The following is a 72,089-nucleotide window of genomic DNA, read 5'->3' as shown; positions in this document are numbered from 1 at the left end:
TTAATTTATTTTATTGCCTATTTATTCATGCATTTATATTTAAAATTATTATGGCCAAGTGATGCATTGTATGCATATTTAAAATTATTAGGGCCAAATGATGCATTGTATAGTAACAATCATTTTGATGCATAATAATATGCATTGCACAACCTAAAAACAATTTTCTTAAAACTTTATAGGGATATATTTTGGGGTCTAATGAAATGAGAGCCCCTAATCCATTAAAATATTACATAGAAACAACCCTTTGAGGCCAATAAGTAAACAACCCCCACCCAAAAATAAATAAATAAATAAAATATCAACATCAAAAGCATAAATAAATTAAACCCTTGTGAATAAGGTTCGTAGAAACATAAAACAAAAGGGAAGTAGAAACAAATCTTGGTTTGTAGCATTGAAGGAAAATATTAAATCCTTCTATTTTGTTGAAATTCACCATAAATTTGAATATGAATAAATAAAACATTTATGGGAATTTTTGAGTTAATGAAGGGAAAATTTGTTGAGATGAAGAGAATGAAGTTACACACTTAAAATCTCTCCTATGTAAATTTGTATACAACCAATGGTGACTCATCACAAATTCCACTTTTAAAAAAAAATTTTCATTCCAATCTCTTACCTAGTAAATCTTTCTTGTGGTAGGCTACTTGATACTAGACATAAGTCTTTCATACCAAATTTTAGAACCAACTATCACTCTTAACCAAGGTTTGATTCAAATAGTTGGTTTGATCAAGCTTTGAAATAGAATCTATGCTTATTTAGTTAAACCTTGACAAGAGAGAAATATATCAAAATAAACAATGGGAAACACATAAATATATGAAAAATACATAGATAAATTTACCCTATAAACACTTAGCAAGGAAAATAAACCAATCCTTTAGCTTCACCACTCTTCATTAAATATACAACCATATTACAATTAACATCAACCTTGTTCTAATGCACTCATTACATCCCTTGATATCAACCTATCAATTCCTTTGTCATCTTCTTATAGGCTTACATCATGCTCTATGTATAGGAATATTCTCACCCGAGAAACCCTATCACCTAAATTAATTACAAAAGGTTGAATCCCATTAGATAAGTTGTCAAGAATGTCATGGTTCTTAACTATTTCAGAAACAAGCTAACTGTAGTCGCTCACTTATTGACTTAGTTGACTACTAGTCTCAATCAACCATGCACATTCATAATTATGATTGATTTCGATTCTTCCATTGACTATCAACTTCTCTCGGTTTCTCCTTCAAAATTAAATTATGAGTCCTATTCCGACTTCACAATATAACATTGAATTGAATTAACCATATAACATTGACTTGAATTAACAATATAATTAATATGTCACCTAAATTATTAACCCTAACTAAACTATCTAAGTTTCATCATAATCAAACCACCTTAACCATATAGTTACCCATTAACCGACTCACCATGACTAGCTAGTTGATTTAGTTTCCTCTACAAAAAATATAGCACTTGAACAATCTCCCACTTGTTGTACTGTTTTCAAGAACACGTGATATGATGCTTCAATGAACCAAGGAAATAATTCCCATTTCCTCTCTACATAAAGAGAACTTCGAAACACTCAAAATTTGTTAAAGCATTTTCAACATTTTCTAAAGTGTATACCTTCTCGAGTAACACTACTACATATAGGACTTTCAGAGGAATTAAACACTTTACTTTTATGAAAATTTCCAGTCTTCTTGCCAACTATTGACTAAATACTAGGCAGTTTTTTCTAAGTATTTAAAGGTTACTGCATCAAGTGCTTAGGCATTGCCTAGTTATTAATAGTGTAAATATATGTCATTCAACCATTCTTAGACTATATGTTGATTATAGTTTCCTATAACTTATGATATGTGTTACTTTTATCTTCCACTAATTCTGAGAGGATTTTGTGTTCTCTTGGGATTTTTTCAATGTCAATTTTTTTTCTCCATTTTTATGTCATTTATCGGTTATTATTGTATTTTTCTATTATTTATAATACCTTACAACAAACATGGTACTAAAGGGTCGCAACTGCTAGTTGACAATCTTATATCACCCTTGTGCATGTCTCATTATTGGGTTGAATCAAGCATAGATTATTATTTGCTTAAGTAAATTCCATCATGACACATTTCATACCTCTTAAGGATAATCATATTTGTGATTTTATTTTACATTAAATGGTTTGATGCATAATTTATTCATTGACCCAAATTAATTGACAAATTTTATGTTTCCAATTAGGTGTAGGTTGAGTGGTTGAGAGGGAATGTTGTTTCCTCCCTTGGTTGGGTTCAAATCCCACTATGTGATATGTTTGCTCTTAGTGAGCCAATTGTTATCAAGGTGTTGACCTAACCTTGAGTTTTAAAGAGCCTAGTTTACTATGGCCACCATCCATGGAATGAAGGAAAGTGTAGGAGTGTGTCCCCAGAAAAAACATTATGTGAAAAAGAATATAATATATATATATATATATATATATATATATATATATATATATATATATATATATATATATATATATGTATATATCTTTAAAAAAATTTATACACCATTTTTTTGTTTACAATATTTTCTTCCAAGGAAAAAAATGCATTCTTTATTCCAGTAGATAATAAAGAGCACTCTCTTAAGGCACTCAAGTCACATTACAAATAGATGAGACTATCTACGTGTTTGTTAATCAAGTAAATTGTTTTCCAACATTTCATAGTTACATGAAAGTGTTATCCAAAAAACACTTAATTGACATCAAAACAATCTCCTCAAGAGTCAAAATTACTACTAAAGTTACAATATTCCAATACTTTTTTCTTCCAAGGAAAAGAATTTCTTTCTTTATTTCAATAGAGAATAAACAACACTCTCTTAAGGGGCTCGTCACATTATAGATAGATGAGACTGTCTACTTGTTTTTCAATTAAATAAATTGTGTTCCATTTCTCTGCAGTTACTTGAAAGTGTTATCTAGAAAACACTTATTAATATCAAAAGTTAAAACAATCTCCTCAAGAGTCCAAATTACTACTAAATTCCATACTAAGTCTTATTAGAGTATTCCAATGCTTAAGATAAAAAGCCTAATGACTTAACACCATCTCTGAATTTAACCACTGATTTCCATTTCCTGAATCTATAGATCCAGTCAAGTTACTATGCATGTGTGATTTGAATGTTCCTCTACTAAAATTTGACCCACAAGCAAAGTCAAACTACTTTACAAAAAGCATCAACAGTGGTGTTTAGCTCCCCATATACATGTGTAAAAGTAATATTGTTGAAGAGAATCAAGTTCTCCTTGACTTGTCCCACAAGAATAAGTAGTTTTACATTTGAACATAAAGTATTTCCTTCATCCAATTGATTACTATGAGTGAATCCCCATATACCTGTAACTGTTGTAACTACTTCATTTCTATTTTCATCAATTATTTAGGAGCCACATATTCTTCATAGTTGTTAGTGCATCTACCTAGGTTAGCTTTGACTTGATAGTAGTGATTTGAGACATTGTGGATAATTTTTCTATTATTTCTAATCCAAACCAATAATGTGCTTGGAGAAAAATTCTCTTCCATAGGCTCTCTTTTGGAACCATATTTGAATGAGTTTTTGTAGCAAGTAAGATGCTAAGTTTGTATTTATTTATTGACTCAAAAAACGTCTGGCTGGTTTGGGTTTGGTTTGTAATTTTAGAAAAACTGACTTCAGTTTGATTTTGGGAGTTCTAAGTCCTAACTACTTTGATCCAAGGGGCAAGGCCACAAGCTAACCCTCATTCTTCTTCATGTGCATGCAATGATTTCCCCTTGTTAATAACTTTGTAACAACAAATGAATGCAAGAACTACTTACCTTAACTTATTGCAAAAACAATATATAGTCTTCAACATCAGAGATAGTATCACAAATCCAAGAACGTCTTGTGTTGCTTAAGCCTTCATACACATTCCATGTCACAAGTCCAAACTTCCTTGACACCTTATCAATTGACTGTTATCATGAGGAAGAATATATATTTTTTTTTAATATTTCAAATGCTAGGTTTGGGTTGAATTGGAATTTGTATTTTAATATTTTGCATTTGCATAAAGGTAGTAACTGCATTGCATTGAATTCCCCTGAGGATTGACATGTTTATGTTCCTTCCAACCATGGTCCACTTTTCACCACCTTTCTTGATCACTAATTCATCAAATTCTTGTTCAAGGACTGCAAAAATATTAGTTTTGCATATAACATTAATCTTGCAAGCTTTTTCTAGGGGAGCAAATGTGTGTAGCTAACAAATGTCCTTTCCTACCAAAGATCTTGTATTTGGTTCTAGCTTGTTGGAACCATATAATTTGGTTCCATAGTAGAGGAAATATTAGTGGAGCTTGTTGGCTTATTATTATTAGGGGATGACAATTAGTTATATTTTGAAAAATTTTAGGTTGTGTTGAACCAAGATCTATATTAATATCTAGCATTTTACATCAGGTGTGGTAATTCAATTGACTCCGCTCACGATTTGGCCTTATTTACTTTTCTTTCTTCTAAATGTGGTGCACTTTTCATTGTCATTCTTGGTGGTGCTAAGGTTGGAGTTGACTAGAGAATGTGTTGTTTATGTAGTTTTTCTAGATTTATCAGGAACACCTTGTGGCATAGTTTTTATATCAAATTCCTTGGAAAGATTAATCATGTTTTGAACGTGTGCCTTGCCTGGCAGATGTAGCTGAATATCATATGTCAAGTTGTGTAAGAATAGTTTCAATAGATACTTGTGAATTACATCTCATAGATTGGGCCACTTTTTATCCCCAACTAGTAGTTGACCAACGATTTGGATGATTTTCCAATACATTCCTCACAATGTTCTTGCAACATTGGAAACACACTCTAAAGACAACATTTATGTTGCAAGGGAAAATTCATCTTGTTAGGGTAGGGAATTTTTATTTGAAACATCTTACGGTATGTTTTTCATATCAAGTTTTTTCAATGGGTTATCCTAAATCAGTAGGGCACACAAGTAATGGGAAAGTTGTTGGAAAGGTGAATCATTTTTTGAACACACACCTTACCTAGAAGATGTAGTTGAATTTCAGATGTTAAGTCATGTGTAATATCAATTTTAATAATACACATGCATTAGGTCTTGTATATTGGGCCTTTCTTCTATCCCCAAGCAATAGTTGACTAAGGGTTACATGCCTTTCTTCTATCCCTAACCAGTAGTTGACTAAGGGTTATATACATTTTTTCTATCCCTAACCAATAGTCAACCAAGGGGTTCACGATTTTGTTAGTACATGCTCAGTGATGTTTGAGAAACCTTGGAAATTCACTCCAAAGAGGTTATTGATTTGTGAGGAAAAAGACATATTTTTAGGATTGTACACAAGTTGCGGCCTTTGCATTCATCTGCGTGTAATGTAGGAGAACTTCATGAGTTGCTTCCTTATAAGCAAACAACATGCAAATTTATCATTTAACAACCCTGCAAAAATTTTAAACATAATAACAACTAGTTTTCCTATTCTCATCATACTATTTATGTCTCTTGATTAGATGGGAATTAACAAAGAAAAAACATGATCATTTCTAAAGTTTCAATATGATACTTTATTCCTCAATGGAGACAATCTTGTTACAAGGAAATTTATATAGGTGTAAACCTCCTATGCTAAGTAATGGTTTCCTTGGGAATTCAGTAAGAGAAGATTGGGATTTGGGCCCAAGGTCAAATGGTGTCACATGATCTTCACATTGGTGTATTGGAAATTATTTTGGAAGACATATTTTGAGGTTCCTTGAAAATCATCTGGAGACATTACATTACTTGCCATATGTTCTAGATCCCAAAGAGAAACCAAAAAATCCATGTGTAAGCTCGTGAATTATGGAATAGCTCCTGTCAGGGTTGTGATAACTTCTATCAAGTGGAGAAAAGCATTATACCATTGATGGTACATAGCTCCTGTCAGGGTTGTGATAACTTCTATCAAGTGGAGAAAAGCATTATACCATTGATGGTACAAGCCTTGCAGCATGGATGACAGTTGAAGAAATCAAAGTGTATGAAGAGGTAACTAAGTTTGGAAAATATGCAAATGTCAACAAATACCATTAGCCATTGGAGCAACACAATATTCAAAGTAGCTACAAGACAAATTTATACTTCTCGGTGGAGTGAATGGCGGGTTAGGAAAGGATTATGTGGCAAATGATATGTTGGAATCTGTCTCTCAGCAGCTTGATAACTTTTCAAATTAGCTACAGGACAAATTTATGCTTCTGGGTGGAGTGAATGGTGGACTATGAAAGGATTATGTGGCAAGTGATATGTTGGAATATGTCTCTTAGCAACAATATAACTTTGGAGATGCCTCTCTTTTTGGCCACTTATATTAGAATAAAACATTGCTCCCACTGTAGGCATTGCATCAGTTTCCATTTCAACTACAAATTCTAATTCAATTCAAAAAGGAATAAGGGTCGGCTTGCTCCCCCAATCACTTTTGCTTGTACATTTATGGCCATTGTTGTTCACCCTTAGATGTGTTCTTGAGAGAAATCAATTATGCGTGGGGTTGGAGTAGTGAGGCTGTAAGTAGGTCACATGTTTTGTTGCTCCTAATATGAACTTCCAAACAGGTTCAAATAATAGCTTGAGAAGGAAAATGACAAAACTAATATATTAGGGATGTCATCTTTTTTTATTCTTAGGTGAGAACATTAATTGGGAAGAGATTGTGGGGTGGTTGGTTGCGTGGTTGTTTTGTGTAGGTTCAAAGTAATAACTATTTGTTCAAAATCATATCCATGCAGTCTCAAATATATGTTAGTGGCTCATGTTTATTTTTGTCCTCTTGTGGCATATCTTTACTGTTCATAATGTTTCATTATTTGTTATGGTGTATATTTGCTTCTAGTGAGGTTTCTTTCTTTACTGTCGCAAATTTCTACTTTTTAGAACTTTTCTCTTTCTACTATGGCATGTTCCTTCTATTGGTGATGATTCTCTACCTACTATTGCATTTTTTCTGTTGTATGTGATGATTCTCTGCCTATTATGGTGTGCTCTGCAGTTCTTGTTCATGGTTTTCTGGAACAACTAGAGACTAACCCGCTACTAATATTTTCCTGAATTAGAGTTCATTATAGGTTTGTCTGTGAGTAATTAATATAACTGGATTACTATGATTTGGAGTACACATTGGTACCTGCTCGATTTCAATTTTGAAAGTATGCCCAAATCTTGAGATCCTTATGATAGATATTTTAAAATATGATTTTATTTTGTATTGTTGTCTGGATTATGAATTGTTACTGCTTTGTTTCTCATCTATTTCGCAGGCATACAAGGATTGTGGTTTATGGAAATGAATATTATTTTGGAGGAGGTATTCAACATACTTTAGTCGAAAAGATTCCTTATGGAAAACCATTAAAAGTTGTAGAATTCGATATAACCCATTTGTCAAAGGAATTTTTTTAAGAATATTTGCAAGATATTAGCCCAAAATACACAACTTAAACCTATAGTTTACTGCACCACAGTTGTAACAACTTCAACCACGAGTTGGCATGTTTTTTGGTTGGTTGCAATATCCCAGAATATATTCTTTGTCTTCCTGAGGAGGTGATAAACACTCCAATGGGTGCCTTATTATATAAGTTTTCGATTCATTGAATTCACATCATAGAATAGTTGGTGTTTGTAACTTTGTACATAAGTAGACAAATGGTATATTTTCCTATCCATTATAACATTTCCAAGCATTTGTCTTTCAAATGAGATGATTATGCCTAAATGGATTTTATGATACGAGGTTACTTTCTTCTCACTTGATTTTATTAGTGAAGCAGTGCCAATCATACAACAATTAGAGACCACTTTAAGATATGGAGGGGTTCCTCAAGCCCCTCATTTAGGATCTTCCTCAGCTACCCCTATGTTGATGGCCAAAAATGACCTCATCAACATCAAAGGAGACCACCCAATCAAAGTCCCAAACCAGACTATTTTCTAGTAGTAATGATGGCTTTGACTGGTTCTATTAGGATCAGTTACCCCTTCACCATCCTTATTGACTTGTGATATATATAATTTACAATCAACAAGAAGAGGAAATTGGACTTACCTTCCTGCAGTGCACGTGAAAAAATGTATTCCTTAAGCTGATTTAGTTGTTCAACCGAGTCACACCTAAGGCTGATCTTGCGTAAGGAGACTTCTAAAAATGGTTTTTAAATGAAAATACAAATAAATCTAGAATGCAAGCAATAAAAGGAAATCTAATCTACCATATCTCGATTAGAACCAGATATAAACCTGATCCAAATCAAGAGCAAAGTGATTTAAAATACTAGGGATTTAACATGCGTTGTATGATAAACATCAAGTTGCTGAGGAAGTTCTGACAACTGACATTTTAAGTGCCATACATATTTTGTTTTATGTATTTAAAATAATGATATATAAGCTGATAAATAAGCCATTAAAATGCAGAAATAGTTCATATATTTTATTGACGATTAAAGTTATTTTATGTGACAAATTTATGAGTAAATAGTTACTAGAAATTTTATTGAAGCACAAGAGAAAATTGGGAAATTTAATAACAGATCAAGGGAACCACAACATCAACTAGCTAATCAAATGAGAAATCATTCTCATATCCAACATAAGTGCATAATATGAAACAATTGACATAAATATTTCATTGAAAAGGACATACTTTGCATTAGCAAATAATAGTACTTGAATAAAAATTAAACCTGAAACCCTTTGCTCTGTTTTATGAAGAATATCCTCAACAATCCTTTCAAAATAATGAGCTCTATCAATGGAGAAAAGAGATGAAATAGTGCAAGCTCTACCTAAAAGACAATGACCAAATCTTGAAAAACAAATCCCCAAACACTCAAATCTGAGTAGTCCTCTCAATCTACAACTATAAATTATCCTCACAATAGTGCTAAGAGTATTAAAATTGCAGAAAAGAGGAACTCCTTCTTCATTTTAAAAAATATATATTTATAATTACAAAAAAAATCTCCAAAAAGAGGAGAGGAAGTTGTTGGAAGAATGATTGAGATCTCTGATTTTAGATGGGAAAATCCCTTCTTCTTCTTTGTGGGTGCAATCACAATGTTTTTAGATCTCTTTGCCTCATCTCTCCAACAAATTTCCTGCAAAAATAAAATTGAAACCAATTAAAATTGTATCGCAAAATTGGAAATACAAATTTAAGAAAACAAATCCTCAAAATAAAATTTAATTAAATAAATTAAATGAAAAGAAATTGATGCTTCCCATTTATCTTTTTCAAAGCTTCTCTGGAAGGCAATCTTCAAATCAATTTACAACAACAAAATTTTTAGTCAATCAAATTCCAAAAAACAAAAGTCAGAAAATGGTTTCTTGTTGCAAATTCTGAGCTCCAACTTTTGCTAAATTTTAGGCATATTAAATATTCAAATTGGCTTGAAATAATGTCTCTAGATTATTCTCCATGATTTTAGTTTTCCAATAAGCCTAAGATTTGACTAAATGGAACTCAAAATAAAGTCTTCCAAAATCCAAGTATCAAAACTAATTATTAGAAAATACACAATCATAACAAAATTTCTAGACATTTTAATTAAATTTCTATTTGAAACAAATTATTTAAAAATAAAAAATAAAATAATAAAAATTACAAAATAAATAAATATATAAAACAAAACAAAACAAATCATAAAACAAACCCTACATAACATAACTACTAAATTAAGGAGGGGCATTTAAATTTATTCAAAGTCCCAAATAATGAAACCTGTGAACCTGTGAGAGGAGTGTGTGGATGACGGGCCACGTGAAGAGTGGATCCCTCTCGAGATACGTTTAAAATGAAGTTTCATGTCTTGAATTAATGAAATATACACGTCATATTTACGTTACCGTGGATTAATAATTACAAATCCATTTAAGCCCCTCCCACTCACGTCATCCCGGTGATGGGATGAGGCAATGAAATGTTTACAAGTTGAGACTCGGATCAAGTAACCAGTGTGATGTAATAAAAAAATTATATATATATATATATATATAATTTTAAATCAAATATAATTTTATATATATATATAAAATTAATTTTAAATCAAATTAAATAATTCATTTTTTAGGTTCGATAGACAAAGTTTGGTTTTAGTGAATGTTAACCACCACCACCATCATCATCATATATTAAAGTTATTTTTTTAATATAAAATTTTTATATTAATTAAAATAATAAAATAATATTATTTACAAATTAATTAAATAATTTTGCTTATACAAATAAAAATTATTATTACAAAATAAAAGTAAAAATACATTTTTTACATTTTTAAGCCTAGGTAGTGAATACCACTCAAACTTTGAACAAATGCAATTTTCAAATTGTAAGTTCAAATTCTGAGAAATTTGTGTCATTGGGAAGATGGCGAGAAATCACACACAATGGAGTAATCAAAGTGGAAAATCGAGAAAAATAAAAATATTGTAAAAAAAATAAAATTAAAGCATTGAAGTGGTGATTTGTCCAAAATTTACATGGATGGTCCCCATATTGTTTATAAAAGATTATGAGGGGGTTGTGGCCACAATAATGGCGACACATAGGGAAGAAGTAGTTATCTTTGATTAAAAATGAGTTTAAATTTACCAAAAGGTTGTAGTGATGAGTTCCAGCAAGCCTTCAAACATTAAAACATTTCCCATGGGTCCCACATTAATCAAGCAATATAAGTTCTAAAAAGATAAGTACTTGAAACAAACTGAGTTTAAAATCATAAATCCATGTTTTTAGGGGAATATTTAATGTTAATTTTACCTCATGCGAGTGATAGAAGAGATACAGACAGGAAGTTTAAAGAAAGTATATATCCATCAATATAAACAATCTCCCTTACTCGACATCGCTTCGCTGCCAGTGAGCTTGTTCAGTAGCTCGACGACGCTATCTTAGTACCACACAAGCATAGCCCCACTCTTAGCAAGTCTGTTCAACACTCCAACTGGTAGATTACTTGTGCTTCCCACACATATGTGCTTTCAAACCTCTTTTACCACCCTTTTGATAAACTTTATTTAGAGAATTTCTTTTAGCAATTGGGTGAAGAGGACGGGGTGGTGAAATATATTTTAAAGGCAATGGATATAATACCTACAAAATTTTGACTCACTCATTTTTCCCCACAATTATCAATCTAGAGGCTTTTATGTGAAGTGGAGGGATCAGTGAGATTCATTGAATTAGACTCAAGCCAATTCTTTCCTTGGAAAGATGAACCCTATAATTTGGAAAAGATGAACATTCCTCCAAGGGAAAAGAATTAAGGTGAGAGGACTTAGAATTAAATACAGATGTCACTTTAAGGTAAATGAAAACCCATTAAATTGACAGTGAAAACTTTCCATGCATGTTGACCAATGTTGGGTAAGAAAAATTCTTCCATATAAATCTTTTGTAATATCACCAAAACCAATCTGAAACAAAAGTGAAATCGACACACCCCAAAAATCACAAATGAAAAAGAAAATAAAAACCAAAAAAGGAAAGTTAAAATAAATAACATATTTAAAAGAAACCCCAACAAGACTATTTATAAAAATGTCTCAACAAAAAAACAAGTATGAGGGAAAAATATATGTTTTTCTTAAGTTGATATTTTGATGAATTATATCTCACAGAGTTAAAGGTAATTAGCTTTTAAAACAAACAAAGACTAGAGAGCATTTATGAAAGAAAATGAAGTTAAATAAGATATCTCTCTTCTTACAACTTATTCTTGTTTTAAAATCCAAGCCTATACATCTTATGCTTTCTTTACCTCTCCATCAAAGGTTGGGGCTCTTGCTTTCTTAAATTATTATTGCATGTAAGTCTTTATCCCCTTCTTTGCACTGTCCAATGATTGGCTAAGACTACTTTATATTCTTTTTGGAGAGATGAGCAATTTTATTCCTCCGTTTGCATGTATTCTCCTCTATCTTGATTAACTTCCCTCTCATTTCTTATCATCCAATTTACAATTTTGGATATCTCATGGGTTTTTATTAGGCTTGTTCTTGCAGTGATCGATAGCACCAACCTTATGTTTTCTTTGTCCTTGTAATTCTAATAGGATTTTCCATAATATAGCATTTACTTGCTTGTTCCATTAAAATCTTATCATTTTTTTCCTTTACAACTTCTTATCTAAGCTCTTATACTTCTAAGAGTTTCAATGAGTTTAGGAGTATCTTTCTCTTTCATCTTTCCAACTTACTCCTCTTGGAGACCTCACAAAGTCATGTTCATACAACTTTGTTCAAATCTGCTACTCATAGCAAGTTGTAATTGTGAATGAGGTGTAAATGTGAATAGTAAATAGTGAGTTTGTGTGTTGAGACTATGGAGCTATAGTTGTAACTCCTTGTAGGCATGGTGACAATTGACTTGTATTATTGGTACTCAATGATGGCCCTTGTTTGATCCTATTATTGATTTCTAAGTGTTTTTTTGTAATATTCCTTAACATCATAAACACTTAGAATCTAATTCTAGCCAATGGTACCCCAAGAACTCGCTAGACAAAAGGTTGTAATCATATTTTTAATTAAAAAATAAATCATTACTAAGTTATCCATATGTGTGAATATTTTTAGAATTTGTACTTATTTTATGAGAACTTTTTGAATAAATTAACTTTTTATAAATTATTTACAACAGAAATTTGATGTGTTTGTGTAACCTTATGGCTTACAAAACACTGTTTTTTTACTATGTCCAAAATTTTCTTTCCTTCAATGTCATATTTTTAGCGACGTTTTTATATGATATAATGTACATATGTACATGTTTTATTTTTGTTGTTGCAAAAAAATTTAAATAATGCATTTCTATTATGTCCTTTAATTCATTAGATTTTAGTTTATTTATTTTATTTGCTATCAATAAATTTGTAAATAGTAAAACAACCACTAGAAACAAGACATAAAACAATGAGCATTATCCCATTATCTCACTCACCCAATGAGATTCTATGCTTTGAAGGTGAAGTCTAAAAAGTTCCATCATCAACATGCCCCAACCACATTTATTTCTTTAATGAATAGTATTTTCAACAAAGTACTTAGATCAATTTGTAAAGATCTTCGTTGATGATATTATAATTTATTCAAAAACACTGGCAACATCAACAATTATTAAGAATAGTGCTAAATACACTTAGAGAGCATCATTTGTATGTAAAATTTAGTAAATGTGAGTTTTATCAAAATTAGATTCAATTTTTGGGTCATGTAATATCTAAAGAATGAATTGCAGTAGACCTTGAAAAGGTCAAATAAGTCCTTGATTGGTTAGTTACTAGGGACTTGGAAAATACTCAATCATTTATGGAAAACACATGTTATTATCATAGGTTCATAAATGGTTTTTATAAGTTGGCTTATCCAATAACATCCCAACAAAAGAACGAAGTTAAATTTATATGTACTCAAGAGAGTTTTGATTGACTAAAATACTTGCTGATTGTTGGTCCCATAATTAAAACTTTTGATCCCAATAAAGACTAAGTAGTGTGTACAAATGGTTATTTAGAGAGGTTAGGAGTGTTAATGCAAGACAATTATGTTATTCCCTATGAGTCTAGAAAATTGAAGGAGCATGAAAAGAACTATGTCCCTTGTGACTTAGAGTTAGCTACATTAATTCATGCTTTCAAAAATGTGAAGGCATTATTTTTAGTTAAGAAATTCATGTTAATAACTAATAATATTAGTCTGAAATATTTTTTTAGTCAACTAAATTTAAATGCAAGACAAGAAAGGTGGATATCATTCCTTAATGAATTTTATTTTGAGATAAAACATATAAAATGGAAGGAAAACAAAATATCAAATGCACTTAGTGGAAGTATGAATTATATTTGTAGAATTAATACTAGTAGTATCAAAATGGATATCATTAAACATGTTAATGCAACAACCTAAGAATATCTAGAATATAGAGAGATATAAGAAAAATTGTTGAATGAAAATTCTCCAAAAGGAGAATCAGACTATCCTCCAAATGACTATGGTTTGCTCACATTTAAATGTAGACTTTATATTTCAAATGTGTAGAGGCTGAAGCAAGTGATTCTAGATGAGAATCATAAGAGGGCTTTTTCACTTACACAGGTTACCAAAATCTTATAACAACACTTACAAAGGAATTTTATTGGCCAAGGATGAAGGCATATGTAGCAAGGTACTTTACTAAATATTTTGAGTGTCAAAAAATTAAGGTAAAACAACAACACCATGAGATACTATTAAATTAGTTGCCTATCCTTGAATGCAAATGGGATGTTATTTCCTTAGATTTGATAATAGGGTTACCTAGAACCATAAGGAAACATGAATCTATCATGGTTGGGGTTCATAAAATAAGTAAAGAAACCCATTTTATTCGTGTCCAAGTATGTTAAAGATGGGAATTTAGTTAAAGTATTCATGAGGGAAATATTCAAACTCTATGGAGTACTAAAAATAATCATTTCTCACAAAGATGCAAATTTCACATCAAATTTTTAGAAGGAACTTTTTACAGGGTCACAAACTCAATTAAATTTTAGTATTTCCTCACATCCTCAAAGAGATGGATAGATTGCAAGAACTAATCAAATCCTTAGAGATATGATTTGTATGTATGCAAGGTACCTACCCACTAAATGGCATGATTGGTAAAGTTTACATATAATAAAAGTTATCAAGCATCTCTAAATATGATTTCTTTCAAACTAGTTTATGGATGGAAGTGATATATTCCCTTCAGCTAGAGTCATCGAGAGTAAAGATTGTTTTTAGAACGTGATCTCTTAAGAGAGAGGGAGTGAGTGGTTAAACTCGTAAAGCTAAATTTAAAAACAACCTATAACACCCCCCTCCCACATCTTACTATGATTTAATTTGAACTCCTAAGATAGCTTAAGGAACTCTAACGGATGAAATGACACCATACACACATTCAACATCAACAATAGTACTCCTAGGAACTATCCCAACCTCTCAAGTAACTAGACCTTGTATTCCAATGATTTTTTTTATCATTAAACCCCTTGAAGCTCCCTTGATATGGTAAAGCATGTGCCTACGAGACTCTGGACACTTGGAGAACATGGGTATGAATGCATCTAGGGAGTTTTTTGCCCATTGTTGTGCATGTGTCGCCGATATTTGAGCCAATTTTTCACGCTGAGAACTGAGTTCACTGCCCAAAACTCAATGACACATTTAGGAATGCAAGATAACAACAAAACAATGATATAAAGTCAATTACTTGAGGATGGAATTGACTCGACCCCTAGTTGTCATGATAGGAATTTCGTAAAACATGTCACAATTATGAAATCTAGATGTTTAAACAGCACAAATGGCATAGGGGTCTCATACTCATCTCAAAATCACTAACAAACATTTATGCCTCAACACATTAGTTAGACTTTCATCCATTAGGCAATAGATACATTGTTCATTCATTTATAAGTAAAAACATAATGGGATCCATACATAGCCATTGCCATAATACATGTCCATAACCAAGATAATAAAAACAAAAATACCAAGGAAACAACAACCATATAATCCACATATGAACCATTATAATACTCATGAATTAACAAGGAGAAATAACCTCATATTAATGATGCAAACGCTGACAAGGTTCGGGACTTCCACGAACCACCTCACTGTAGACATGGGTGCACAAAATGTCTCTTCAGCGAGTCACCCCCATTCCAATTCCAAGCATGCATGTGGGATATTATGAAATAAATCGATCAAAAACATCGAGGGCTTACAAAGGCCAAACCACCTCAACCCATCAAATAGTGATTCCACCTCACGATCAAACATCACAAAACCATCACGAGATTGGTCTCTACCCAAGCCTTCTAGGGCTCCAGAGTGTTTGTTCCAACTCATGCTTCCAAAACTAGTAGCTCAACCCACAACTTACTCTCGGCTTCGACAGTGTTTGTCCAACCAAGGATTCTAGGACTAGTAACTCAACCCACAAAGGGGCTCGAGATCATTTCGCCAAGCAAGGCTTTCATGGCTAGTAACTCAACCCAACATGTTACAGCTCTTTGAGAGCATTTGTCCAACTACGGCTTCGAGGAACTAGTAACTCAACCCAAGCTAAAGGAAACATGAGAACCAACTCGAAAAATAAGGAAATGAGCCCACAAAACCATGGATATCTAGGAGATGGAAAGGCTCAGAAAATCCACTGTCAATCCAAGGAAACATCCATGACCATGACAAATAATGACCTATCAACCACATGCATATGCCATGCATGCCAAAACTAGTGAGGAAAAGATACATAAAAATGGGTACATGCAAGAAAAATTCATTGTAGCTACTGATCGCGATGGAATCTTATGCTTTCCTACTCTTCGTTTGCCTTCTTGCACCAAAACTCCATGTATGCCACACACCTATAAGAGTTCTCCAAGAAAAATCTAAGTGTCCAAGAGTATGAGAAGAGAAGATAGAGTGAGAGCTCAAAAATTTAACTCACAAAAGTCTGTGAATTGATCCTCAGAAGCCTTTTTATTAATGAGGCCTCTATTTTATTCATTTTCCATTATTTTCGTTCATTTTCCTCCTCACATGCAGCATTTGACCTTTCACCTCCCTATTCTCCTAATTTCCACTATTTTTTATAAATAAATGTGCCAAAATTCCACTTTTCCTTCCCAAAGCATTTGTCATTACCTTTGCCAATTTCCTTAGCCATTAATTAATCACCACTCCTCCCCATCACAATGCTTTTTCCTTAAACTTGGAATAAGTCTTCCATAAACCATGATTATTTTTCCTTTATTAACTTTTATTACATGGAATTTTCATGAGGGTTGTTACAAAACCCTCCTCCTTGCGGGAACACTACCCTCGGTGTTCAAAAACACCTACAACCAACAAGGCTATTGTAAGAAAAACATACTACCCATGGATCTTTAGAACTTAGCTTGTTGCAGTATTTATAATGATCATTGTGCTAAGAACCAAACCAACATGACAACATAATAAGTATAACATCATAATGACATGACACCCATACAACTATTAGATCTATATAACATAGCTTATGGTGGTATTTACATCCATATACATAGGTACATATACCGACCATCACGAAAGCATGTACCAAAAACATATACCAAAGACGTATACCAAAACATTCGCTCAACTAGCAAATAAGGAATGATACATAACCTACATCTGATCTCACATCTCCCATGTAGCTTCATGAGGCCCAAAGTGCTTCTATTGGACTTTAAATGGATGCTAATAATATCATAATGAATGTGATCCCCACTAAATTTTTTAAATGTTGCGCTTTATTAATGGGAATTATTGTGTGTCTTAAGTGAGACATTCTTGCCCCTATAATATCGAATACATTAGGACATTTGAGACCAACAGGCCAAATTTAGAAACATTTCATTAAGCTTGAGTCTATCATAGAGCCAACATACAACAATGGGAAATAATTGTCTAAAATCTTTGAAATATAGTAGATGAGTTAAATTAGGGTTTAATGACTGAGGGGGTAGGGTTTAACTTACAAAATGCCTTCAAGTGACTTGAATTCTTTTAACCCTCACCCTAAATTTTCCCTAAGCTTATTTAGCGATGCTAAATATTATTGGAAATGGGTTGGTAAAGGTAGATGGTGGCATTAGGAAGAGGTGCTTGAGGAAAAAAACTTATTTTATTGGCTCTTGGGAAAAATGGAAAAGAAATGTTACTTTTAGGAATTTTTTTGGCTATGTTAATGTAAAATTCCTACCTCATGAGAGATGAATTTGTGAGTAAGTCTTGATAGTAATTTAAGTAGTTAAATACTGCTAAATTAATTCCTAAGTGTATAGAGGAGGACATGGTATACTTAGCCATAGTGGGGTACTAAGCTCTTAATACTAATCTTGACATTTCATTTTGGGATGGAGGTGGTGTTGCAAGCCAAAGACCTTACAATTATAGAAGGACTAGACCAATTTTGATATTAGAAAATTAATAACATTGTTGGATAGAGTATATTTCTTGAGTGCATCTTGAAGGCGTTTATAACATATGTTCTAATTGAGATAAATCCTTTCTTGGATGGCAATGCATATTTGATGGTGTCCATGATAGGAATGAAAATAAAACCTTTTGTGTGATTCCCCCCCACAATATATCATTCATACAACAAAAATTTTAATCTACCCTAGTGCTACATTGATCATTATATTAGGAGATGGTGGTGGCAACTAGAGCCATCCTAACAATAGTTGGAAAACGAATACACTACCAATTTTCCTCTATGGCACAAAGGGATGTTAAAATGTATGGTTCTAGGATTTTGTGTAGTTTTGATAAGACAAGTTGTGTGACAAGAAATAATCTAGAAAATACTACTGGTTTCTACTAATATCAACTATCTTTTTCTAGAGAATACCCATAACCATTTGACCTTCATTATTTCAAGCATACAAAATATTATTTTTACTTCTTAGATGATTACCAAATAAAATCAATTTTATCATACAAATGCCCTCAAAATAACCATTGAAAGAGTCCAAGCACTATCTTACATTATTTTTTATAGCTAGAGCAAATTCTTCAATAAGAGACCCACAAGGAACTCAATGTTCAATTACTATTGCATCCCAAACCTAGAAATTAGAGGAAATAAATGACCACTTTTTATGTAAATATGAAATTTGCTTTAAAAAAATGTTTAAAAAGTAAATGCATTTCCTCCATGCTAAAACAAATGTCCTTTCCAACATAATAAATTTTATTTAGTCTAGGTTTCCATGATTAATGTCAAGCCAATGAATGGTTGCACTTCAATATGTCGACAAGTGTAGAGACCATTTCATGAATATATTTTAGATTTTTAATGGAAGTTTTTTAAAGCTCTATCAATTTCCTTTTCTAGAATTTCCTATTAGTGCTTATGTGAACTCCATCAAGTTCAAAATAGAAATGTCAAGAGGTTATTCTGTGGTTGCAAAAGTGAGCTAGGCAGAGCAATTTGAGACAAAGTGAGACTTTGGGCTCAACACAATAATGTTTTGACAATGAATTGGTTGGGTTCCTAAGTCATAGAAAAGATAAGGCTATCTATGAGGGTATGATAACTAGGGAGTACGAACATGTGCTAGGGAATGTTACGTAGTACAAACACATGCTAGATAGTTGAAAGTAGGGAACAGTTTAGGGGTGAAATTTTGCAAATGGGCTATTTTTGGCACATTTCGTCAAAAAAAATTCACCAATTTCGTTAAAAAATTGCCTAATTCTTACATATATATGATTAAATGAATGATATTCACCAAAAATTACCAATTTTAATAGTAAATTAAATATTTTTATTGAATATTCATTTACATTCTATACATATGAGCTTTCAAACCAAAATAGTCGCCTACAATACTTAATATAGGAAAATATTTAAATCCTTAAAAAATACGCTCGTTTAAAGGCATGTTAGGCTTGCTTAGACATTCCAACTACTAAGGTGTGGCAAGATGTCTCAATTTCCAGGGAGTGTTAGGGAGTGCTATGGAAAGACAAGGGAGCACTAGGTCAAAATGCATGGAAATGAATGAATACGAGTGTGTGATAGGGAGTGTCAATGAGTTCGAATTGTGCTAAGGAGGAAGTGATGAGGTATGCTAGGACGTTCTAAGGTATGCTAGAGGCCAAGACGGCATGTCAATATGTGTTAGGTTCTAGGGTTTGCCAACCAATGTCACAGAGTGCTAGGGAAATACAAGGGAGCACTAGGTCCAGGCATACTAGAGTTCAACATCATGTGAGGGAGTGCTAGGGTGTGCTAGGGGGTGCTAAAGCCTACCAAAGAAGGAAGATGATTCTAACACATGCCACATAATGCCAAGGTATTGTTAAGCATGCCATGTGCTATCGCATGTCATCATGTAATCTATGTTTCTTAGTTGTTTTACGACCATAATTAGACATGAGCCTTGTCTTTGTAACTTGTTAAGTGGGATAAGTTGAGGTTAGAAATGAGTAGCCTAAGATGAGTTATAGGGAGTTCTTAGGTGAAAAAGGCATAGTCTAGTTGTAGTAACCATAACTTGGTTAAGTTTTTGTAGTTGAGGTAGGACTTGATTGGGTTACTAAGTCCCAAAAAAAGTAAGGGTGGTTGTGAGGGCATGATAGCTAAGGAGTGTCATGGTTTTCCAAGGAATGAAAAGGTGTGCTAACATATTCTAGACAATGTCAATGCATGCCAAGGAGAGTTAAGTAGTTCCAAGGTATCACAAGGGAGAACTAGATCAAAATGCATGCAAATGGGCAAATAAGAGTGTGCACAAGGGAATGCCAGTGAATTTTTTGTGTCCCAAGGATGAAGTGTGTTAGGAGAAGTTTAGAATAAGACTTGTAGGACATAAGCCTATAGTTGTGATAAAGGGATGAACAAAGTAGTTTCAAGAAAAGGTAGACTTTGGGCTGGGCACAACACTATTTTTCCAATGACTTGGTTGGGTTTCCAAGTTGTAAAAAAAGAAAGTCTATCTACGAGGGCATGATAAATAGGGAGTGCTAAGGTCTCCAAGGGAATGCCAAAAAGTTCTAACTCATTCTCGATAGTTTAAAAATGTGTTAGGCATGCCAAGACATGCCAAGATGTGCTAGGAGTTAGGGTGTGGTGCCAACACATAGTAGGGAGTGTTAGGGATTTCCAAGGAAACACAAGGGATCACTAGTTTTAAATGCATAGAAATGAATGAATAAGAGTGTCTGATAGGGAGTGTTAACAAGCTCTAGGTGTGTTAAGTGGGGAGTTGCAAGGAATGCTAGGCAGAGTCAAGGCATGCTAGAGTGGTAGGGAAATGTGCCTAGACATGCCAAGTGCTAGGGTGTGCCAATGTGTGCTAAGGAGTGTTAGGTAGTGCCAAGGAAACACAAGGGAGCACTAGGTAAAAATGCATGGAAATGAATGAATAAGAGTGTGACATGGAGTGTGCGTGAGTTCTAGGTGAGTTGAGGAGGGAGGAAAAAGGTCTGTTAGGCAGTGCTAAGGCATGCTAGATTGTTAAGGCAACATGAAACCAAGATGTGAGGATCCAGCGTGTGCCATCATGTGCTAGGATGTGTTAGTTGTGAGTGCTAAGGAAACACAAGGGAGCACTAATTGAAAATGCATGGAAATGAATGAATAAGAGTTTATGAAAGGAAGTGTTAGTGAGTTCTAGGTGTGCTAAGGAGTGAGTGAATGGGTATGGTAGGTAGTGTTAAGGAATACTAGAGGCGAGGGTGGCATGCCAAGATGTGCTAGGTACTAGGGTCGCCATCACGTGCTAGGGAGTGCTAGGGAAACATAACGGAGCACTAGGTCAAAATGCATGGAAATGAACAAATAAGAGTGTGTGATAGGGAGTTTTAGTGAGTTATAGGTGTGCTAAGGAGAGAGTCACAAGCTATGTTGGGTAGTGCCAAGGAATGGTAGAGTGCGACAGTGACATGCCAATATGTACGAGGTGCCATGGTGTGCCAATGTGTTCTAGGGAGTGTTAGAGAGTTTCACAAAAAATCAAGGGAGCACAAGCTCAAAATGAATGGAAATGAATGAATAAGAGTGCATGATAGGGAGTGTTAGTGAGTTCTAGGTGTGTTAAAGAGCGAGTGACAAGGTTATATGCTAGGCAGTGATAGGGAATCCTAGAGTGCTAAGTCATGTCAAGGCGTGCTAGTGTTTTCTAGGGAGTTTCAAAGAATGCCAAGGAATACAGGGCATGCTATGTACATGTGCCACATAGTGCCAAAGGATTCTAAGATGTGTTAGATGCTATGGCATGTTAAGATGTAAACTATGTTGCTTAGTTGTTTTATGTCCATGGTTGGATGTGAGCCTCGTCTTGGTAAATTTTTAAGTGGGATGATTTGAGATGCAAATGAGTGAATAAGTGTTTGTGACACGAAGTGTCATTGAATTCCATGTGTGATGAGAAGGGAGGGACAAGGTACGCTAGCAGTACTAGGGCATGGTAGAGGCTAAAGAAACTTGCCAAGATGTGCTAGGTGCTAGCGTGTTCCAATGCATTCCAGGGAGTGTTATGGAGTGTCACAGAAACACAAGGGAGCGTTATTTTCAAATGCATGGAAATGAATGAATAAGAGTGTGTGACAAGGAGTGTTAATGGGTTATAGGTTTACTAAGGAGGGAGTGGAAAGGTATTCTAGGTAGTGCGTGTTAGGGAGTTTTAGGGAGAATAATGGAAACACAAGGGAGAACTAGTTTAAATGCATGGAAATGAACAAATAAGAGTGTGTGATATAGAGTTTTGGTGTGATATAGAGTGATAAATAGGGATTAACATTACTCCATATCCTCTTCTAGAATTGTCATGGATTTCTATGGTGTAAAGTTCCTATGCTAACTTGGATCCTGAGTGATATTGATCTTATTCTTTTAGTTGAGACTTGGGAACATGATGAATCTAGGGTCCCTCACCTTCATGGATTAACTCTTTGGTCAACTTTGAATAAGAAATCCTACCAGAGGTGTTTTGGTGGTATAGTCTATTATATAAGGAACATTTTTTCCTCTCACATCTAAATTCATAAAATCGACCCCTTCAATCAGTACAGTCGGACCAAGATCTCTGATTTTAACACTAATAGGATATTTCTTACAAACTACAATTCAAATTCTATCAACTCTACATCCTATAACAAAAATAACTTGGATAATAATTTCCCTTTCAATAACATAGGAAAAGATATCTAAAACCTAATTAATGAAGATAATATCCCTCTTCTTGAGGACTTTAATGCTAGAACTGCTACTAACCAAGCTATTATGTTAAGTAAAAACTCCAATCCCGACCCCTTGTGTTTTGATGAAGATGATAACTTAGCTAATAGATTCAATGGAAACTTTGTAGACATAATCGAAAACTTATTTGGCACCAAGCTCCTCAATATTTTTAGTTCACATGACCTAATCATGTGTAAAGGTATTAACAAGTGGCCTCTCTCTAGTCACATCATGTGTTTCCATGGTCTGGGTACCAGCATCATGGATTATGCGATTTATGATACCCATGTCCTCAATTGTATTGCAAAATTTGAGCTACTTAACGGGTATGATACTGAATCTGACCACACACCTTTGTCTTTATCGCTCAATCTTGTTATGCGTACCACCCACATGCAGAAGATCAGTGAAAGAAAATGACACATTTTCTTCGATAAGAATAATGTCGACCTTTTCTTAAGGGAGTTAGAAAGGGATTTAGGCTCCCTAACTTGTAATAATAACATTGATCAAATTTATTACCATTTTTACTACTACCCTTTCGACTAGCATTAGAAAGTTCCCTAATGAGACTTCGTATAAGAAAAATTATAGAACGTCCAACCCTTGGTATGAAAAACACTATAAAATTGTCAGGAAAGTGATTAGAGGTGCTCTTAATGAAATAATTAGGCTCCAAAATATAAGTATATAAAATGCTATCATCAAGAGGAAGAATAAGTAATATATCAATAAGAGACAAGAGCATATTCTCAGCCTTTCTAAAGTTGTGCGCAAAACGTTTTGGTGGAATGTTCATAAAACTAAAGATAATCATTCTATCCCCTTAGAAAATTGGGACAACTATCTTAAGAAGTTATATGATTTTAAGGACAACATGGGCACCATCTTAAACACTCCTATCAAGGAAGATATATTTTCTCTAGAAGATGTTGAGTCTAGGATTAATAAGTTTTCTAATGTGAAAGATAAAGATATTGAAGGATAAGAAGATGATATCCTTAAAATGGGAAGATCTATCCTCATTCCTCCTCTCCATAAGCTTCTCAATTTGGTGATTAAGCATGGCTTCCCTAATATTTGGGCGTAAAAATTTATTGTGCCTATATTTAAAAATGGGGAAAAAATATTCCCTCTAACTACAAGACCATTATGATCAGCCACATCCTAGCCAATCTATATGGGCTCATTTTGGAAAAGAATCTTAGCCTTTGGCTTGAAAACCATGGTAAAAGAGCTAAATAGGAAACTAGTTTTAGGATACATCACTCGACTATCGACCACACTATCACTCTCAGGATCATTGGAGAGGAATATCACAATAGTAAAGCTGATCTCTTCTATTGTCTTGTGGAATTTAGAAAATATTTTGACATTTTTGCTCGAGATAAGCTCTTGGAGTGACCATTAGACTATCATTGCCAAGATTAAGACCAATGAAGGGTGGTCTAAATATATTAAATGCAATATCAGGGTTAAGCAAGGGTTTCCCCTACCGCTACCCCTTTTGGCATTTACATCAATAAGCTAGAGGAGTGTCTGGAAACTGCAAGTTGCGAGGGCACCGTCCTTGCTGGTATAATCATTACTCTTCTCCCTGATGTTGATGATATCATTCTTCTTGAAAAAAGCCATGATTACCTAGACAAGTAGCTTAAGAATCTTCATGTCTGCTGCTCCAAGATGGGTATGGTGGTCAATACTGATAAGACTAAATTCATGATCATCAAATCCAAAAAGATCACCCATGGTCATTTCGTCTATGATAAACATAACTTAGAGCACATTTCTTCTTATAAATATTTGGGTACTGACATTCGTCGTTAGCTCAACTGGAATTATAACATTGAGAAAAGGATTAACGAAGGCTGGAAATCTTATTATGAGCTTGAAAACAATTGTAAGTTGGTCGATATTTTCATTTGGATTAAAAAATGTTCGTCTTTGAGACTCTCATCACCACTATTCTCTTATACAGATGTGCAGTTTGGGGTTACAGTATATCCAAAGAGTCGCGTAGAAAGATTGAGATGACTCAAAACAAATTCATAACATACAACCTCAAGATCAAGTGAAATACCCCCTATCCTATCCTCTTGATCGAATCTGGCCTCTCCCCCATTGAAAGTACGACTATGTTTAGATATGTGATGTTTAAGAAGAATATTTACAACATGGAATCTAAGAGGCTCCCAAAGATTGCTTCTAATTTTAGTCAAAACCCCCACCTTCGCCTTAAGCGTGGGTGACATAAGGATGCCCAGTCTTGGCTCAACCTTTGGGGGATTAAGGAGGAGATCATCATGGGAAGCAAGGATAATGTCAAATATATTGTTACCTCCAATTTTAAAGACAAGTTGTCAAATGATAAGGAGGTGGAGGTTAAAAGGAATCTAAGATACTATAAGGAGGTGATCAACCCCACACTCGATAACCATATTTATCTCTTTGTGTTGACTAGCACTAAGAAAAAAATAAACATCGCTAGGATACAAAGTAATGCTCATGAGATTCGAAGTGAAACTAGGCGATGGGCTACTCCCAAGATTCCATCGAATGATAGAATCTATCAGATTTGTGATATTGAGAAGGTGGAAGATGAAAAACACTTCCTTTTAGACTTCCCGACTCTTACTCGCATCCTCTCTAAATTCCTTAACATATGACACGTTTCCAATCTTCTTGACTTATTAAGAAAACCCAACGATTGCGAGCTTGGAGCCCTTGTTTCCCTTCTTTTTGATCATAGAAACAATATTTTGAATGTTTTGAAACCAACTCACAAAATATAAGAAGAGTTAGATTAACGACTTTAAAATAAGCCTCTTCGAGGGGGAAACCTCCTTTACATTACACAAATGAACAATTCTTGGATGATTCAAAAGAGAAGACCTCCTTTGTATATATAGGAGTCTAAGGGGTCAAAATCTAATCAGAGGTGACATAACAATAATATTGTAAGGCCACAACAATAACAATAGTTGGCTTTTATGGGGCACAACAATAACAATATGAGGACTACATGGGCACAACAATAAAATAAGGGGTTGCACTAATAACAATAAGGGGATACACTAGTAGTATAGGGACCTAACATGCCCTTTTGCTCCAAAAAAGTATTTTCCTCAATGCTTGAGTAGTTTTGGATGCTTCTGTATAAAATTATCCTCTTCCCATGTGGAATATTTAGCGGGTAAGTTCTTCCACTTTATGAGATACTCTGAAATTAATTGATTTCGTAGATGTTGGGTTCTTGTTTCCATGACATCTTCAGGTTCCATTATGATTTTTCCTTCCTCATCAAGTTCTTACAATATTGCTTGACATGGGAGCTTCTCAACTATAACCTTCTTTAAGCATGAAACATGGAGAACTAGGTGCACTCGAGAAGATGCAGGAAACTCCAATTTGTATGCCATAGAACCTATATTTTTCAACACCTTGGAAGGACCGTAATACTTTGGTGATAATTTCTTATCCTTATCAGCTTGCTTTAGGGACATTTGTTTGTATGGTTGTAGCCATAAAAATACCTAGTCACGTAGATCAAAACTTGTTCCTTTGTGACGTTGATCTACCTATTGTTTCATTCGATTCTGCGTCAACATGAGGGTATCCTTTAAGAGTTAGATAACTTGTTTTTGATGCTCGATGTGATATTCCATTGCTTGAACCTGAGAATGATTGTCCAAGACTTTTTGGAGATCTATATAAATAGATGATTTCGTTGTTTGAACCTCTAGTGAACATAATCGTGGAATTACGCCTCGTTTTTATTTCTTTAGAATCTTTGTCATGCCATTAGAGCTAATTATATTTCCTTGCTTCCCTGCAATACCCCATAATTTAATTTCCTTTCCTTCCAAAAAAAATTGAAGAAAATTTCTTGAAAATTAAATGTTATCATACCCAAATATTATAACCATTGGACTCCTAGTACAACATCAACACCACCCATTGCTATGGAAGTCATTGGACTATTCAATACATATTCTCACATGGATAACTTGATATTATGTCATTTTCAAGAGATATTTATGATTCATCCATTTGCAACCATTAGTTGACACTCTAGTGTTGGATATAGGAAGCAATTCAATCCCTTGGCTATCCTACAATAAATAAAATTATGGGTACTACCCCAATCAATCAGCACTATTACCTTTTTATTCTTGATATTCCCTTCTCTCTTGAGATATTGATGAGTGGTAATTACCGTAAATACATTTCAAGATATGGTCAGTTCATTTATTCTTTCTCTCGCTTTGGTTTGTAACACCCCTCCCTTGTGTACTACATTATCGTAAACCTAAGCTAAGTTAAAGCTAGGTGTAAAATGCTCCTTCGTGTGTTAAATGTTTGTAAACCTAAGCTGAGGAAAGCTAGCTTTGATACCCTCCATTGTGGGTTAAACTATTCTAAACCTAAGCTGAGGAAATCTAGGTGAAATGTAATATGAAAAGAAAATGTGTTATTAAATAAATTAGAAAAATAAATCACTTGGAGGGTGGAGCACCGAGAGAGAGGAGATGCTTGCCAAATCCCATGAGGAATGGGATAGAGATGAATCTTTCATGGTAATCTTCTAGATGGGATTCTAGATAAGCTTGAATGGATTGGATATCCATTGGACATAAAAGCTTTGGGGGAGATAAAGACAAGATTTTATGTGGAAAAGCGTCATGGTAGATAGAGACAAGCTTTTCTGGATAAGACCTAGGAAAATGGAAAAATCCATAAAGAGGGACATTGCTAATGGTAACTAAATCATGAAAGAGGGTCTTAAATACCTAGTGCATCGATCAATTGGGGATAGTTGATCCTTGGAAAGATCTTCGGCTTGGGGGGAATGAGTTGTGATTCATGGCTGGGTGGTGGTTCTCCTCCCTTCAAGAGATGTTTTAGTGGGATTCATAGTGTGGAGTATTTTGTATGATGATTTCTTCCCTCTCTGTTTTCAATTCATTTAGCTTATGAAAGAAATTGTATGAATTTTATAGCAATGAGAATGATTGAAGGAATTACATGTGACTGTTACAGATGAGTAGATTTACTCGTGGTCACGACATTTATGAGATATTGTTATATGGATGCAAGTGACAATTTTTGGATAACAATGAAATTATATTTTAGCTTGTTAAAGGATCAATGTATAGAACTTATGTAGTATTGGTATATCTAATCCCTTGTTAAGGTAAATAGTCATGCTTGAGACTTGTATTGCCTCCAAAAGAAGAGGCTTAGTAGGTAGTTGTATTACTTGGGCCATGGAGCTATTTTTACTTATGATCAGAATTTATTTGTGACTATTGTACATAAGAAATGTGGTAGCATTTGTTTGAGTTAATAATGAAAGGATTTTTATATGAATGATCTCATTAATGATTCTATGGAATTAACTTCATGAGGTGGCCATATATAGATTAAGGTATGAGATAAATAATGGCATGAGATGTGGGTGCATGCAAACCAATTAGGGGACAATGACCCTAAATGTTATAATCAAAGATTTAGTGTATTCTAAGCCATGGATGTCAAAAGAATGGTATCCTATGGGGCTAGTCTAGCTGATTTTTCATGTTACATAAACAGATATATCACTAAACCATTTGATTATGCATGTGGAATTAGGATCATGATTCCTAGCCATGCGGCCATGCTGGTTACCTTAAGTTCAGTTTAATGTTCATTAATGCTTGTGTGAGGTTGTCAAAGAGTGTTGTTTACTGCATGCTCTATGATGAAAGATTGACTGCTCTATGACAAAAGATTGACTGACATAATGTCTTATAGATGCACAAATTCCACATAATAGATCCACCTTATCTAAGTAATAAAGATTATATATCACAGACTCAATGTACTCTCAGCAAGAGCCGAATTTTAACTGTAAAAGAAGAGAAATTTTTGGAATAAGGAGCCTAGTAGCTAATTCTCAAGGTAGGATAAGCAGGTTTGTTACAATTGGTATCAGTGCTTAGGCTCAAACACTGAGGCCTATGGACCAATCCATATCGGCAACATTTTCATTGATGGGTTTTAATTATAAAAATTCTATAATCGATAAAGGTGAAGTTTTAACTTAGAAGATGATATTGATTTTCTTGAATTTAAAGGAAGTTAGGATTCCTTAAATTGAATCCAAATATTAACATGAGGAATTATTGAAGGATCATGTATGATAAGTAGATCAAGTAATATCGTGGCAACCTTAAAAGAAGTTGCAAGAGACTTCAACCAACCCTACTAGTTATCAAGATAAGGTGAAGGCCTCGAAGGCCTCGGTACAATCGTTGCAATCGAGAGATAATTATATGTGTGAGTACATAGAGTGATTAAAAAAAAATAATAGTTGTGCCTTTAAATCATCTTGAATTAAATGATATTGAAGTTAACAATAGTTTTTATCAGAGCTTGTGTGCTCCTTTCGCTGAGTGGACATTTTTTTAAAAATAAGTACTATCAAAATTGAAAATATGGTAATCAAAAGATACATAAAAAATTATTTTTAGGGCATTCGTATTTGACATCACTTCGAAACTTACAACAAGTGTTATGTGTGTGGAATCAGAGGAATTTCGGTCTAATAAATGTGAAGTTGAAAATTTTCAGAGTCCGATGAATATTTCAACTGACACTAATATTAAACTCAGTGATAGTAGTAATAATTATCTTCACCTGTGAATTTTTTGTGAAATTGTTACACTAAAATGAACAACAGCATAGCCACGACATATAGTTAATCTGAATTCCAATCAAATTCTAGGACCTATTTACATCGAAGAAATTATTTTATTTTCACAGCATAAGATAAAGATTATCTTTGGATAAGAAAATTCTAGATTAGGAGCTTCCATATTAATACACATCAGCAATGAGGATTCAAACAAACTTATATATAGTTCATCGTTGTTGACTCATAGCACAACACACACAGAACTTGTTTTACAGTTTGTTATACCATTAACCGCTAAGATATATGGTATTAATAGGTTTCCTAGAGAAATTATTATATTCTTCGATTTTCTTTCTTCATTGAACATCGCCAATAGCGGAGTCGATAGCCACTGTGAAGTACCCTAACATGCAGGTAGTTGTGTGCTGTGTATAATTCATTAAGGAGCTCCCATATTTGAGACTACAAATTGAGATAGGGCTTATCCACTAAAGGAAGAAGCAAGGATATATTTAACCTTATCCATGGCTTACAAAAATATGGGGTTCAAATTTCGTGATCCCAAAAGCCGACTATCTAACTTACGGATATAGAAATGTTATTCCCGGAAATACTGTAAACAGATTTTTCTGATTGATTTCTGGATGGGATGCAAAACGTATGATCCAATGGGACGTGTATATATATATATATATATATATATATATATATATATATATATATATATATATATATATATATATATATATATATATATATATATATATATATATATATATATGGCACTAGAGTCCAAAAGCCAAAGAACACCTTCCAAATGGAATCTCTGTAAACCACATCTTAGCTTGCCATTGAAGGTTATCCTTATCCCACATATGAAATCCATTATCCGCTAAGATCCCTTTACAAAATTAGAAGTCAAGAATACCAGGAAAGGTTCATTTTGTTACTTATATGGTTTCAATCTTATCTGCGGCTTGGGAAACATCTGAGCTCGACCTCATCCAATGATCTGGAGAGGTAAGTTATTCGACCCCAAAAGTTGACTTTTTGCTTATGGGTATTGAAATGTATCCATGATTACACTCACAAAAGCAAGAAAACATTTAGGGATAAGGGCAAAGATCCTTTAATCATCGTGGGCATAATAGCCTTGCCAAAGTTGAGGTGGTGGCTTTCATATTGATTTTTGAAATCACGCTTTTCAGTTTTCTTTAAAGCAAATTGATTGTTGATCGAATGAGTAGATAATGTGTATATCGATTTCGATCCTTCGATACTCATAAATAGAGGAGAAAGTGCAGTCTTCAAAGATGGGTTGCCTAGAAGTTACTAGTTGTTCTTTAAGTTCGTTGAGAGGTAGTGCAATGTAGTAGCTGGCTGTGCTCACAACCGAGTGAGATCTCATGGATTGGGAGCACAAGAGTATGAACATCGGCTTAATATCACAGTACAAACATTACACTTAAATGCATACCAGCTGAAGATTGTGCCTCTGCTTAATATCTCTCACTTGAACTTGCTTTAATTCTGGGCTTACACTGCATCAAATCGGTGGCCGCTTTCATGGTTATATCCCTGCGTAAGGTGTGCATGAATTTCTTTTATTTTTGGGCTCAACCAACTTGCACTCTATCAAACGGTTATCCAATGTTAGGTTTAGAAGAAAAGAGTCACTGACCACAACCTCGTGGAAAGGTGTGGGAGGCTAAGGTATCACTCCTCGATAAATGGTCAGAAGCAAATAGATTAGGGTTTGAAGCTTTGAACCCTTCTAAGGGGGACATCTAGTAATTAAAGTACCCATAAATCTTGGCCACCCATTAGGGCCTGCTATAGAGCAGGGGTTTGCATCAAACCCCAACATCGTATATATTGTCAAGTGCCAGGAGTAGAGTAATTATTCTTGTTTGAATGAAATACGACATCATACCATTAGATGGTTGCCTCTATGCTGACCTAGCTCTTATATGCCATCATTTCCACTAGTCAGGCACCAAGTGGGCACGAGGAACTTGCAACTGTGCTAAAAAAGTAAATGAGAGAGCTAGAACATCAAAAGTTATGGTGGTATAACTATTTATCAACAAAAAAGAAATAAAAATGGCATCTAAAATATTACGTATGTGTTTTTTCTATTTGGAATGGTTTTGAAGTTCCCTTTCATGAATGGATATACAAAAAGGTAACTATAACTAATGTGTGATTTTTTTAAAGTGGTTGAATCTCCATTGGGTTACTATCAACGTTAAAACTTATCTAAACCAGCAAGTTCAGTATACACAAACATTGAAGAGAGAAGCAGGACTTCGACAGAATGGAACATTAATTGTTTTTTTTCTTTTGCAATAATATAAGAAAGTCCCTGTAAGGTCAGTACGCAGTATGGTTACATATTGATTGTAATACATATTGAACATTTTGTTTTTGAAGTCTGATAAGTCCATAAGCTCGTAGGTTTAAAATGAATATGATCAACGAATCTCAGAATCACGGCAATAGTGTTACAATGCACCGAGTTTTACGAGATACATGAAACCTCTATTTTCCCATGCCTTCGCACTTGCTACGTGGATTAGCCGGTGTGAACTGGTTGACTGTCGAATGATGAAATGGTACATCGTTCATGAAATAGAAAGTAACTATCCAAATGCAGATGCAAAAAAATGATTGTTTCCTTTAAAAGAAAATAAAAAATCTTCCATATTTTCCTCCTTTAGGAATCTTACAGTTATAAACATGACGATATATCATGAATTCACCTGGATTTTGGAATTCATTAGTAAGGAAACGTTGGAGGATCATGAGCGATGACATAACTTATTTTCATAGGATTACTGTGCCTTAATATATTTATTTGAATTTCAAGTTAGATATTTTGAGATTTCTTGCTAAAGTGTCAAGTTTTTGATATTGACTTATAAAAAAAGAATATATGTTCATGTTTAAAATTGTTGTATGGTATTCCTTGGTGCTTTTGGAGAGAACAACTAATGCAAGCTCCATTTCCCATGTCTAGTTGAATTGTGTGTCCCAAGTCACTGAACAAAGAAAACTATTCATGTGAAATTTTTTTTTCTTTCCAAGGAAATGGAATTTGAAATCAAGATCTAGGGAGCTTTGGGAAGGAATTGATAACAAAAAAATTATTGTATTCAGGAATCTGGTGTAGACATGTGAATGCCCATATTGCAATAATCTTACACATTAGAGGAAGTGAAGGTTTCTTGTATAGTTAGTGGATGGAAGCTATTTAAACCTTTAGCTCAAAATATTGTATAATTTAAGACCGACATATGATAAATTCTTCGGCTCTTGGAGATGGAACTGTCACTAACATTTATAGCAACATTGTAGTGTTTCACATCACGGGAAGAGAAATGCTAGGATTTGGGGGTTGTCGAATTGTGGATATTGCAGAGAGGAATATGCAAAGATGAAAATATGATCTTGAGCCCGCTTTGGGAGGGACAAACTCTGCAAATCCTAAATAACGCAGAAGTTTTGAGCTTGGGTAGTTGTGTATCATTCATCTGAGATGGAAGCAAATCAAGTTCTCTAAATTAGCCAAATATGGTTTAACATGCTTCTCACAGATTTCTGTGTAATGGGAAATTCTGCCAAAGTACACGAAAACAAATAAAGGGGAAAATGTCTTGAAACTTATTGAATTTAGTAATAATTTTTTATCATATGGAATTGATATGTTGAAACATAATTAATAATTGCTACTACAAAAAAAAAATGTTGAAAAACAATTATGATGGTAACTTGTAACATCATGGTGGGGTTCAGATAAGATAAGATAAAATACGATAATTTTATTGATCTTCTTAAATTACAAAAGAATAGTTCAATGGGACTATAATATGTAGACAATTAAAACTGTAATGTGGGAGTGTCATCATCATTTTAAAATCTAAAATTTGAAAAGATACAAACAAAAGTGCAATAATCAGATAAAAATACTTGAGAAAGGTTGAAATGAAAAGGAAAATATAAGAGGGTTAATGGTTTTTATTAGTTAACTTTCTATAGATGCATGTGACAATTATGGCTCATTATTATAGTTCAAGTTAAATTTAGAAGAGGAACATAATAGGTGAGTTGAGGCCATAATGGTTATGCTGCAATCTTTAACTCATGTGTCATCTTGATGGTGAAAAACTATGCATGAGATAATATAGAACTATAATTCTGATTTAACGCTTGGAACCTATGAGTATCCTTCAGTTCCAAACCATATTAATTGATGAAGTAACACAAATGGTATGGACCATGGGGTCAATTAAATGATATTTCACAAATCTATTTAAATAGATTGATATCATAATTTGTACCAAGCAATTTTGAGAGGATCTCTTATCGGATTGCATTTATAAGGTGTCTTGACAACACAAGTAAATGTTGCATGATTCAAACAAGAATTCATGAAATAGATAACTCTTGTTTTGGTAAAGGATGATTTAATGTTAAGGATGAGCTAACATGTAAATACCGTGAGATCATAAACACTTACAACTACAAGTAGTGTAGAATTGAAAATAGTAAAAAACTTTCACGCATAACTACACTGAATTATACATGGCCAATAGGTTGTTGGGGCATAAAAAGGGAAAAAGTAAAACATACGAGGTGAATTAATGATTTGATTAATATTAAACTTCAAGAGCTAGTTGTTAATAGTCTGCCTAAGGTATGCATGAATACAATACTATGCGACTAATATTATAACCACATGACATCTGGATCCCAATTACACATGACAAAAGCCTTTCTTAATCACATAGATGAACCATGATAAATGAATGTTGGTATGATACTAACATGGTGGAAAAATATGCAGATAAAGTTTATGTCATGCAGGTGATACCATGAGGATGGTATTATAGGCTGTACCACAACTGGACTATGTACAACAGTACAAATGGGATTGTATGACTACATATGCTAGAAGGTTGAAAAATGAAATGTGTATTAGTGTATATAACATACCTTGTGTGCAGGTATGCAGAAGTCATTGGATGGACGTCTCGCTAGGTAAACAAACCTAGAGGTTACCCAGAAGAAGGAAAGTAAGTTTGGTATAAGTAACTATGGTTAATCGTAGTTTGGAATACATACAATTACTATGAATATATGTATGTGAATATATATTGTGATGTGAAATAATCTATTATGATCTTGCTGGCATATTAATGTGGAAAATATGCTAACTGATGTATTATATGCAGAGAGAGACTATAAGAAGCAAGTGTTCGATAAGAAAACAAAGGCTTGAAAGAATGGAAGCAAAGAACATGCATTCTTTAGATAAAATAAACAATAAGAAATAGCTCCTTTAATAATATTAGGTAATAGATTATGATATTTATCATAGTTAAAATTTGCTTCGATAAATTCTCACAAATGGTTTGAAAAAAAATGTTACACCTAGCTATGAAAGGAGAGCACTCCCTCGGATTGATGTAGCTATGGAAGGAGAGATGCTATGAGCACTCCTTGAGACCAAGGTAGCTATGGAAGGAAATATGCTAGGAGCACTCCTTATGGTTAATGTACATTGGAAAAAGAAATTGCATTAGATGGCAGAGCCATGAGAGCTGCTGATTCAGAAACCAGGACAGTGTAAAAATTTAAGGGGGGGAGTATGTAACACCCCTCCCTTGTGTACTACATTATTTTAAACCTAACCTAAGTTAATGGTAGGTGTGAAATGATCCCTTCTGTGTTAAATGTTTGTAAACCTAAGCTAAGGGAAGCTAGGTTTGATACCCTCCTTTGTGGGTTAAACTATTCTAAACCTAAGCTAAGGGAAGCTAGGTTTGATACCCTCCTTTGTGGGTTAAACTATTCTAAACCTAAGTTGAGGAAAGCTAGATGATATGTAATATGAGAAGCAAAAGTGTTATTAAATAAATTAACAAAATAAATCACTTGGAGGGTGGAGCACCAAGAGAGAGGAGATGCTTGCCAAATCCCATGAGGAATGGGATAGAGATGAATATTTCATGATAAGCTTCTAGATGGGATTCTAGATAAGCTTGAATGGATTGGATATCGATCGGATGGATGGGAGATAAAGATTTGTGAGACATAAAAGCTTTGCGGGAGCTAAAGGCAAGCTTTTAGGTGGAAAAGTGTTGTGATAGATAAAGACGAGCTTTTTGCAATAAGATGTAGGAAAATGGAAAAATCCATAAAGCGGGACGCCACTAATGGTAACTAAATCATGAAAGAGGGTATTAAATATGTTTTAGTGGGATTCATCATGTGGAATGTTTTGTATGATGATTTCTTCCCTCAATGTTTTAAATTCATTTAGATTATGAAATAAATTGTATGAATTTTCTAGCAATGAGAATGATTGAAAGAATTACATGTGACTATTATAGATGAGTAGATTTACTTGTGCTCACAAAATTTATGAGATAATGTTATATGGATGCAAGTAACAATTTTGGCATAATAATGAAATTCTAATTTAGCTCGTTAAAGGATCAATGTGTAGACCTTACGTAGTATTGGTATATCCAATCCCTTGTTAAGGTAAATAGTCATGCTTGAGACTTTTATTGCCTCCAAAAGAAGATGCTTAGTAGGTAGTTGTATTACCTCGGCCATGGAGCTATTTTTACTTATGATTAGAATTTATTTGTGACTATTGTACATAAGAAATATGGCAACATTTTTTTGAGTTGATAATGGACTGATGTTTATATTACTGACCTCATTAATGTTTCTATGAAATTAACTTCATGAGGTGTCCATATATAGATTAAGGTGTGAGATAACTAATGGCACGAGATGTGGGTGCATGCAAACCAATTAGGTGACAATTCCCCTAAATGATATAATTAAAGATATTTCAATATATTCTAAGCCATGCATGTTAAAAGAATGGTATCCTATGGGGCGAGTCTAGCTAATTTTACATGTTACATAAGCAGGGATATCACTAAACCATTTGACTATGCATGTGGGATTAGGATCATGATTCTGAGCCATGCGGCCATGCTAGTTACCTTAAGTTCAATTTAATGTTCATTAATGCTTGTGTGAGGTTGTCAAAGAGTGTTGTTGGCTACATGCTCTATGATAAAAGATTGACTCACATAATGTCTTATAGATGGACAAATTCGACATCATAGATCCACCTTATATAAGTAATAAAGGTTATATATCGATAGACTCAATGTACTCTTAACAAGAGCCGAACTTTAAGCGTAAAAGGAGAAAAATTTCCCAAATAGGGAGCCTAGTAGCTAATTCTCAAGGTATACTAAGGAGGTTTGTTACATGGTTCTTGGTGTATATCCTCTTCTTTTGATATTTCTTGTTCCTTTTCTTCATCCTCTTAGTAATCTATGTAAAATATTTTCTTCTCGGCACACTTATGACCTTTAGTCTATTTTCTATCACAACTCTAACAAAGTCGTTTTGCTCTTTTTTCCACCAACTGTTGTGATGTAAACCTTGTAGGTTGTTGAAGGCTAGGAGAAAAAACACTTATGTCTTTAGAGTTGTGAGAGGTAGACTTCCTTGTTGCCATAATTTTTCTTTCCACTTTTCTGGCCACCCTGAATGCCTTCTCCAATGAATCAAATTCTCAAAGGCGAACCTCACGGTGGATGTTATCCTTTAAATTCCCTATGAAGGCTTCAATCATATGCTTCTCTAGAATGTCATTTACCCTTATATTCAATTTTTGGATGTCCTCAATGTGCTCTTCCATTGAACCCTTTTGTTTGAGATTTATTAATTGGGTAAAGAAGGTGTTGCTATTTATATCCTCTTAGTGTGCTATCATTTCCTCCATCAAAATTGACTAGGTAACAAGTGGTTTACGAGAACAAATCCCTCTATACCATAAAAACTGACTCAGTTCTAAATATAAAGATGCAATATGTACCTTTTGTAAGAGTTGCACAATATGTAGATCAAAATATTACTCAAGTTAGCATACACATCTTTAAAGTCATCATCAGATGCATATTGTTCTATGTAACTATCATGTACCATGGAATCATTCTTAAGTAAAGTAACAGCACCAATAATATGCCTTGAAAGCATATCATCAACTTTATTCAAAGTACCTTTCTTGTACCTTATTACCAAATGGAACTGTTGCAAGAAGCCCATCCATCTGAAGTGTCGTGACTGTTGTAACTTGCTTTGTGATTGCAAGTACTGTAAGGGCTGATGGTCGGTATGTATAATAGTTTCTTTGCCCATCAAATAGTGTTTCCACTTTTTGACCCTTTGTACCAATGCATACAACTCCTTATCATATGTAGGATAATTTACAACAGCACCATTAAAAGTTTCAGAATGAAAAGCAATAGGCTTACCATGCTGTAGAAGAACTGCACCCATGGCATAATCACTAGCATCAGTTTGTATCTCAAATGGCTGTCTCAAATCCAGTAATGCAAGGATCGGAGCTGAACTAATCTTCTCTTTCAAAGATTCGAAAGCTTTTTGCTGCTTGCCTGCCCATTGGAAAGCATGCTTCACACTTGTCACTGCATGCATAGGAGCTGCTATAGAAGAGAAGTTAGAGATGAACTTCCTCCAATATTGAGCTACACCCAAAAAACTTCTTACCTCTGTTATAGATTTGGGAGTAGGCCAATTCACAATAGCCTCTATTTTAGCAGGATCAATTCTCAAAGCACCTCCTCCCACTATGTGTCCCAAATAAACCAAAGAAGTCTTTCCAAATTCACACTTTGACATTTTAAGAAATAACTGATTCTTCTTCAAAACATCAAGTACTTTCCTAACATGCATGACATGATCTTCTCTAGACTTGCTGAAAATGAAGATGTCATTTAAGTAGACAATAACGAAATCATCAAGAAAAGGATGCAAGACATCATCCAGTACCCGCATGAAAGTTGCAGGTGCATTGCACAAACCAAACGGCATTACAAGCCACTCAAAGAGTCCTTGTTTGGTTTTAAAGGTTGTCTTCCAAATGTCACTTTCTTCAATTCTTACTTGATGATATCCACTGCGCAAGTCTAACTTAGTGAAATATTGAGCATCTTTCAGCTGGTCTAGCAAATCATCTATCCTTGGGAGTGGGTAACGATTCTTTACCGTTATCTTGTTCAAGGCCCTGAAATCAACACACATACGCCAAGTGCCATCTTCCTTTGGAATCAATACAATTGGTGACCCACATGGTGAAGTACTTGGCCTTATGAAACGCTTGTCCAACAAGTCCTTGATTTGCTTCTCTATTTCAACATTCTCCATAATAGACATGCGGTACATGCCTATGTTTGGAAGAGGACAATCTGGATGCAAATGGATTTCACGCTGAATCTCCCTCTTAGGAGGCAAAACTGTTGGCTCCTGAAACATCTCATGATATGCATCAACTACATCATACAGTTTTGACTTAAGTTTTGGATCACAATTGTCAAATGACTCATGATTCACATCAACCTTGGGCTTAATCATAAGAAGAAAAAAATTCTTACTTGAATTGACCAACCTTTTTACCTGTCTTGCATTCACCATTGCTACATTTGTCTTCTTGCGGTGAGCTCTAACAATGAACTCCTTGCCATCTTTGAAAAGATGATATTTGTTTTCATGGTGATGAAAGATAACTTTCCTGTCAAACAAGTAAGGACTTCCTAAAACAATTCCTGCTATATCAAAAGGTACCACATCAAGTTCAACTGTGTCAATAAAATGTGCAGTAATTGCAAAGCGCAATGTGCACTTTCTTGAAACTTGTAAATTTGCATCCTTGCAAATCCATCCAAATGGATATGGCTTCGGATGTGGAACGGTCTCAAGTTTAAGCTGCTTGACCAAGTCCTCTGATATAAGGTTTGCTTGTGACCCACTATTAAAAAGTGTGTCAATTTTAGTATGTTTTGAAATCACCCTCACATGAAACAGTTCAATTCTTTCTTCCTCATTAGGAGCTTGTACATGACAGTTTGAGGTACTAGTGCTGGCTTGAGTTTCAATTTCTTTTCCCTTCAAGTTTTTCAAACCCATGGCTGCAATTTTGGTTTCATCACCTGAATCATCCCCTAAATCCTGTGGTGTAGATGTAGTAGCAACAGTTTTCTGTTTCCCTTTGGATTTGTTAGATTGAGGTCTTTTTTCAGGATGTAATTTCCAACAGTTTTTCTCCTCATGGCCTGGTTTAGAACAGTGTTTACATATCACCTTCTCACTCTCCTGTTTGATAGATGCATTCTTTTTGCCCTTTCCCTTGGAGGTTTTCTCTTTGTTTTTCCCCTTGGGGGGCTTGTTTCTACCCTCATCAAATGTGTTTTTTCCCCTTGCCTCTAAATGTGTAGCTTGGACACAAACCTCGTCTAGGCTAGTAGGGTTAAACATCAAGATAGTGTGTCTAAGGTAGCTATGCAAGCCACCAATGTATTTCAGCAAGGTTTCCTGGGTATGTAAATCTACCCCTAACAAGAGAGCTCTTCTCCTGAATTCTTGGGTGTATTCTTGGACACTCTGACCCTTAAGTTGTCTGCAATTTTACCAGTTCATAATGGCTTTCTACATGTGAGCAAGAGGATAAAACTGTTTTTTAATGGCTAACAGAAATTCAGGCCATGTTAAGGTAACCTTACCAAATTTCTTGATCTCCTCTTTAGTCTTGGCCTCCCACCAGACCAATGCTGCTCCATCCATTCTCAAAGAAGCCAACTGAATCTTGGTGGCATCATCATGCATATTTTGGATCCTCAAGTAAACTTCCAACTGCCTAATCCAGGTTTCAAGATTTTCTGCATTCACTTCACCATTAAACATAGGTAATTCGAATTTTACATCAAGCTTCAAAAAAGGACTTTTTCCAGAGGATCTATGCTTATGCACAGAAGAAGAAGACGAGGATGAAGAGGAAGAAGGTGACGATGGGGGTGGTGGATCACCATTACCTCCATGTCCTTTCTTGGAATGATCATCATCCTTCTTACCTCCTGAAGAGCCCTCTCCTTCATGTGGATGTTTGGACCCTTCTCCAGCCAATTTCTCGTTTCTTTCTTGGTACAATATCCTCACCATTTTAGTGAGGTCCAAGAAAGCCTTTCTGAAGACTCTTTCTTTTTCTTTTGGATCCATGTCTGCAGGAATTTCTCCTTCATGTGCAGACATTCTTGAAGCTTCTGCTGAGACCCTTGAGGGTGAAATTGAAGGTGGAGGTGATGGCTCTCTGGCCTTCCTTGACTGAGGATTCTCTCGTTCTCTAGTCAACTGTCCTTCCCCTCTTTTAAGTTTCAACCTGGTAAGCATTAATACTTGCAAGACAATTAGAAGATCTTTGCACAAAACAATCAAAAGACAACTACACCAGAGATTGATTGAAAGAGCATTTATCTACTTTGCAATTGTATAACAAGAGCATTTCGAAGGCTTCCTGGCTCGTTTCAGGCTCTATCTATAGTATATTTGACTGCTTTTGATACAAAGAAACAACAACATAGCTTTGATACCAACTTGATCTGAATTTGAAACTACTTGTAAATTGTTTGCAAGGTATTCAATTCAGATATATACATATTTAAAAGATGTCCATGTCTTGCAGAAAGAAAACAAATGAAAATTTCAGCTGTTCATGACCCATTAAGTATAGCAGGTTTATTTCCTTTTACTATTTAACACACTAAAACGAATTTGTTCTGGAAAATAAATCAACCACAGATGCAAAAGAAGTTGGTGAAGCAGTTCACCCTCCTCGGCTAAGTCTGCAGGGTCCAAGGCTCCCAAATGGGCCTGTCCTTGTTTTAATTAAATGCTCAAATTGAATATACATCTGAATAGAAGTATCTACAGGTGGAATAGATGGTAAAAATGGATTCAGAACACATGAATCCTTCAGGATTCACTACTGGTTCACCTCCAATGGATACCTGCAACTCTATACAGTCTTCCCAATATTGGGCCCTGGTGGCTCCTAGAACTTCCACGGCTCCAAAACCTCTGCAAATGACCTCAGATGGCTGTATGACCTACACCAATGGCTTCCGAAGGTCGAAAATACCCAAAATAAAAAAAAAAAATCGTCCAAAACCGCCTTTCCTAGCCAAAGTTATGGCCAATTAAAGTTTCTCTAGTCTGCCCCTAGAAAAACTCCAGCTAACTGTAGTTGGAGCCAGTTAGGGCCACCAAATATGGTGGGTCCACCCCAAATTGGCGCTCCTGCCAAATTTTCGCCAACTTAACTGCAGTTATAATAAATACATGTGAACGGATTTGTGGGGCGGCGGTTAGGCGCCTCGGATTTAGTGCCGACGGTTAGGGTTAAGCCCATGGTTTTTGGGCGACGGTCACGTGTATGGGGGCTGGCCCCCTTCGGGCCCTGCCCAAATCACATTTAAACTTCATATTAACTATCTGCGGCCCATTGTTCAAGATCTGATGTTGTGGCCTAACGGTAAGGCGTTTGGTTAATGTGAATGAGGTCGCAGGTTCAAAACTCTCCGCCTCCAAACAAATTTTAACATGCACCCACATAACTTTGCTGACGTCACCCAGGGCCACGTGGCACCCTTCGGGCCTGCCACGTGGCAGCTTCTGATTCGTTGCCCAAAAAGAAGATTCCCTGGAATATTCTTTGGAATATTCTTTTTTAATTTTTTTTTTTGAAAAATTCAAAATTTCAATGTTACTGAGAAATTCTTCTTTTTGCCATAACTTTCTCATACGGCGACCGTTTTTCGAACCGTTCGCTGTGCCGAAATCATGAGGACGAGAACTTTCAAATCGTTCAACTTTGAACTAGTTCTGAGTATTTTAAATTTTGAGCATTTTACGACACTTAGGACATGAGCACCTCATCACGTCACCTCTTTGAGATGGAATTGAGAAGTGTGCAAAAACCCTAAGTTCCTCACTTCATATCTCTGAAAATATAATGAGACAAGATATAAACTTAGGACACAAGGTTCATTAATAAGGGTTTCAATGTAAGCTTATGAAGCTTCTTAGAAAAAAAAGTTATAGTGAAAATTCCACAATAACGAGTTTGAAGTGGCGAAACCCTAGAATCAAAAGCTTTGATACGAAATATTAAGAAATGAACTCATAAAATAGAAGAAGAGATAGATCAACAACTTCAAAATATGCCTCTCGAGGGGGAAACCTCCTTTACATTACACAAATGTACAATTCTTGGATGATACAAATGACAAGACCTCCTTTCTATATATAGTACTCTAAGGGTTCACAATATAATGAGAGTGGATATAACAATAATGTTGTAAGGGCACAACAATAGCAATGGTGAGCTTCTATGGTGCACAATAATAAAAATATGGGGGCTACATGGGCACAAAAATACAATAAGGGGGTTGCAGTAATAACAATAAGGTGTTACACTGGATATAACAATAATGTTGTAAGGGCACAACAATAGAAATGGTGAGCTTCTATGGTGCACAATAATAACAATATGGGGGCTACATGGGCACAACAATACAATAAGGGGGTTGCAGTAATAACAATAAGGTGTTACACTAGTAGTATAGCGGGAGCTAACAGTGAAGACAATTTTTTTTTTTTTCAGGTTCGATAGAGAGCATTGATGTTAGTGGACTACTCATCATCATCATCGTCATCAATATTATAAATATTCAAATAACTTGAATTTTTTATTTTGTAAACTAAAATTGGTCAAATTTCTTATAATAAAATTTAATAACACCAATATCACCAATAAAATTTTTAAAATGCATTAAAAGTTCAATATTGGTGAGGCTACATCATGGTCATGTTTAAATAACTTGAATTTTGTATTTTGTAAACTAAAATTGGTCAAATTTCTTATAATAAAATTTAATAACACCAATATCACCAATAATTTTTTTAAAATGCATTAAAAGTTCAATATTGGTGAGGCTACATCATGGTCATGTCATAGAATAACACATGAATAAGGTAAGGAATTGAACTAGTGACCTAACATCAAGAAGTGCCTTAACAATGCACTCATCACCATTTGTCCAAGACCCTGTCCATGAACTATTTAATGTAAATCTTAATTATTGGTGAGGCTACATCATGGTCATGTCATAGAATAACAAATGAATAAGGCAATAGTATAGCAGGACCTAACATTGAAGACAATTTTTTTTTGAGGTCCGATAGAGAGCATTGATGTTAGTGGACTACTCATCATCATCATCATCATCAATATTATAAATATTTAAATAACTTGAATTTTGTATTTTGTAAACTAAAATTGGTCAAATTTCTTATAATAAAATTTAATAACACCAATATCACCAATAAAATTTTTAAAATGCATTAAAAGTTCAATATTGGTGAGGCCACATCATGGTCATGTTTCAATAACTTGAATTTTGTATTTTTAAACTAGAATTGGTCAAATTTCTTATAATAAAATTTAATAACACCAATATCACCGATAATTTTTTTTAAAATGCATTAAAAGTTCAGTATTGGTGAGGCTACATCATGGTCATGTCATAGAATAACACATGAATAAGGCAAGGAATTTAACTAGTGACCTAACATCAAGAAGTGCCTTAACAATGCACTCATCACCAATTGTCCAAGACCGAGTCCATGGACTATTTAATGTAAATCTTAATTAATGACTAAAATTCCATTATATATGAATCTCTACACTACACATGATAGCATAAGGAATTTATAAAATACAAGGATCACTATCAAACTTAATTTCTAGGCTCATTATTTCAACTTAAGTTGGATGAGGATTTACTCATTTTTATTTCTATTTTTTTAATTAAGCGGGTAGATTAATTGTCAACGCAATAAATTTTGATGAATTAAATTATAAATATAAATAATAATTAATTAAATAGAAAGTAGTTTAGTTATATAAATTAAACAACATGAGTCAAGTTGCACTAGCAACTTGACTCAAACCTCAAATAGAAAACCTCAAAGGGAAATCCTCAAGGAGACTGTTGGGCAAGTTCTATAGGGAGGAGACTTGCTAGAATCTAGTCGCTTTGGAACGTTCCACAATCCCGAGTAGGCTGCCTTTGCATATGAGGAAGCAAAAAGAAAAAGAGATCAACATGAACAGATGAAGAAAAAGGGGAAGTCTCGTGCCCTGATTTGATGACTCTGAGGAACCGTTGCAGCAACAAAAAGAAGTGGAGGTATTTGAAGGTTCCAGTAGCAGCACTGGTGTGAGTGACAGTGTCGCATATTATTCAGGATCTGGTCTGTGAGAAATAATAGCTCCTTTCTTCAAATTACCCATTCCGTGACCACTGGTAGATCCTATTATTATTGAGGATCTGTTGCTGCAGGCGTATTGTGAGTTTTTCAATACAATTATTGAATAGATTTGATGTCTGAATAGTCGTTGTTTTTATGGGTGCCAGGATGACTCAGATGTAGAGTCACTCCTTTGCATGTTAGTTTTGAATTTGTTGAGTATGATGTGGCTTGGCCCCACTCTCAATTCTAAATGCAAAATAGTGAAGTAAGGAATTTAGGCAAAGGTAATGAATGTTGATGATGGAGGGTTGAAAGTTGTTGTTTGGGTTGAGAAATCAAAGGCCATTGTAAAGGTTTTTGCATGGCAATTGTGCATTTTAAAATTGTGATTTGGGTTTATTTTGGAAGCTTTTATATAGTAAAAGTACTACATTACCTAGTCTGCTACCATAACAAGTTGTAATTGTGAATTCTCTTTAATTATGAATGGTAAATAGTGAGTAGTTGTAATTGTTAATGGTAAATAGTGAGTTTGTGCGTTGGGACTATGGAGATATTGGGATTTGGATTCATTTTGGAAGCTGTTATCTAATAAAAGTACTACATTACCCAGCCTTGCTATCATAGCAAGTTGTAATTCTAAATTAGTTATAATTGTGAACCGTAAATAGTGAGTTTGTGTTTTGGGACTATGGAGCTATTGTTGTACCTCCTTGCAAGCTTGGTTATACTAGACTTTTATTTTTGGTACTTAGTTATGGCTCTTCAAGTTTACTGGAAACTAAATGAAATTAATTGCCTAGCTCTCAATAGCTCAAATCGCTATGTCTGCTTAGGATTTTATGAAAATTTCTGGTTATGAGCATTATGTAAAGAAATTTTTCAAAGTATTCTTGGTTCAGGGAAATTATGAAATCCCTGGTATAAATAATGGCCTAGTGCATTCTCAAACCCTCATTTCCACTATTAATCCATGTGTTCATGGGATTCTTTCTTGTCTTCACTCATTGCTTTGCTTTATGATCTTAAACCCCCTTTTAAAAAAAAATAAAATAACTAAACATCACACCATTTATTATTACTTTTTGTTAAAGCTATGTTTTGAAAATTATATTCAATTCCTGTAAATTTTATAATATACCACAATGAAAATATGGAACACACCATTAAAAAAAATTAATGAAAAAAGAGAAAAATCAAACAACTCTAATGACATCTCTCTAGAATTGAGTAACACATGTTCTGAGATATTTTACAATAGTTTCCTTTCCTTAGTTTGATTATGTGTTACCCAATTATTCAATATATTTCTTTCTCTCACTTGTCAATCTCTACTTACTAACCCATCTAGTTGTTCCTTCCAACACTTTTTAACATGTTGGTCATGTTTATCTTGTGTAAGCCACTCTTTAATCCTCTCTTAGATGTTAGAGGAGAAAGTTACCACAGTGATCAATCATTAATAGGAACGTCCACATCATTCATTGTTGATAATTCTTGTATGTTGTTCAAGTTTGCACCAAATTTCTGTAGCTTGGGGAAATCTTTCCTCAAATGGTTTTCTCCACACTCCAACACCAATAGGATCCTTTCTACTAACTATGCATTTTTGATGTTGTTCAATTTTGGTGAATTTATTAAACCTTCTACCCTCTTTTCCTTGCTTATATCCTCACCTTCTCTAAGTTCCTCTTTTTCTTTCTTCTTCAAGTTACCGTGGACTTAGATCTTATGATTAGACTATTCATAAAAGTGTGTGCTATTTAGAATAACCTCCCCCATTGTATTATATTCATCATATTTTATTTTGTCTCAATGTGCTTGTTGTGACCTGGTGACGTACCTCTAGATCTTGGTCTTCTCATCCTTAATGTAAGCTACATACCTTAGCAACACCAAGAATTTGTTGGTGTATTATTGAGGTGTCATTTGCCAAAGTTTGTGTTCATAGAACACTTTGCTATGGTGTCATAATAATTTTCACACAAGTACTTCACTTGAAAGTACTTTTCAAACTTCCTCCATGTTAGCTCTCTCTCCTTATACTTTTTATATTCTTGAAATCCTCCCACCATATATCATCCTTTCCTTTTACACTAAAAAAAGCCACCCTCACATTCTCTTCTCATACACATGTAGCTTGAAGTACCTTTTAGTTCCCAAAATCCAAGTCTCTACATCTTCTGCTTTATTTACCTCTCCATCAAAGGTTGGGGCCCTTGCTTTCTTGAATTATTATTGCATGGGAGCCTTTCTCCTCTTCCTTGCACTGTCCAATGATTTTCTAAGACTACTTTATATTCTTTGTCCAGAGATGAGCAATTTTATTCCTCCTTTTGCATGTATTCTCCTCTATCTGTAATAGCTTCCATCTGCTTTCTTATCATCCAATTTATAATTTTGGCTATTTCATGGGTTTTTCTTAGGCTTGTTCTTGCAGTGATGGATAACACCAACTTTCTTTTGTTGTTTTCGTTGTAATTCTAATAATATTTTCCCAAATAGATCCATGAAAATCTTATCATTATCTGCCCTTGCAACTTCTTATCTAAGCTCTTATACTTCTAAGAGTTTCCATGAGTTTAGGAGTGTCTTTCTCTTTCATCTTTCCAACTTACTCCTCTTGGAAACCTCACAGAGTCATGTTCATACAAGGTTGTTCAAATCCACTACTCATTGCAATTGTAATTGTGAATGACGTGTAATTGTGAATAGTAAATAGTGAGTTTGTGTGTTGAGACTATGGAGCTATTGCTATACCTCCTTGTAAGCATGGTTACAATTGACTTGTATTTTTGGTACTCAATGATGGCTCTTGCTTGATTTTATTATTGATTTCTAAGTGTCTTTTTTAAATATTCCTCGGCATCATAAACATTTAGAATCTAATTCCAGCCAAGAGTCCCCTCAAGAACTAGCGAGACAAAATGTTGTAATCATATTTTTAATAAAAAATAAATCATTATTAAACGGAGGTATTCGAAGGTTCCAGCATGGGCGTGACTAACAGTGCCCATATTATTCGGGATCTGGGCTGTTAGAAGAAATAATAGCTCTTTTTTTCAAATTACCCATTCCGTGACCACTGGTATTGCACCTTGTATGGTTAAAAGTTTGATATGGTAACCTCTCATATTGGTGTGTACTTTCATATATGCGTATTATAATCGTCTTGGCACGGTTGTTTGTCTATTCCGGTGTAATGTGTTGCTGCAAGGGCATTGTGAGTTTTTCAATACAATTATTGAATCGTTTTGATGTGTGAATAGTCGTTTCTATGGGCGCCAAGGATGACTCAGATGTAGAGTCACTCCACTCCAGAATAATGATAGATTATCGTTTTGAATTTGATTAACCTGATGTTTGCATGCCATTTCTGAATTTGTTGGGCATGATGTGGCTTGGCCCCTTCCTAAATGCAAAATAGTGATGTAAGGAATTCAAGCAAAGGTAAAGGTAATGAATGCACCTATCATCGTGAGGGTTGGAAATTGTTGTTTGGGTTGAGAAATCAAAGATCCTGTAAGGGTTTTTCCATGATAAATATTTGAAAATAGTTATTTAAGTTTATTTTGGAAAAGTTTATTTAGTAAAAGTACTATATTATATAGTATGCTATTAGTTGTAATTATGAATTCTCTGTAATTGTGAACTGTAAATACTAAGTAGTTGTAATTGTGAATTATCTGTAATTGTGAATGGAAAATAGTGAGTTTGTGTGTTGGGAGTATGGAGATACTAAGTAGTTGTAATTGTGAATTATCTGTAATTGTGAATGGAAAATAGTGAGTTTGTGTGTTGGGAGTATGGAGATATTGGGATTTCTATTCATTTTGGAAGTTTTTATCTAATAAAAGTACTACATTATCATAGCAAGTTGTAATTGCAAATTAGCTGTAATTGTGAATGGTAAATAGTGAGTTTGTGCATTGGGACAATGGAGCTATTGTTGTACAGCCTTGCAAGCATGGTTACACTAGACTTTTTATTTTTGGTACTCAGTCATGGCTCTTCAAGTTTACTAGAAACTAAATGAAATTAGTTGCCTAGCTCTCAATAGCTCAAATTCCTATTTCTACCTAGGCTTTTATCAAAAGTATGAGCATTATGTAAAGAAATGTTAGAAAATATTCTTCGTTCATGGCAATTATGAAATCCCTAGTATAAATAATGGCTCATTTCATTCTCAAACCCTCATTTTGACTATTAATCCATATGTTCATGGGATTCTTGCTTGTCTTCACTCATTGTTTTTCTTTATGATCTTAAACCCCCATTTTCAAGAAAAAAACCTAAACATCACACCATTTACTATTACTTTTTGTTATAGCTACTTTTTTAAACTTATATCCAATTCCTGCGAATTTTATAACGACTCTAATGACATCTTTCTAGAATTGAGAAAGACATGTTCTCATATATTGTTTCCTTTCCTCAGCCTGATTCTATGTTACCCCATTATTCATTATACTCCTTTCTCTCACTTCTCAAACTCTACTTCCTTACCCATCTGGTCGTTCCTTCCAACACTTCTTCACATGTTGGTCATGTTTATCTTCTGTAAGCCACTCTTTAATCCTCTCCTAGATGTTAGAGGAGAAAGTTCACTATGGTGTGAGGTAAGACCACTGTGATGAATCATTAATACTAACTTTTAGCTCATTCATTGTTGATGCCTCGTGTATTTGTGCAACTTTGCACCAAATTTCTATAGCTTGGGGAAATCTCTCCTCAAATGGTTTTCTCCACACTCCAACACCAATAGGCTCCTTTCTACTAACTATGGATTTTTGATGATGTTCACTTTTGGTGAAGTTATTAAACCTTCCACCCTCTATCCCTTTCTTATATGGTACCTTCCTCTTTTTCCTTCTTATTCAAGTTAGCCAAGACTTAGATCTTATGCTTCGACTATTCATAAAAGTGTTTAGTATTTAGCAACCTCCCCCTATTGGATTCATCTTATTCTATTTTCCCTCAATATCCTTGTTGTGAAGGGGTGACATACCTCTAGATCTTTGTCTTCTCATCCTTAATGTAAGGTAGATACCTTACCAACTCCAAGAATTTGTTGGTGTACTCTTCAGGTGTCATCTACCAATGTTTTTGTTCATAGAACTCCTTCCCTCTAGTGTCATAATATTTTTCACACAAGTAGTTCCCTTGAAAGTAATTTTCAAACATTCTCGATGCTAGCTCTCTCTCCTTGATTCATTTTATATTCTTGAAATCCTCCCACCATATATCATCCTTTCCTTTTAGACTAAAAAAAACACCCTCATATTCTCTTCACATACACATGTAGCTTGAAGTAATTTTTAACTCCCAAAATCCAAGCCTATACATCTTATGCTTTGTTTACCTCTCCATCAAAGGTTGGGGTTCTTGCTTTCCTGAATTATTATAGCATGGGAGTCTTTCTCATCTTCCTTTCACTATCCAATGATTGGCTAAGACTACTTTATATTCTTTCTGGAGAGATGATCAGTTTTATTTCTCCCTTTGTATGTATTCTCTTCTATCTTGATTAGCTTCCCTCTCATTTCTTATCATCCATTTTACAATTTTCGATATCTCATGGGTTTTCATTAAATTTGTTCTTGCAGTGATCGATAGAACTAACCTTATGTTGTCTTTGTCCTTGTAATTCTAATAGGATTTTCCACAATATACCATTTACTTGCTTGTTCCATCAAAATCTTATCATTGTATGCCTTTGCAACTTCTTATCTAAGCTCTTATAGTTCTAAGAGTTTCCATGAGTTTAGGAGTGTCTTTATCTTTCATCTTTCCAACTTACTCCTCTTGGAGACCTCAGAAAGTCATGTTCATACAACGATGTTCAAATATGCTACTCATAGCAAGTTGTAGTTGTGAATGTGTAATTGTGAATAGTAAATAGTGAGTTTGTGTGATGAGACTATGGAGCTATAGTTGTAACTCCTTGTAGGCATGGTTACAATTGACTTGTGTTATACTCAATGATGGTTCTTTTTCGATCTTATTATTGATTTCTAAGTGTTTTTGTAATATTTCTTAACATCATAAAGGCTTAGAATCTAATTCTAGCTAATGGCACCCGCAAGAACTAGCTAGACAAAAGGTTGTAATCATATTTTTAATAAAAAATAAATCATTACTAACTTATCCATATGTGTGAATATTTTTTGAATTTGTACTTATTTTATGATAACTTTTTCAATAAATTAACTTTTTATAAACTATTTACAACATAAATTTGATGTGTTTGTGTAACCCTATGGCTTACAAAACACTGTTTTTTTTACTATTATCCAAAAATTGCTTTCCTTAAATGTCATATTTTTAATGACATTTTTATATGCTATAATGTACGTATGTATATGTTTTATTTTTTTTGTTGCAAAAAAATTTAAACGTTGCATTTCTATTATGTCCTTTAATTCATTAGATTTAAGTTTATTTATTTTATTTGCCATAAATAAATTTGTAAATAGTAAAACAACCACTAGAAACAAGACATAAAACAATGAACATTATCCCATTATCTAACTCACCCAATGAGATTCTATGGTTTGAAGGTGAAGTCTAGAAAGTTCCATCATCAACATGCCCCAACCACATTTATTTCTTTAATGAATAGTATTTTCAACAAAGTACCTAGATCAATTTGTATAGATCTTGATTGATGATATTCTAATTTATTCAAAAACACTAGAAACATCAACAATTATTAAGAATAGTGCGAAAGAAACTTAGAGAGCATCATGTATATGTAAAATTTAGTCAATGTGAGTTTTATCAAAATTAGATTCAGTTTTTGGGTCATGTAATATCTAAAGAAAAAATTGTAGTAGACCTTGAAAAGGTCAACTAAGTCCTTGATTGGTTAGTTACTAAGGACTTGGAAAATACTCAATCATTTATGGGAAACACATGTTATTATCATAGGTTCATAAATGGTTTCTATAAGTTGGCTTATCCAATAACATCCCTACAAAAGAACTGAGTTATTTATATGTACTCAAATGTCAAGAGAGTTTTGATTGACTAAAATATTTTCTGATTGTTGATCCCAATAAATAATACTTAGTGTGTACAAATGCTTCTTTAGAGAGGTTAGGAGTGCTAATGCAAGACAATTATGTTATTGCCTATGAGTCTAGAAAATTGAAGGAGCATGAAAATAATTGTCTCTTATGATTTATAGTTAGCTAGATTAATCCACGCTTTCAAAAATGTGAAGGCATTATTTTTTATTCAAAAAATTCATGTTAATAACTACTAATATTAGTTTGAAATGTTTTTTTAGTCAACTAAATTTTGAAAGGAGGATGTCAGTCCTTAATGAATTTTATTTTGAGATAAAATATATAAAATGGAAGGGAAACAAAATATCAAATGCGCTTAGTGGAATTATGAATTATATTTGTAGAATTAATACCAGTAGTATCAAAATGGATATTATTAAGCATGTTAATACAACAACCTAAGAATATCCAAAATATAGAGAGATATAAGAAAAAATGTTGAATGAAAATTCTCCAAAAGAAGAATCCTAATATGCTCCAAATGACTATGGTTTGCTGACATTTAAAAGTAGACTTTATATTTCAAATGTGTAGAGGCGGAGGCAAGCGATTATAGATGAGAATCATAAGAGGTATTTTTCACTTACACAGGTCACCAAAATCTTATAACAACACTTAGAAAGGAATTTTATTGGCCAAGGATGAAGGCATATGTAGCAAGGTACTTAACTAAATGTTTTGAGTGTCAAAAAGTTAAGGTAAAACAACAACACCCTACTATACTATTAAATTCTTTCCCTATCCTTGAGAGAAAATGGGATGTTATTTCCTTAGATTTGATAATTCGGTTAAGGCATTCCAAGATGTGCAAGGTTGTGACAATGTGTGCCAGGGACTATCAAGGAAACAAAAGGGAGAAAAACGTTAAACTACAAGCAAATGAACACATAAGAGGGTTAATAAGTCACCAATTTACCTTTTCCAAGAGGGGAATTCTAGGAACACCAATACTAAGTTCCAATAGGTGCCAAGTCTTAGTGCATTCTAAGTGCCAAATTTTCCTTTGTTATTTCTCATCTACTTTCCAATAATTGATCTCAAATAAATTTAATAATAAACCATGCCAAAGAATACCAAGGCATCTCAACTCATGCTAATCATGCTAAGAATTTCCAAGAGCCAACACGTGCCAAGTGCCAATGTGTGTCACATAGTGTTATGCATGTTATAAAGTGGTAGGTCATGTCGAAGAGTGTTAAGGTGTGCTAGAGAGTTCCAATGCATGTTGAGGAGTTTTAGTGAGTACTAGGAAAAAATAATGGAGCACTAGGTCAAAATGCATGGAAATGAATGAATATGAGGGTGTGCGAGGGAGTGTGAGTGAGTGCTAGTTGTCATGCCAAGGAGGGAGTGACAAGGTATGCTAAGCACTGGTAAGGCATGCTATTGAATACAAGGGCATGTCAAGAAGTGCCAAAGTGTGATAAGAAGTTCTAGGGTGTGCTAACATGTGACAAATAGTTCCAAGGCATGCCAAGACATTCCAACTACTAAGGCATGCTAGGATGTGCAGGGTGCTAGGGTATGCCAATATGTGTCAAGGAGTGTTAAGGAAAAAAAGGGAGAACCAAACAAAAATGCAAGGAAATGAACACATAAGAGGGTTAATAAGTCGAGAATTTATCTTTTTCAAAATGGGCATGCTAGGCATAACAATAATAGGTTCTAATACATGCCAAGTTCCAATGTGTGCCAATTTCTAATGTATGTACATACATGCCAAGGTGTTCCAGGGAATGCTAGGAACTACATGGAATGCAACATATGCTAGGAGTGTTCTATAGTGTGATAGGGAATGCAAACATGTGCTTGGGTGTCCTAGTCATGTCAATATGTTCTAGGTACAAAGATGTTCCAAGATATGTGTGGTTCCAAGGAATGTTATTTTCTGCCAAAACATGTTAAGGTGTATGAGGACTGTTGACGAGTCTTAGGTATCTCTCATTAATAGAATTGACAGAGATTTATTATGTTTTAAATAATATAGTTCCTACACACACTAGTGCAACTTTATCTGAAGGGGATTTTCTAGATAATAAACCTAATAGAGATGAATCATGTGTTGACTCATAGGAAAACTATATTTTTATTACTTTAGGGAAACGATACACACTAATTACTTCTTAAAAAATTGACTAACTCTAACCACTATGGCCTTGGATACATAAGGAAAAGACTCCATAACAATGGCCTTAAATCATTGTCTTTTGACAGAAAATATAGTAACCGAAACATAGTGTCCTGAAAAAATCATTGGAATGATCAATGATGACAAACATTTTTTGACCATCACCAAAAGAAACAAAAAGAGCATTGGTGAGGGGCAATAAAAGATCATTACTAGAAGTGTCAACAAAGAGAGAATTAGTGATGAGCCTTTAGTTTCCATCACCAAAAGTGTCATTCAAAATGGATTTGGTGACCAACTTGAAAGGACCATCACTATATACACTTACAATAATGTTTTCTTTAGAACTGTCACCATATGAGACATTGGGGACAAACATTAAAGGTCCATCACAAGCATGACCCTCAGCAATGACCTTTTTTGTTGTAGTGATACACTCATTATTCGGTGGTTCATCGAATAATATGTGGTCTCGGTGGTTGGTTGAAGAATATGCGGTCTCGATGGTTTGTTAAATATACTTAGGCTCATCGAATAATCGTACAGATATATGGTACAACTCTAACAAACTCACATTGGGTTTTCCACACTCAATACAACTTTGACAAATTTGTACGTTCCCACTTTCCCTACCCTTGCTAAGTTTTGTCTACTGACACTATGAGTACTTCCCCTCATATTTCTAAGGCCCCCTCTAGACAAGGGAGACCAAAAGTGTCACTGAAAATGGATTTATTCACAAACCTGAAAGGACCATCATTATATACACTTACAATAATGCTTTTTTAAGGACCATCACCATATGCGGCATTGGTGACAAACCTTAAAGGTCCATCACAAGCATGACCCTCACCAATGACCTTTTTTGTTGTAGTGATACACTCATTTTTCTGTAGTTCATCAAATAATATGGGGTCTCGGTGGTTCGTTTAATAATTCGCAGTCTCGATGGTTCGTTAAATATAATTAGGCTCATCGAATAATCGTAGAGATCTATGATAGAACTCTAACAATTTCACTTTGGGTCTTCCACACTCAATACAACTCTGACAGGTTCGTACATTCCCACTTGCCCTCCTCTTGTTAAGTTTTTCCTACTTACACTATGAGTACTTCCCCTCATATTTTGAAGGTTCCCTCTAGAAAGGGGAGACCAAGTAAAATTACAATAAATATTCTTTATGAGTACATTGAATCTTTAGAAAGACAAAGAGAAGAAAGAGAAAATCATTTTAAACTATAATTAATTACAATGCTTGACAATAACCACAAATTGTTAGAAAATAAAATAATCACGCTAGAGACTGAACTCTAAGGAATGAAAAGTAGAATTAAAGAAATAGAACATTGTAAACAAACAATGGTTAAAGAAATGACACTTTTAAAAGAGAGATTTAAAATCTAAAACAACTACATAATAAATCAACCCTAAATAACACAGAAAATAAATTAGATATTAAGACCATAAAAGAGGAAAATAATAAACTAATTATACTTGAACATGAGTGCCACAAAATATCCTTACTCCTTATAATTGTTGGTCTAGAAGAAAAAAACAATGAAGCCACATTATAAATAGTTAAAGAACAATTAAAAACACATCTCAAATTCAAACAACTTATCTCACATAAGTAATAAGGTTAGGAAAAATACTTGAGCATAAACATAGACTAATCTATGTCAAGGTCAATTGTAATGACCAGAAATTAGATATTCTCAGGAAATCTCCGAGCCTAAAAGGAACAAGAATATTTATAAATGAAGATCTCATTCCAGAAGACCAAGTTGAACTTAGGAAGGAAGCCAAAAAGGTTAAGGAAGAAAGGAAGTAAGGGAAATGGGAAATCCTTAGGAATAGGAAAGTTATAATTAGAGATAAATTTCCAAATATGAGTGATAAATAAGGATTAACGTTACTCCATATCCTCTTCTAAAATTGTCCTAGCTTTCCCTGGTGTAAATCTCCTATGCTAAGTTGGATCCCAAGCGATATTGATCATATTATTTTAGTTGAGACTTGGGAACATGACGAATCTAGGGTCCCTCACCTTGATGGATTAACTCTTTGGTCAACTTTGAATACGAAATCCTACCAGAGGGGTTTTGGTGGTATATCCTATTATATAAGGAACATTGTATCCTCTCACATCTAACTTCATAAAATTGACCCCTTCAATTAGTACATTTGGACCAAGATCTCTCATTCTCCCATTAATATTATCTTTCTTGCAATCTACTATTTGACTTCTATCAACTCTACATCCTATAACAAAAAAAACATGGATAAGAATTTCAATTTCAATACCTTAGAAAAAGATATATAAAACCTAATGAATGAAGGTAATATCCTTTTTCTTAAGGACTTCAATGCTAGAACAGTTATTAACCAAGCTATTGTGTTAACTAAAAACTCTAACCCTGACCCCTTGTGGTTTGACGAAGATGGTAACTTAGCTAATAGATTCAAGAGAAACTCTGAAGACATAATCGAAAACTTATTTTCCACCAAGCTCCTCAAACTTTGTAGTTCCCATGACCTAATCATGTGTAATGGTATTATCAAGTGGCCTCTCTCAAGTCACATGATGTGCTTGCATGGTCTCGGAAGCAGTGTCATGGATTATGCGATTTCTGATACACGTGTCCTCAACTGTGTTACAAAATTTGAGCTACTTAATGGGTATGATACTAACTCTGATCACCGACCTTTGTCTTTATCCCTCAATCTTGTTATGCATACCATCCACATGCAGAAGATCAGTGAAAGAAAAAGACATGTTTTCTTCGATAGGAATAACATCGACCTTTTCTTAAGGGATTTAGAAAGGGATTTAGGCTCCCTAACTTGTAATAATAACAATGATCAAATTTATTACCATTTTACTACTACCCTTTCCACTAGCATTAAAAGGTTCTCTAATTAGACTTCGTACAATAAAAATGATAGAACATTGAATCCGTGGTAGGAAAAAAGACTGTAAAATTTCCAGGATAGCGATTAGAGAAGCTCTTAATGAAATAAATAAACTAGAGAATATAAGTAGATAAAAAGGTATCATCAAGACGAAGAATAAGTAATATATCAATAAGAGATAAGAGCACCTTTTTGACCTTTCTAAAGTTGTGTGCAAAACATTTTGGTCGAATGTGCTTGTTCATAAAACTAAAGATAATCATTATATCCCGTTAGAAAATTGGGACAACTATCTTAAGAAGCTGTATGACTTTCCAGACAACATGGGCACCATCTTAAACACTCATATTAAAGAAGATATATTTCCTCTTGAAGACATTGAGTCTAGGATTAATAAGATTTCTAATGTGAAAGCTAAAGGTGTTGAAGAATACGAAGCTGAGATCCTTAAAATGGGAAGATTTATCCTCATTCCTCCTCTCCATAAGCTTCTCAATTTGGTGATGAAGCATGGCTTCCCTAATATTTGGACATAATACTTTATTCTGCCTATTTTTAAAAATGGGGACAAAGACATTCCCTCTAACTACAAGACCATTATGATTAGCCACATCCTAGCTAATCTATAGGGGCTCATTTTGGAAAATAGGCTTAGCCTTTAGCTTGAAAACCATGGCAAAAGAGCTAAATAGGAAACTAGTTTTAGGATACATCACTCGACTATTGACCACCCTATCACTCTCAGGATCTTTGTAGAGGAATATCGCAATATTAAAGTTGATCTCTTTTGTTGTTTTGCGGACTTTAGAAAAGCTTTCGACACTGTTCCTCGAGATAAGCTCTTGGAGAGACTTGAAGAGATCATGGCTCCTCCTAAACCGAGGATTGCTATGATCCATCTCTACGAGACTATCATTGCGAAGATTAAGACCAACAAAGGGTGGTCTAAAGATATTAAATGCAATATGAGGGTTAAGCAATGGTTTCCCCTACCCCTTACCCCCTTTAGAATTTACATCGATAAGCTAGAGGAGTGTTTGTAAATTGCAGGTTGCAAGGGCACTACGCTTGCTGTTATAATCATTACTCTTCTCGTTGATGTTGATGATATCATTCTTCTTGAAAAAATTGATGATTACTTAGACAAGTAGCTTAAGACTCTTCATGTCTAATGTTATCACTTAAGAATTCTAATGCCAAAATTTCTCACACTAGTTTGATGATAAAGGTCGGTGCTACTCTAAGTTTGATTTTTGTTTTCCTTAGAGTCTGAGTCTTAGGAGTCTTGAGTCACTGGTCATTCTCATTCGTCATCGGTCTCATAGCCATCTGTCAGTTTTGTATAAAAGCTACTATGTGCCACAAATCCCTTTAGGTGATTTCGTAGCGCATGTAATCATTTTGAAGTGTTTTCGCAGCGCATAGATTCTTTTTAGCAGTTTCGCAGCGCACATGTTTTAGGTGATTTCGCAGTGCGACATGTTTTAGGTGATTTCGTAGTGCATAATTCAAAATTTACACTGACTGTGCTAGGAAATCAGAGATTCGTGCAATCCATAGCGGATCTTTCCTAATTGTCAAATATGTCAAGTTCAATTATTGTTGCATCATTCATTGTCAGCTTATGCACTCCACATATCATGTCCAACCGCTTATCTCCATTATTACAGCCACTAGGTACGTTGGTACACACGGATTGCAAGTTCCAAGAGAGGCCAGGTATTCACAGTCTTAATGATGATTGTAATCATTGCATGAGGGACAAGACTGCAAGTTTTCAATTTGAATCCATAGTTATCAAGCGAGGCAGTTATCAAGCGAGGCAACCATTCAAGCGAGGCAGAAATTGAAGTTTAAGCAGTGCTAGCATTTCAAACCTCCATTACACTGAACCTTCATGGAGGGATGGACAGAAAGAAAAGACCACGAATCAGTCAAGTTCTTAGGAAATGAACCTGAAGGTGTAGACATTCTCTTGAAACACAAAGAAGTTGAGTAGGCATTCAAGTAGGTTGGATGTTGGAATTTTTGTGAGAAAATACAGGGAGGTCATGCACAAACCACCAAGGAATTTGATTTGAATTTCACAAGGCTGAATTCGAAGGTTGGGATGCTCAAATTTCAAGTCTCACCAAAGGTAATATCCATAGTTACTGAGATTCTAAGGTGACAAGAAACTTGGTTTAAAAATTTCAAATTTGATATGACTCCCTGCAAAGAGTTTCTGAAGCCAGAACACATTGACTCAGATTTAAACAAGTCTGTGTGTAGAAATTATATCAAAGAATCATATGCCAATCTGCTTACCTGTATACAAAGGTACCTTACCTGTGAAGGCAGATATAACAAGGTGTATTCATATCATTTCAAGCTTTTGCTACATTTCACAGGAAAGATATCCATTGATCTACCTTTTTACTTATTCCGTAGCTTAAGTAAAATGTGTGATAAGGTGCAGGTAAGGAAAGAAGCCTCTGAGACCTCATTGTTTCACCACGGTTTGATTAAGTTGATTGTTCGGCATGAACTCCAGAAAGTAGGTAGAGACTGGCCCACCTTTATATTCATGTATGGTTTCAAAAATGAGATCGGTCTCAGTCCTCAAGCTGCAAAAGATCTTCCAACAATAACTGGTCATCAGGCATAAACAAGATCCAGGAGGTTTTCAAAGTTAAAGGCAAGGAAGCAAGTAAGAGAATCCACCAGGCCACTGACTATCAAGGAGACAGCCCAACAGTCCCTTAAAGAGAAAGCTCAGGTCAAAGAAGCTGCACATGAATCAAGCACAGGTGAAGGAGTTCAAAGAAGAAGGACTAGGAGCCAGGTAGCTAAAGAAAAAGGTAAATAAAGGATTATTGAAGAAATCCCTGTTTTGAAGGGAGATTTAAATGACTTATTGCAAGCCATCGACATTGAAGAATCTCCACTAGTTCAAGCAAATTTGATAGAGTCAGGAAAATACAAGGCTAAGAGAGTCAAAGCCTCGAAAAAACTCAATTTTGATGATCAGGTTGATCAATTTGTCTTTAAGCCTAGGAGACCCACAATGAGGAAGTTTAAACAAATACAGGAGGTACTGCCAAGAGCAGATGAAACAGGGGATGTGACACAGCCTCATGAAAGAAAGGATAAAGGCAAAGCAGTTACCATTCAAGAAGAAGATAGTTTGGAAGACTTGGAAAGGAGATTGGAATTGGCCAACTTTGAAATTGCTAGATTGAAGAAAGCTACCAGGAAATTTGCAGTTAAGGAGGCTTATTTTAACCAAATGCAAGCTCCGTGGGAGGACCAAACATTTCAAATAGTCGAGGTGGTTGATTTTAATGTTCAATTTCGTAGCTGGACTATTCCTACAATAAATAAAGCTAAATTTATCAGAAAGGTCAATACAAACCTTAGATCTGGGATCAAAGTCATGAAGAAGCAAATTGAAGACTTAAAGATACAGTTAAGCCAGCAGAAAGAATTTCCTTAAAGAAATCCCATTTCAAGTAAGGCTATGTTTCAAATTTTGATGGTTTTGCTTGGTATAATATTTATTGAAGAACCATACTTTCCATTCAATTTTGAAAGGCCTTGGAGTAGTTGAAGAATGTTTAAATAATAAGAAGCTCAAAATATCAAAATTTTGGGTTGAAACAGTGTTTTTGGAATTACACAGCAGTTTCGTAGCGCGCTACGAAACTGCTGAAGATGATGACTAACGCACAGCAGTTTCGTAGCGCGCTACGAAACTGCTGAAGCTACACAGTCTAATCTCAGTCAACCGATTTTGAAATACAAGTGGAAATTTTTTGAAAAGGAAATATCTTCAAGGGATCATCTACAGGTATCAACTTTCAACAAGGTCAAGACAGGTGGAGGAAACATGTATTCGAATCCAACTCTAAACTTTTTGTCCTAAAGTGATCACATTTACTACAGTCCAAGATATGTCAGACAGCTTGGAGGAGCTTTTTCCTTCACACATGAAAGAGGTTGACAACACATCAAGGACATGGAATTCTGATATATTTTGGATAATCAAAGATGAAATACATGGTTCATTGGATTCGAACATTTTCAAGGAAAACCAAAGGCTGATAAACAGGGGTAGTTTCCTATGTTTCAGGGGCAATGGAAAAGATGTAACATTGAAGACCAATATGGAGCTTTGAACATCCACCACAACCAAACTAAAAAGGGACCACATGTCAAAGAACGAGAATGACTGTAATTAAGGCTATTATTAGCATAATATGGAGTTAGACTCCTATTTGATTTTGATCTCTAGAAAGTCTAGTAACAGTTTGTTACATTTAATAGGTAGTTAAGATTTGAATAGGTGTCATTAGAAGCAGATTTCGAGTCCCCCTCATGCTTGAAGAGGAATCTCAATTAGGTAGAAGAGCTCTATATATTGGAGAAAGAGCAATGTAAAGAGGGTTGGAAATTTATGTAAAGAAGCTTTGATATTTGGCTTATGTAAAGACTCTGTTTTTTTTTGGTAATACAATACTGGCTTATGCTTCTCAAGAATCATAGAGAGTTCAATGTATGAGTTTCTTTTGTTGTCTTTTCATGCTATCTACAGTGTTATGAGTATTTGATTATTTAGAAATCACTTGCAGTGTTATAATTTCCTTCATATACTCGTATACTGTCTTTTTTATGTTTGGTGTGCTCTACCTATATTGAAATTTGAATGCCTTGACTTTTATGCAAAGCCAATACTACAGTTAATACTAAATCACATATGACTCCATAAACCCAATGGATGCTTGTTAATTTTGTTTCCACCATTTTCATTCCTATTTGTTTCAGAAAGAGTTAACCATCTTGATCATAATCAAAAAACCTTTAATCCTTTGAGAGAGCCCTCTCAGGCTAAGGAGGCTAAGCCTTAGCTAAAAGACAGGTTTGAAACAGTTACTTGAAGTCTTCCTAGTCTGCAGCCTTCCAGGGCCTGATTTTGAGATAACATTTTGGTGCGTCTGCCGGGAGTCTGAAGATTATTCATTCCCGAAATCAAGAGACTGAGCTTCTGAAGGTAGCAGGAGCTCAGAAGATTTTTCGAGGCTGCAATCTACCTTGGTGACTCCATACAATTTTCAAAATTTAAAAGGTGGCTTCGAGAGGGAGATATACACGGAGCAATCCTTACCCAGATCCACCTACTCCTATGGACAGTCCAAACACTATTTCAAGGAGAAGACAAAGATTTACTGAAACCCTAGGTACTCCATATTTTTCAAAATCTTTGCTCTCTGAATTTTCAAGAAGTCATGAGGACAAAATTGTTGATGATAAGATTCATGAGGTGTTGTTGGGGTCTGAAAACGAAGAAGAACTTATTGGAATTATTCTAGATTTACAAAAAAGAGGTATTGATACTTCATCCTTAGTGTCACAAAAAGATAAGGAGGAATTTTGGGAGGTTGTTACTTCTGAATTGTTGTTAGAAGAGGAAGATTTAAATAAACTCAAAGAGATTGATCCTTTTGAAGTCTTACTCAAATCTAAAACTGGTCTACCCCTTCCAAATTGGAGTACATTTGTGGTTTGCAAAGTCCAAATAGTCCTTTTCGTATCAGCACTTTATCCTCTGCCTCTGCTAGTCCTAGTAGCTCTCAGACACTAGGAAATCCTCCTCATACCAGTTCTGGTTCCTTTGTGCCCACAGTACCTGTCATAAGTACTCCTCCATTAATTATGTTCGTACCTGCTAGGTATGCTCCACTAGCCCTCCCTGCTATTTTACATGACCTTACCAGCAAATATGCTGCTAGAATTCCAACATGGGGTGGGGATGAAAATATCACAGTAGAAGAACATGTAGACAGATTCAATGATTTTGTGGACAGAGAGGAAGTTGATGATGAGGATGTCAAGCTTAGATTTTTTGCACAAACCTTCATTGGAGAGGTTAGAAAATGGTTTAAGGCTCTTATAGCTGGAAGCATTCACAGTTGGGCAGAGTTTGAAGATAGTTTTCTAAGGAAATGGGGAAATAGAATTAACCCTGTCCAAGCTCTTACTAAATACAACAATCTTAGAAGATCTCCTGATGAAACTATCCAAAACTTCTCCAAGAGGTTTAATAAAATATACAATCCTATTCTAGCCCATTTGAAACCTCCTGGGGCCTTGGCACAACTGAGATATGCCGAAGCATTTGATTCTGACTTCTCTCTGTTACTCAGAGAAAGGTAATCTGCTACTCTTGCTGACATGCAAAATGATGCAATTAAAGTGGAGGTGAACATGATTGCTGCTAAGAAATCAAAGATGGCAAAGGCTAAACTGAAAGAAGAAGAGAAACCTTCCACTTCAGCTCCAGAGGATAAGTTTGAAACAATGATGAAGACCATGGAAAAATTAATGGATCAGTTGGCTCTTGGGAATACCTCTGCTCCCCCAGCACAACAGGAACCTCAATTTAGGAATCCTCAGTTCAGAAGACCTCAAAATCAACAAAGGCCAAGAGAGAATAGAAATCAACAACCAGATCCTCCAGTAAGACCTCCTTTCCAGAAAAATTTGGTGGATGAAGAAGATGAACCTAAAATTCTTGAGGTGTCCATCCATTGTCTTGATGAAGAAGTGTCAGGGATTTTCTTGACTAAGGAAGAACATGATCAGTCTAGTATGACCAAACTAGGAGAAGAGCCTTCAGACTATTTAAAGGGCTATCTGCATGCTATCTTTGAAATGCAAAAGCAGTACAATCTCAGGAATAGAAATGTGCCCATTACAGCAAGCAAAGCATAGCCCAAGAAGGATGCCTCAAATTCTGTTGAAGATAAGAAGGATAACTCAAAGGTTGTTGAAGGCAAAAATGATTCTCCACCTGGCAAAAAGGATACTCAAGCTCCATCACGTACTAAAGAAGTTGAGAAGACTATTTCTTTTTTTAACCTTGAGAATGAGATTGCAAAAATCAAGATATCAGTCCCACTTAGTGATATCCTCAAGGTAGATAGATAAAGAAGTAAGATTGTTGAAATTCTCAATTCACAACCAGGAGTAGCTGATATCTTAAATGTACAAGAAGATAATCCTGTTATTTTCTTGGGTTTAAGACTTGAAGATGAACAGAATGAAAAGTTTCCTCCTTTCTACATAAGCATTAGCATTCATGACATGACTTTACATAATGCTATGTTAGATTCAGGGGCATCTCATAATATTATGCCCAAGGTGATCATGGAATGACTGGGATTAGAGGTAACTAGACCATATAAGGATTTATTTTCCTTTGATTCAAAAAGATTTCAATGCATTGGTTTGATTAAAGATGTTGTTGTGGGTCTCACACAAATTCTAGCAAAAACAATTGTCATGGACATTGTTGTGGCTAACATTCCACCTAAGTTTGGGATGCTTCTCTCAAGATCATGGGCAACAAAAATCAAGGGCATGATGCAGATGGGCCTTACCTATGCTATTATCCCTATTTTTGGTGAGCAAAGGAGGTTGTATCGAGAGACCAAAATGGCTTATATGGTAAGAAGCAAAGATAAGCCTCAAAACTTTCCCATTTATTCATGTGATACTGTTCTCGAATCAGCCATCCTTTTCAATGAGTCAGTTGGAGAAGAATCAGAGGATAAACTTTCAGGAAACTAGAGCCAAGGAGATCGACAAAAAGATGAAAATGAGACAACAAGTTGGTGGTCATTATATTTTGATGGATTAGCAGGAAGAGAGGGGGCAAGAGCTGGAATTTGGATCACAAGTCCTGACAAAGAAAGTAAGTTTCTCTCCTACAAGCTAAATTTTGATTGCACTAACAATATGGCTGAGTATGAATCTATGATTTTGGGTTTAGAAGCTTTGTTAAAATTGAAAGCTAGAAACATTACTGTTTGTGGAGATTCTGAATTGGTAATGAAACAAGTGGAAGGTGCTTACCAAACCAAGGATGTAAGGATGAGGGAATATAGAAACTTAGTGTTGGATATGTTGGAAAAGTTTCAGGCTCATACTTTTAGTATCAAAACCAGAGACCAAAACTCTATTGCAGACTCTCTTGCTGTTTCTGCCAGCCTTTTTATTATTCCTATACACTCTTCTGAAAAGTATGAGGTGGAGGTTCATCACAGACCAGTTATACCAGATAACATCATTAATTGGCAGGTTTTTGAGGATGATCAGTAGGTGAGGAATTTCATTGAGTTGAAGGAAGAATTTCAAAGCACTCAAATAGATCAGCAAAATATGTTTGTGGAATCAAACGAAAAGTCTGAAGTCTTACAATTAAAAAACAACTTAATTCCAAAAGGTCTCATTCGCCTCAAGAAATTGTTTGAACAAAAAGATGTATTCAAAGCACCAAAATTACAAGCTGATGAAGAAGAGGTGGAAAGCTGCAATTTAGGAGATTCAGTTGTGTCTAAGATGGTCAAGATTTCAAAATTTCTTTCAGTTGATATGAAGACTAAATATGTTGAGATGATGAAAAGGTTCATTGATGTTTTCGCATGGAGCTATGCTGACTTGAAACAATATGATTCTTCAATTATACAACATACCATTCCTATTAAGGAGAATGAAAAGCCTTTCAAGCAGAAGTTAAGAAGAATTAATCCTATTCTTATGCCATTGATTGAAAAGGAAGTGAAAAAACTTTTTGATGCTAAGATTATTGTTCCAATCAGATTCTCAAATTGGCTTGCTAATTTGGTCCCAGTTAGGAAAAAGAATGGAGAGATCAGGATTTGTATAGACTTTAGAAATTTGAATAAAGCTTCATTGAAAGATAGTTATCCTGTTCCAAAGATGGATCTGATTCTACAAAATATGGTTGGTTCACAAAGGATGTCTATGCTTGATGGTTTCTCAGGGTACAATCAGATTCTTTTTCATCCAGATGATCAAGAGAAAACAACCTTCACAACTCCATGGGGAACATTTATGTACGCCAAGATGCCTTTTGGTCTCATGAATGCAGGAGCCACTTTCCAGAGAGAAATGGATATTGCTTTTGCTGAAGAAAAGGACAAATGAGTGGTGGTTTATCTTGATGACATCATAGTTTTTTCAAAGAGAGAAGAAGATCATTTGAAGCACCTTGAAAGAGTTTTGCTGAAATGTAGAAGGTTTGGTATTTCTCTTAATCCAAATAAAAGTATTTTTGCTTTAACCTCTTGCAAACGTCTTGGTCATGTCATTTCTAAAGAAGGAATTAGAATTGATCCTAATAGAGTTAGTGCAATTCAAAAGTTAGACCTGCCAAGAAGTAGGAAAGAAATTCAATCCTTCCTTGGAAAAGTCAACTTTGTTAGATGATTCATTCCTAACTTTCTTGAAGTTGTCAAGAATATAACAAAGATGTTGAAAAAGGGAGTGGAATTTAAGTGGACAGTTGAAGCAAAGAAATCATTTGAGGAGATCAAGAAGGCACTCACACAAGCACCTGTACTTATCAGCCCTGATTTTACCAAAGAATTCCTTATTTTTACATTTGCTTCTGAAGATACAATTGCTGGAGTTCTGCTGCAAAAGGGAAGTCAAGGTACTGAGAAACCTATTTCTTTCTTTAGCAAGACATTAGCAAATGCTGAACTGAAGTATAATATCCTAGAGAAACAAGCCTATGCATTGGTGAAAGCAATAAAGGATTTCAAGATCTATGTTTTGCATTCTCACATTGTTGCCTATGTTCCAAACGCTATTATAAAGGATATTCTAACACAGGCTGATCCAGATGGAAAAAGGGGCAAGTGGATAGTAAAATTGTTAGAGTATGACATTGAGATTAAACCCACAAAGTTGGTAAAGTGTCAAGGCTTAGCCAAGCTGCTGACACAATCAAATTTGGACTGTCTTGATATTAACTTGAGTACAACGATCTCAGAAATTTATGAAAATGAAGAGGAGTTGGTCCAAATAAATGAAAATTTCTTGGTTTCAGAATGGTACAAGGATGTGGCATTTGTTTTGCAGCATAATAAAGCCCCTGCTAATCTTTCAAAATCCAAAGCCTGGTTTGTCAAGCTAAAATATTTAATATATTTTGTGTATGGCCAAAATTTGTTTTGGAAAGATGCAGGAGGGATATTGTTAAATTGTCTCATTGAAGAAGAATCTCATAAAGTAATTGATGAATTCCATAAGGGACATGATGGAGGACATCACTATTGGAAAGCTACTGCAAACAAGATCTTGAGGGCTGGATATTTTTGGCCAACTATGTTCAGAGATATCTATAAAAATATAGCTACATGTCATGAATGTCAAGTGTTTGAAGGAAAAAGGAAGCTTGTGCCATTGCCTTTGGTTCCTATATATGTTGAAGCACCCTTCCAGCAATGGGGATTGGATTTTATAGGATAAATCCATCCTCCTTCGTCAGGTCAGCATCGCTGGATTCTCACAGCCACTGATTACTTTACCTAATGAATAGAAGCGGTCCCAACAAGGCAAGCAAATGATTTAGTGATTATCTCTTTCTTAGAAAATAATATATTATCAAGGTTTGGTTTCCAAATGAAGATTATAACTGAAAATTCTCAAGCTTTTAAGTCCAAGAAGATGATTAATTTTTTCCATCAGTATCACATTTCTCTTGGACACTCTACTGGTTATTATCTGCAAGGAAATGGCCTTGCTGAATCATCAAATAAAAGCCTTATGAGGATCATCAAGAAGTTGTTGTAGGAAAATAAGAAAGCTTGGCATTTGAAATTGAAATATGCTTTGTGGGCTGACTGGATTTGTACAAAGAGATCCATTGGGACATCGCCATATGAGTTAGTATATGGTGCTGAAGCCATATTTCCAACATCCCTTGGAGTACCTGTGATGAAGCTGATTCAAGGATTAGAGGAGGAACCAAATGTTGTACAAAGAAGGATCAATCAGTTGATAGCCTTGCAGGAGAAAAGAAATGAGGTGTTTGACAATCATCAACAAAGTCAGAACATAATCAAGAGAACATTTGATAAAAAAATCAAAGAAATTACTTTTCAGATCCATGGTAGAGTGTTGAAATGGGAAGCTAGAATTGAAGAAAGAGGTAAGCGTGGTAAATTTGAAAAGTTGTGGAAAGGGCCATATCAAATTTTTGCTTTTCATGGAAATAACACTTACATTCTACAAGATATTGATGGAAAACCATATGCTGGAGGACCTGTCAATGGCATGTTCCTAAAGCAATATTATTGATCAAAATTCTGTGAGTTTCTCATAACATTTTATATACCCGTTTTATCAGTTTTTCTTTTGTTGCAAATAATGACAAGCTAAACAGAAAGCTCAAGCCCGAGGTGAAGGCCCAAGAAGCTGGAAAGAAATGCTCGTCAAGAAAATCTATGTTTATCGTAAAATGGACAAAGCACTGGACCTGCGAGTTCTTAGTGTACTACAGGAGCACACTATCCCAAGTGGAGCCACTGTTATCACTTAAGAATTCTAATGCCAAAATTTCTCACACTAGTTTGATGATAAAGGTCGGTGCTAGTCTAAGTTTGATTTTTGTTTTCCTTAGAGTCTGAGTCTTAGGAGTCTTGAGTCACTGATCATTCTCATTCACCATCGGTCTCATAGCCATGTGTCAGTTTTGTTTAAAAGTTACTATGTGCCACAAAGCCCTTTAGGTGATTTCGTAGCGCATGTAATCATTTTGAAGTGTTTTCGCAGCGCATAGATTCTTTTTAGCAGCTTCGCAGCGCAACATGTTTTAGGTGATTTTGCAGTGCGACATGTTTTAGGTGATTTCGTAGCGCATAATTCAAAATTTACATTGACTGCACTACGAAATCAGAGATTCGTGCAATCCGCAACAAATCTTTCCTAACTGTCAAATCTGTCAAGTTCAGTTATGGTTGCATCATTCATTGTCAGCTTATGCACTCCACATATCATGTCCAACCACTTATCTCCATTATTACAGCCACTAGGTACGTTGGTACACATGGATTGCAAGCTCCAAGAGAGGCCAAGTATTCACAGTCTTAATGATGATTGTATTTGTTGCATGAGGGACAAGACTGCAAGTTTTCAATTTGAATCCATAGTTATCAAGTGAGGCAGTTATCAAGTGAGGCAGCTATTCAAGAGAGGCAGAAATTGAAGTTTAATCAGTGCTAGCATTTCAAACCTCCATTACACTGAACCTTCATGGAGGGATTGGAAGAAAAAAAAGACCACAAATCAGGCACGTGCTTAAGAAACGAACCTGAAGGTGTAGACATTCTCTTGAAACACAAAGAAGTTGAGCAGGCATTCAAGCAGGTTGGATGTTGGAATTTTTGTGAGAAACTACAGGGAGGTCATGCACAAACCACCAAGGAATTTGCTTTGAATTTCACAGGTCTGAATTCGAAGGTTGGGATGCTTGAATTGTAAGTCTCACTAGAGGTAATATACACAGTTACTAAGATTCCAAGGGGACAAGAAACTTGGTTTAATAATTTCAAATTTGATATGACTCCCTATAAAGAGTTTTTGAAGCCATAATGCATTGACTCAGATTTAAACAAGTATGTTCCTATAAATTATGTCAAAGACTCATATGCCAATCTGCTTACCTGTATACAGAGATACCTTACGTGTGAAGGCAGATATAACAAGGTGTATTCATATCATTTCAATCTTTTGCTACATTTCAGAGGAAAGATATCCATTGATCTACCTTTTTACTTATTTCGTAGCTTAAGTAAAATGTGTGATAAGGTGCAGCTAAGGAAAGAAGCCTGTGAGACCTCATTGTTTCACCACAGTTTGATTAAGTTGATTGTTCTGCATGAATTCCAGAAAATAGGTAGAGACTGGCCCACCTTTATATTCATGTCTGGTTTCAAAAAAAAGACCGGTCTCAGTCCTCAAGCTGCAAAATATCTTCTAACAATAACTTGTCATTAGGCAGAAACAAGATCCAGGAGGTTTTCAAAGTTAAAGGCAAGGAAGCAAGTAAGAGAATCCACCAGGCCACTGACTATCCAGGATACACCCCAGTAGTCCCTTAAAGAGAAAGCTCAGGTCAAAGAAGCTGCACATGAATAAAGCACAGGTGAAGGAGTTCAAAGAAGAATGACTAGGAGCCAGGTAGCTAAAGAAAAAGGAAAATCAAGGATTATTGAAGAAAGCCCTATTTCGAAGGGAGATTTAAATGACTTATTGCAAGCCATCTACATTGAAGAATCTCCACTAGTTCAAGCAGATTTGATAGAGTCAGGAAAAGACAAGGCTAAGAGAGTCAAAGCCTCGAAAAAACTCAAGTTTGATGATCAGGTTGATCAATTTGTCTTTAAGCCCAGGAGACCCACAACGAGGAAGTTTAAAAAAATACAAGAGGTACTGCCAAGAGCAGATGAAATAGGGGAGGTGACACAACCCCATGAAAGAAAGGATAAAGGCAAAGCAGTTACCATTCAAGAAGAAGATAGTGTGGAAGACTTGAAAAGGAGATTGGAATTGGACAACTTTGAAATTGCTAGACTGAAGAAAGCTGCGAGCAAATTTGCTGTTAAGGAGGCCTATTTTAACCAAATGCAAGCTCGGTGGGAGGACCAAACATTTCAAATACCCGAGGTGGTTGATTTTAATGTTGAATTCCGTAGGTGGACTGTTCCTACAATAAAGGAAGCTCAATTTATCAGAAAGGTCAATACAAAATCAGATCTAGGATCAAAGTCATGAAGAAACAAATGGAAGACTTAAAGATACAATTAAGCCAGCAAAAAGAATTTCCTTAAAGAAATCCCATTTCAAGTAAGGCTATGTTTCAAATTTTGATGGTTTTGCTTGGTATAATATTTCTTGAACAATCATACTTTACATTTAGTTTTGAAAGGCCTTGGAGTAGTTGAAGAATGTTTAAATAGTAAGAAGCTCAAAATAGCAAAATTTTGGGTTGAAACTGTGTTTTTGGAATTACACAGCAGTTTCGTAGCACGCTACGAAACTGCTGAAGATGATGACTAACGCAGAGCAGTTTGGTAGCTCGCTATGAAACTGCTGAAGCTGCACAGTCTAATCTCAGTCAACCGATTTTGAAATACAAGTGGAAATTTTTTGAAAAGGAAACATCTTCAAGGGATCATCTACAGGTATCAACTTTCAACAAGGTCAAGACAGGTGTAGGAAACATGTATTCGAATCCAACTCTAAACTTTTTGTCATAAAGTGATCACATTTACTACAGTCCAAGATATGTAAGACAACTTGGAGGAGCTTTTGCCTTCACACATGAAAGAGGTTGACAACACATCAAGGATGTGGCATTTTGATATATTTTGGATAATCAAAGATGAAAGACATGGTTCATTGGATTCGAACATTTTCAAGGAATACTAAAGGCCAATAAATAGGGGTAGTTTCCTATGTTTCAGGGGAAATGGAGAAGATGTAACATTGAAGACCAGTATGGAGCTTTGAACATCCACCACAGCCAAAATAAAAAGGAACCACATGTCAAAGAATGAGAATGACTGTAATTAAGGCTATTATTAGCATAATATGGAGTTAGACTCCTATTTGATTTAGATCTCTAGAAATTCTAGTAACAGTTTGTTACATTTAATACGCAGTTAAGATTGGAATAGGTGTCATTAGAAGCAGATTTCGAGTTCCCCTCATAGTTGAGGAGGAATCTCAATTAGGTAGAAGAGCTCTATATATTGGAGAAGAGCAATGTAAAGAGGGTTGGAAATTTATGTAAAGAAGCTCTGATATTTGGCTTATGTAAAGACTCTGTTTTTTTTGGTAATACAGTACTGGCTTATGCTTCTCAAGAATTATAGAGAGTTCAATGTATGAGTTTCTTTTGTTGTCTTTTCATGTTATCTATAGTGTTATGAGTATTTGGTTACTTAGAAATCACTTGCAGCGTTCTAATTTCCTCCATATACTCATGGACTGTCTTTTTTATGTTTGGTGTGCTCTACCTATATTGAAATCTGAATGCCTTGACTTTTATGAAAAGCCAATGCTACAGTTAATACTAAATCACATATGACTCCATAAGCCTAATGGATGCTTGTTAATTTTGTTTCCACCATTTTCATTCCTATTTGTTTCACAAAGAGTTAGCCATCTTGATCATAATCAAAAACTCTTTAATCCTTTGAGAGAGCCCTCTCAGGCTAAGGAGGCTTAGCCTTAGCTAAAAGATTGGTTTGAAACAGTTACTTGAAGTCTTTCTGGTCTGCAGCCTTCGCGGGCCTGCTTTTGAGATCACATCTACTACTCCAAGATGGTTATGGAAGTCAATACCAATAAGACTAAATTCATGATCATCAAATCCAAAAATATCACCC

The sequence above is a fragment of the Pinus tabuliformis genome, chromosome 4_2, assembly GCF_031772625.1.
Source record: "Pinus tabuliformis cultivar Carrire ecotype Pingquan chromosome 4_2, CPIR1, whole genome shotgun sequence".
Classification (NCBI taxonomy): domain Eukaryota; kingdom Viridiplantae; phylum Streptophyta; class Pinopsida; order Pinales; family Pinaceae; genus Pinus; species Pinus tabuliformis.
Note: the sequence above shows the minus strand (reverse complement) of the source record.